Source organism: Lepisma saccharinum, chromosome 20 (assembly GCF_977018435.1).
Source record: "Lepisma saccharinum chromosome 20, izLepSacc3.1, whole genome shotgun sequence".
Lineage (NCBI taxonomy): Eukaryota > Metazoa > Arthropoda > Insecta > Zygentoma > Lepismatidae > Lepisma > Lepisma saccharinum.
In genome coordinates this window covers 4775815-4847903 of record NC_139248.1, presented here as the reverse complement: position 1 = coordinate 4847903, position 72089 = coordinate 4775815, and the positions used below count along the sequence as shown (strand labels likewise).

At 39.2% G+C, this 72089-nt stretch overlaps 2 protein-coding genes across 6 annotated transcripts; both read right to left on the bottom strand.

The window, feature by feature from the left end:
- Positions 1-11851: 11851 nt before the first annotated feature.
- LOC146003668 (uncharacterized) lies at positions 11852-64232 on the bottom strand. Of its 5 annotated transcripts, none has more exons than XM_083142027.1 (5): positions 63796-64232; positions 56204-56473; positions 53684-54006; positions 37842-38182; positions 31971-32285 (listed from the first exon to the last, which is right to left on the bottom strand). In XM_083142027.1, the coding sequence occupies exons 1-5, from the start codon at positions 63919-63921 to the stop codon at positions 32179-32181; spliced, it is 1167 nt and encodes a 388-aa protein (XP_082998153.1). In that variant the 5' UTR covers positions 63922-64232; the 3' UTR covers positions 31971-32178. The 5 variants fall into 5 exon arrangements, with proteins under 5 accessions (XP_082998152.1, XP_082998156.1, XP_082998151.1 ...); XM_083142028.1 differs by having other exon boundaries at positions 32196-32529; XM_083142026.1 differs by lacking the exons at positions 31971-32285; positions 37842-38182 and adding an exon at positions 11852-16011.
- Positions 34197-37794, bottom strand: LOC146003669 (uncharacterized). Its single transcript, XM_083142031.1, has one exon. It carries the CDS (start codon positions 37603-37605, stop codon positions 35404-35406), a length of 2202 nt encoding a protein of 733 aa, XP_082998157.1. The 5' UTR covers positions 37606-37794; the 3' UTR covers positions 34197-35403.
- Positions 64233-72089: the final 7857 nt, after the last annotated feature.

Below are 72089 nucleotides of genomic sequence, written 5' to 3'. Positions count from 1 at the left end.
TGATGTTTGGATTCTGAAGCCTCTTGTTGTGGATATAAATAACAAGAGCATTTACAGCTGCTGCATTGAATATGACCATAACCTGTGAAACATGTGCTAATGACATTTCTGAGCAATCTTCTTAGTTTTCATTTTCATATTTCTTCCCTTATGTATTTTTTTGTTATTTCCAATAAAACTATGTAAATAGTAGATTCAATATGTTAATGTAGGTACCTTAGGTTGTGAAAAATATACTGTAATGCAACAGTTATTAATTGGTGTCATTTACTGGAAAAATTATACAAAAGTTAATGAAAAAAACAATTAAGGGTCAAATTTGACCCCACAGTCTGATTTACATTAGAAAAATACAGAGCTGAACTGAGGGTTAAATATTTTAGAGAAGTAAAAAATAAGTCAGAATATTTGCATATTTGTGCAAAATAAGCCAAGCGACTGCACAGATCTGGGCCATGTAACACCACTGCACCCAATAGGAAACTTACCAGTAAGGTTCGGCATGGGGAGTAGTAAATTTAAAATAACAACAATAAAATTCAATTCCTACTACTCAAGATTATGACTTTGTAGAATGTTATGTTGTGGACATACAAATCTATTCTTGATTTTTTACTACACTGTTTTACACCAGTGGTTCTGATTCAAATTGATGACATCCAACCCTACTCAAGAAGCAGCAATGTTTGATTGCAAAATGCATACACACCAAAAGTAATGTTTATTTCATACTATATGTTGTACTATTAATTATATCACATCTCTTTTATATTTAATTCCATTAACTGCTAAAGTTTAGGTAAATGATGAATTGATGAATCACATGAACATCATACATGGAGCCAGGAAGAAGTTGGTGAAAACAGACTAATGACATTTACCAGAAGTGGCCTTGTCTTCACATACCAGATTCAGTGTCACCATAGATTCACATTAATAGACATATATTGAGAAAAATGATGGCTTAGCCATATAAGTGCATGGTGCGGCATTTAACATTTCCCATTTTCAAAATACCATAACTGACTTATTGTATAACAAAATTACATGAAATGAACAATGTAAAGACACATTATAGTATTGGATTTACAGTTCAGACCTTATTTTTTTAATATTATGTATCACATTTGCTAGGCTGTTGACATCAGGGAGAGTACGAGGGTATGGCATGTAACTGCAGTTAAGCAGAACTTTTGATATTGGGCTGATTCAAATCCAAGCAAAATCTTCCAGCAGCCACTAGACAGACCTAAGGTCGCAGTCTGGTGTGCCATTGCAGCACAGGAAAATATTGGCCCCTACTTGTTCAAGGACGATAACGGTGGCGCATGACCATCAACTCCCAAATGTTACAACACCATGCTAACAACATTCTTCCTGCCTGACACATCGTAAATGGGACTTGGAAACCCTATGGTTTCAATGGGATGGAGCCACATCACATACAGCACATCTTTTGATTAACACGCTACGTACTGCTTTCGCCAGGTGACTTCTCTCCAGGTTCGGTAACATTCGTTGGCCCTCCATATCTCAGACTTCACTGCACCAGACTGCCTTCTTCTTTTTGTGGGGGTTCCTGGAGGTCAAGGTCAAGGCTCATACCCTCCCTGATCTCAACAGCCTCAAAAATATGATTCGTGAGGAAATTGCTGATGTTAAGCCAGACACACTGCAGTAATGGCCAGTGTACAAGGAAGATTGCAACAATGCACTGACGCTAATGGAGAGCATCTCAAGGACGTAATATTAAAAAAAATAAGGTCTGAACTGTAACTCCAAGACTATAACGTGCCTAACATTGTTCATTTCATGTAATTTCTTTGTATAATAAATTAGTTACAAAATTTTGAAAATGGGAAACATTAAATGCTACACCCTGTACCAGGTGTGACGGTTAATAATTCTTAATTTTGTCGCTGGATGGCGCTGGAAGCAAGGTTTGGTGCACAGTCTCAACTGTTACGTCAGTGTGTTGCCAGGACAGTACCTGTCAAAATGCAGTGGATGTGCAACCGAGTGTGAGTGATCATGATATTGGGTTTGTGTGGCAAACATGTTCACCTTCAAACCAAATAAGGAGCATGTGCGGCACAACCTGCTTTTCTTGTTCAATCAAAAGAAAAACGTGAGTGAAAGCCATCGTATCCTTGTGGAAACATACAGTGACAATGTCCTAACGCAAGATGCGTGTGTGCGTTGGTTTCGACGATTCAAAAGTGGTAATTTCAACTTGAAAAACAAAGATCGCCCGGGCCAGCTGAAAAAATTCCAAGATGCCGAATTGCAAGCACTGTTGGATGAAGACGATATGCAAATGCAACAACAACTGGCAGAGAAGTTAAATGTTGGTCGCCAAACCATATCTGATCGTCTTCATGCCATGGGAAAGATCCAGAAGGCAGGAAAATGGGTCGCACATCATCTGAATGACAGACAAATGAAAAAGCCAAAAAATGGTGTGTGAAGTGTTGCTTTCTCGGCATGAAAGAAAGTCTTTCTTGCATTGGATAGTGACTGGGGACGAAAAATGGATCTACTTCTAGAACCCAAAATGCAAAAAGCCATGGGTTGACGACCCAGGACAACCTTCAACATCGACCGCAAAACCGAATCGCTTTGGAAGGAAAACAATGCTGTGCATTTGGTGGGATCAGAAGGGTGTGGTGTACCATGAGCTTCTGAAACCAGGTGAAACAGTGAATGCTGTTTGCTACCGTCAACATCAATTTGAACCATGCATTGATCGAAAAGTGCCCAGATTGGGTGACAAAACATGGAAAAGTGATTTTGCAGCACGACAACGCCTCATCACACAAAACGAAAGGCATCAGACACATCATTTCTGCACTTGGCTGGGAATTCTTGCCCCACCCGCCATACTCACCAGACTTAGCCCCTTCGGACTACCACTTGTTTTCATCGATGTCTCACTCAATTTTCCAGCAACACTTCAACAATTATGGAGATGTCGAACAATGGCTTGTTGACTGGATCACCTCAAAATGTGAACGATTTTTCTGGAAGGGCATCCACAATTTGATGGACAGATGGGCACAATGTATAGCTAGCGATGGCGCACACTTTGAATAAAGCATTTGTTACCTTTCTCCCCAGATACACTTGTTTTCTTTCGGATCAATTAAGAATTAACCGGCACACCTGGTATAATGCAGAACTACAGAAAATTGTATAATTCTGTCATTTTGGTAACTCTTTTTTATAGTTTTAAAAGATAAATTTATTTTTAAAGCTAATGAAAACAGTCACCACAATATGCACAAGGTCAAGGTGAACATACACAAAATTTGGGACATTTATTTTTAAAAAGTAAATAAAAGTTTTTGTCAGGCATAGTTCATATTCTAACTATGTCACTCTTGGATAAGATACACTAAAATGAAACTAACAGAAAAACATCAATTTTTGCATACTCTCATAACTGTAATACCACATAATTGGATTGTTCATGTCATTGGATAGATCGTGTATGTGTGGCATATGTTAAATGAAAAACAAATTTAAATTATTGATTTCCATCAAAATAGATAATTTGTCTGAATATTTGTACTCAAAAGTGAATATATTATGGTTTCTAATATTAAGTAGACAAGCTAAGATGTTACAGGATTCTTGTTGGGAAACCTTATGGTAAGAGACCACTAGGAAGACCAAGACGAAGATGGAGGGATAATGTTGAGATGGACCTAAACGAAATTGGTAGGGATGGAAAAGAGTATATAGATCTTGCTCAGGATAGGGACAGCCATGAACCTTCAGGTTCAAGAAGGCTAGAGAGAGTTAGTTAGATAGCTAAGAAGATGTGCTTCGGACAAGAGATAATGCCAACACATTCAAGTAGCATTAGTGTTCAGTGCGACAGGATCATTTCTGATTTGAGAGGGTGTACAAGTACATACATTATCTAGTTTAGCTATTTTTCAATTACTAATCACTCTTAGTTTCTTCTTTTTCTCTTGTTATTAACACACTCATGATCGGTAATAACTGATGCATTCCGCTTCTTCCTTGCTTTTGAAATTGGAATTGATAATGATGGTTCAACTTTTGAAGAAGGCCGTAGCTTTAATGTGGTTGGCACACTCTTAGGAGTCATTGAATTTTGAGAAGCAGCAGTTCGTGGAATGAATGGAGATTTTACGATAGAAGGTACGCAGAGAGCACCATGTTGTTCATAATTTTCTACTAGGGTATCTTGATTACAAGCTAACAAATATGCATGTTCTGGAATTGCATGCATATTTAAAGGAACGATGCCAGTGGCACGGAAGGCAGAAGCAGAAAGTTGAACACTAGCGACACGAGTCCACGCTGAATTCAAAAGATTTCCAAAATCACCGCTTGTAATTTCTCCCATTCTATGTCTATTCAAGGTCAATTTTTTACAAGCATCTTCGAAATACGTTTTAAAAGGCTTACGTATAACGCAGTCCAAAGGCTGTAGATAGTGTGCTGCGTGTGTTGGAATGCAAAGAATGACAACATCATTTTCCGAGGCAACTTGCAGCAGATCTGGGTTGTTCATATGAGAACTGTGACCATCAAGTATTAGCAAGTTTTTGCCTGCTGGTTTGTATGGGATAAAATGCTGAGTCATCCAATCCATAAAAAATTTCCTGCTAATATTAGAAGTCTTCCCTCCCATCTTGACTACTGTTCCCGGTGGTGCACCTCTCACGTAGTCTGGATTCACGTAAGTGCCTTTGACAATACAATAAGGTGGTAAAAATTGGCCCCCTGCACTGCAACAAGCCACAACAGTGACTCTCTCTCCATTTCGAATGCTAGTCTTGTCTTTCACTGTGACTTCTTCATCAGCTTCATCATTCAACTCCAGCTCGATTTCATCACAGTTCCAGATGCAGCTCGGTTTCGCCAGCAGTTTATTTTCACTCAAGACAGACGTTAAAAGATCAAAGTAACTTTTCACCTCCTCCCGATTCATACTTTCTGTTCTTTTTCGATTAGCTCCTGCTTTGTCTATGATCAAGTCAGGATGTCTCCGCATAAACGAAATGAACCAATCTTTCCCAGCCATCTTATTTTCTGTACTAAAAGTATGTTTCTTACCCAGCGATTCTGCTAAATCATATGCCATAATTCTTACGTCGTATTGCGTTGGTGCAAACCCAACTGACTGAAGTGTTTTGATGTGGTTGGCTAATTTTTTTTCTGTATCAACACCTAGTTGTGAATTTCGACCCATGGATTGCTTTTCAAAAAAGTTTTTCTTTAATCTATTTCTCAAGGTGGATTCAGGAATTTTGAATTTTCGACTTGCAGCACGTATAGCGAGAGAGTGGTTCTGTATAGCTTCTGTAGCTCGCAGCAAATTTTCTTCTGACCAAGACCCTCTATTTGACTTTCGTACATAAACTTTTGACATCCTGCCCTGAAAGGAGAAGAATACCAAGAATAATTACTAATGAAACAGGTTTAAAATGAGAACTAGAAACAGCATGTTTATAATTTTCTGCTACAGTATTCCTTATGTAGCATGCAAAAAAATGCAGTGTAAAACAATATATATATTTCTTCAAATCTAAGGTGCACTTTTTTTCCCCAATTTGGATGCTGAAAGTTTTAGAGAACCTTGGATTCGATTGCATCTTTGATCCGAGTATATGTGTATTAATACACCATGATACTACTCATAGAAAAATATAGAATGGAGTATTTGCCAATTTCAATAAGCAAGTACTGTACCTTGCTTGATGTTTTACCGAAATATCAGTAGTGATAAAAAATCTCCTTTAACACTAGAACGACAGGAGCGTACTTTTACTTTTTGCGCAAAAATTCCAAAATATGGACTGTATGAGTACATTACCCTAGAACGACGACGAATGGTCATTTTGACCGTCATAAGAAAATCATTGAAATGCCTAATTGTAGGCTTGTGTTATTGTTATTTTCATTGGTCGAAAGCTAACTTCTCTTTCTTTACATGTTTGTACACGTGCAACGATTGTTACTTCATTGTTGGTCGCGAGTTCCTTTTACTAGTAATGCAGGTGTTTCGATTTGAGCTAGAAAATTGCTTTGTTCTTTGATCTTACATTCATCAGTGAGTACTTGACTTGAGAAGCGTGGGTTGTCTTCGCAGCAAATTGAAAGCTTTCTTGAGCTATCTGAGGAAGAGGGGGGTACTCAAGTCAAGATTCTGGAGGATCAGGTCCAGAAATACTACCCTATCCTCTATCATCACCTTCGCATGAGGATGCAGTGGTGTGTGACCGAGAAGATGACATGCCCATTGAAACAGTTGCAACAACGTCTTCCCACAGTAGAGAAGAGGCAGGAGGAGATGCTCGGGTTAGTGAAAAGGAGGCTTGGTTGGGAAAAGACAGTTCTGTTTAGGAGATAGTCAAGGGTCATATTCCAGTGACAGGCAGGAAAGCTGCCGTGAATGTACTGAAAGAACATGGTGGACCTACAAGCTACGCCAAACGACGTATTTGTGCAGGGGAAGTTTCAAGTGCTTTTCGCCTTCTGTCTGATGAATCCATGTTACGCCTAATCCGAAAATGCACAGAAATAGAGGCAATATGTCAGCTTGGAACACAGGAATGGCACCTAATATTGGAGGAACTGGAAGCTGCAATCTCTTTGATGCATGTAAGAGGTGTTTATTGTGCAAAAGGAATATCAGTCGATGCTCTGTGGTCTCAAAGTTGGGAAGTCAGCTTCTTCCGAGACACAATGCCAAGGGATCGCTACAAGGAGATACTGAGATACTTGCATTTCAATGAAAAGTCATATCGAAAGGAAAGAATCTTGACAGACAAATTTGCGCTCGTGTCAGAAGTTTGGAGAAAATTTATCGACAATTGTTTGAGTTGTTACAGACCAAGTGAAAACATAACAATTGACGAACAGCTTTTACCCAGCAAAACGCAATGCCGCTTTACTCAATTTATGGGCAGTAAACCTGATAAATATGGATTAAAGTTTTGGGTTGCAGTTGATACTGAAACAAATTATGTTTGTTAACTCCCTCCCCTACCATGGAAAAGAAGAGAATTGACCAGAAGGGCAGTCCCTTGGGGAATATGTTGTATTGCGGCTTATGGAACCCTTCCTGAATCAAGGTCGCAATGTTACAATGGACAATTTTCTTACAACACTCAAATTGGCCAAGGCACTAAAAGAAAAGAAGACTACCATTGTGGGCACAATGAACCAAAAGAAGAACTTTATTCCGGTGTTATTCTACGTCACGAGGACATCACAATGACTGTGTACCAAGGAAAGCGTGCTAAAAATGTGATTGTTCTCAGTTCCTTGCACAGTTAGGTCTCCATTGAAGCTGAAGGAAAAAAGAAACATGAAACAATTAAATTCTATAATAACACAAAATTTGGTGTAGATACTTTTGACCAGATGTCAAGGAAATACACAACAAAGGCAGCCTGCAGACGTTGGCCTGTTCACATTTTCTACCATTTATTGGATATTGCAGCTATCAACAGTCATATTTTGTACTCCCAAGTGACAGGGGAAAAGATGAAAATAAAAGAATTTATCAGGAAATTGGCTGAAGAGCTGCGACAGAACTTCCTGCGGCAAACCTCAAAGACAGAGAGAGGAATGAAAAGGGTGAGAGATGCATCAGACAAGGCAGATATCAAGAAAAGGAGGTAAGTGCCAAATTGGAAGATGCAACCAAAATGAGACAAATATAGAGTGTGTGCGATGTAAGAAAGCTGTCTGTGGATCTTGCGTCAGCCATAAGGACGTCTATTGCTACCAGTGCATGTAGAGAGTGAAGAAACTAAAAGATAATGTAATATTATAGTACAACAAAATACATGTATTTCGACATTTTGCAGCGATTTCAAAATTACATTAAAACCTTATGGCGGACAAAACAACCGCTCTTCGTTGCTCTAGGGTGGTTAATTTTCTCGTCGTTCTAGTGTTAACCAATTTTCATTTCATTAAATTTATTTTGTTAAAACAATCGACATTTCACAACAAAGAGTCAATCTATTTTTAGCAGTCAAGTAAGTACAAAGGGAAAACAAAGGAAGAAGTTTATTCTTGTGCTCTTGGCAGTAAGGAGGTGGTGAGTGAGTCAACTTTTGTAAAAGTGCACATAAAAAGGTCATTAAAAACATAGGTGTGCGCAGACTCTCAGATTAGGGGGCCAAAAGCCTTGATTAAAGTTCTATCAGAAAAAGAAAAACCTCATTCCATCTCACTGTTTTATTGATTGATCGATTTGGTGTTTTAAGTCCACTTTATTCACAGTCAGGCTAATCGGGACTGGACCTACAGTTTAAGGTGGGATCCGAACCACTTGTTCCTCCACCGGGTATCAAACCAGAAACCCCTTCATTACAAGACGACGACGCTACCATTGCACCATCGGGGAGGCCCTCACTGTTTTATTGTATTGAAGTGTATAGAACAGGGGAATATATAGTGTGTGTCCGGACCCACCGAAAATTACTGTATTAGAAGAATTCAAACTTCAATGTTCTTTGACCACCCCCTCCTATGTTACCCCCTCTGTGGTTCAAAGACTATTTTGCACATAAACATGGTTTCATACAGCAGATTCAAAACAACTACACATAATTTATTCATTTTCAACAGTGACGGTGAATAGGTGGCCCCGCAATATGGCTTCTTAATGCTAAGCCTTGTTTACCAAGAAAAAGTAAACTGTCCTTGTCCCTCCCTTCCCACTTTTGTCACCCAGTTGCCGCTATTCATTTCCAATGTATAGGCAATTTATTCTGCGAAAGCAAGATGTAACACAACTAGCGAATAAAGTGTGTGAGAATGTTGATAACATGAAATTTGCTAGAGAACAAAGTTGGATAGTTTAATTTCATAGGAAATAATGCACTTACCTCCCATTCCATAGTTGCTTGGAACTTTTGTCAGCTAGAAAATACTTAATTTTTTAAAGAGTATAATATTGTTTAATAACGGTGATAAGATTCGTTTAGACTTAATTTCAATGTGAGGGTATTAGGTGTTTTAACTTGCCTTCAAAACAACGTGTTTCTTTACTGTTCCAGGATTATTGTCTGATGTGTGTTCTGAGGAAATAAGATTCAAAGTGGTCCTGTTATGTTCTGCTTTGACTTCTGAATATTTCCTGAAAATATAAAGAAAAAATACACATTTTCATCCTAAGTTGGTTATGTACCTCAACAGACAGATGAAAGCAAATATCTGATTTTAAAAACAAATTAAATATAAACTGTAGTTTTCGATTTTTGCATACAGTTTACATTGTAGCATTAAGATAAAAATTCTGTGCTCGGATGGTTAAAATGCATTTTTTCAAGCGAGATAAAATATAATGTGGTAAACAATCAGTACTGTAATAAAACAGCTGTATTGTTTATCCTCATCATATGAACCTTTTTCTTTATTTACATGATGAATTATGTTAATTGGCAGAATCATGACACGTGACTGTCTTTTGATTGCCCTTTGCACTAAATAGAATGTAATGAAATTGATTGGTTGGTTTTGGAGTACACAAATCTACATTTAAAAATTCCCTGCCAAGGCCAAATTCGCTGTGATAGCTCCAGACCAGTCAGTGGATCTCAATCTATGGGAACCAGTGTAATTCCTGAATTGTGGCAGCAGAGAAAGAAGCTTCAAACGGTATTTCCAATATTGTGTGGTTGTGTGGGAATGGGAAAATTCAGGAACTTTCTGTTGGCACTGTGTAGTATTTTCTATGGAAAGAACTACCGGTTGTCAATATGGATTTTTGACCATCGAAAATTTCTGGAAATGGGTGCCAAAACATGAAATTTGGCTTAATCATCTGCATTCGTCAATTGAATTAAATACATTTGGCAATTGACGAATTGAAGTTCAGTACATTTATTTTTCACCTTCAAATAGTGACTGGTTGAAGCAAACTAGCTGGAAGTAATAGACACACAGTACTCAGGTGAAGGGTTATCTATTCCAATACAATGTAGCATATAGAAACAATGAATTCTTGGCTGCTCTCAATTTTCTGGATCTATTTCCCTAATGAAAAATGTCACCGCACACCATTGTTCTTATCTTTAATATAATACTCATGACTAAATATAGTAATTACAAATTTTAAACTAGGTAATTCCATTTTAAATTTACAAACTTATCACAGAAACACATTTGTTCTATACTTTGATGTATTGACAAATAACCGTTACACAAATTAAGTCAATTCCATTTCTACTACACATAAATTACGTAACCAATATAATCTTGAGAATTTCACCATGCATTAACGTAAATATCTCAGATTTGCAGCAAAATTCCAGTTATTCATACTTTCAATACAACCACGGTACCCCAGCCTTGTGATTTTTCTCTGAAAATAACTCTGGTGGTGGAGAGTTGGGTTCTTAAAGCTCATAAAAGGAATGACACAGAGACTGACTGACTGGCTGAATTGAAAATTCTGGGTGCATCAGCACTTAGGCTATTTTGCACCCATCACATTGTCCAGAACCCAGTTCCTTACCGTAACTGAAATAAACATATCTGAGGACTAAAATACTCTTACCTGGATTAAAACCAAGGCTGTGAAGGGGAACTCAGCGCATATAAAGACAAAACATAGGATTATACTGGCAGTAGGTCCAGACGCCAGAGCCTTGTTAGTCTGCAGAATGCAGTCCAGGGTGTACTATGTGGAAGTGTCACCCCTTACACCCCAAATAACACAAAGATCAGCTAACTCCAATTGCACACACCCCATGAGCAGTAAGAAGTATGTTTACTGTTTACATTTATCATTGTATGTACACACAGTTAAACAAAAATCTAGGAGTCACAGTAGCAGACTTGTACTACAAAATAAAAAAAATACAAGGGGGAGGGGACTTTAGATTCAGCTTCATAACAGGCATGCAATGTTATACTTTTGAAAGTTGCATACCATGGTGTGTTTGCAATTGGAGTCTGCTAATTTCTGTTATTCCTTTTTTAAATCTGATGGGCCACCGTGAGTAGATATAAGAAGCACAATGATGGACTGCATGGGTAGCCCATTTGATTATCCACATTCTCAAAAAAAATGTGCGTTAGGTTAATTTTGTCCCATAAAATTAACCTAAAGCAATCATTTCAAATTGTATATTGACTTGAATCACATTCAATTCATAATTTTTCTCTTTTTTTTCCTTTAAAAGTGCTTTCCCGATTTACATCAAACTGTGAGAGAATGTAGAGCAGGCTGAAGAGCAATTACGACATGTAAGGAGAACAATATATAAACTTGCTTTAAGCAGCTAAGTGAACCACAAGAGCAGAACATGTTCCCAGAAAATCTATGAATTTTGCAAATGCAAACATCTACCTACCTACAGGATAATAATTATAGTCCATGGTGCAAAAGTTCATGAGGACCAGGGCATAGCTACAAACTACCAGCCTCACTTCCACCAGAAGCGGGAGATCATCTAACCAGTCACGGCGTGATGCATGGTCAGCAAGACGAACCCCTAGTCGTTGCAGTAGGTTTTCAATGACTGGGTTACGCTACTCATTTGTAGCTTCCAAATTTCTCACGGTGGCGGGTGGCCACCGATCCCATACACAGGCCAAAATCTCAGGAGAAAAGTTGTTACATTTCTCCCAGGAGACTCAAACCTGTGCACGACCCATAGCCGGAGTCCAAAGCATAATGCTTTACACCACATGGCCATTCAACCTACAGGATTTATGAAGCAATAGGCAGTACATAAACCGTAGGTCTCAGAAAATTCCTTTCCCCACATTTAGATATAGTTTTCTTATAACCAAACCTAATGGAATTCAATAGTGTCGTTACAATAAAAACCGGAACAAATTGTATAATTTAATGCATATTTATTAAAAGCTGCATCATTTTTATTTTTAAAGAAATACAATTTGGTATAACTTACATTTTAAGGTTTCTGCTCTTTTCTCAAAGATTTGACATACCAGTAACACAATTATCACTTTTCCACCTTAAACTTATGTTATAATACTCAAATTTAGGTTGGTCCAGGGAGAGGAATGAAAACAAAACAAAAGAACACATATCTTGTTTTCATTTTACATCACCTTGGCAATATAGGTGAGAAACCTGCAAAATGTTGGACTCTTGCGGTGATATTTTGTGCTGTTTTATTTATCTTTATCTCTGGACATCAACGGATAAGAGCATACTCAATCCAACATGCGGCATACAAAGATATTTCAGTAAAAAATTGAGATTAGCAATTAAAAATGTACAGACTGGTAAATTAAATCTAGAGGGTGGAAAATTCCTGCCACCCCATGCTACATACATATATTAACCTAGCAGAACTGCATCCGAGACACTTAATACTGTAGATTGATACAATATATATTGACTATTCTATCAAAAGCCTCTTGCTTGTGATGGAATATTTGATTGCCTATTATGAGTAAGTATTTGGCAGATTAAGGAGAGGGGAGGGGGTGGGTGGAAACAGACAGAACTGCCGTTAGGGTTGTGTAATCTGTGTCATCTATGGTGCCTTTGAGTGTTTTTACGAAGCTGTTACACATGCACGGGATGGACAATCCACTCAACAAAGCAAGATGGGCTGCGAACTGGACGTGTTGCTCTTCTGATGTTTATCTAGAGAACGTAAATTTGAATCGGCATTCCACAAGGCTAAAAAGAATTTAAATTAATGCATTAATCTCACAGTTTCACCTTGTTGACTGTCAGCATGATTCTGATTCCATGGAGTAATCAGGTATAATAAATAAATATTAGCGACAACAACGAATCTGTAGTGCAATAAACATGATTAAATATATTTTTGCAGTGCTGAAACAATAGCTAATCTGTGCATAAAGTGAACTTAAAATAAACTTTAAAACTTCATAGAATTTTAATGAGAAATAAGTTGTCTGCATTTTCACTTTTAAAATGTTAAGGGCCTCATGGATATAGTTCACATAGGGTCCAGTGTTTCCTAACTGCAGCCCTGGAGACAATCTCACCACCCTCCAACGGAAACTAACAATACAATTAATGTAACTTAATGGCAATCACTGACTTTTTGACATTTCAAAGCATTTCCTTGAGACACCTACAACTAACAATATACAGTGGAACCCCGACTTTGTGTTCCTGAATTTAAGATTTTCCCACATTATACATTCAATCTTGATGGTTCCGACACAGCAAAATGTTATATAATTTTCCTGCATTTTAAGTTTTTCAGCTTGTTTCTCTTAAAAATAAAAAAAATGGAGGTTGCACTGTAATCTTTAGTGAGAACATGTTGAATTTGAAGATTACATCTTTTACAAAATTTTATCTACACCCTGCAACAAAAAGATCATTAATCTGCCATTACTGAAACAAACCTTCACCATATAAGAAACTAGAAACACTCATATGCTTAATTAGGTACAAAAATCAAGATCTGTTATCTACTGGAATAAATAAATTATATCGCCTATCCTGAAAGCTATGGAATTATGATTATGCAAGTGGATAAATATTCATCTACATTACTGCGTACTGTTGTAGCATTCTCTTTTTCTGTAGGTTACCATTGGCGTTATTACCATTAATTATTGAAAAGGGGGGAGGGAGAAAGTGTCATATAATATGCCATATCTTACATTTGCTTAATATATTTTCCATATTATTGGGGGGATGCATCCCCAGTTAACAGTACACATGTGACAAAGCTCTTAACAACATTTGTACGTAACTTTAGCTCTCAGAGTAAAGCAGGAGGGGAGGGGAGAACTATGATTTTTACAATTCCTTAAACACAAACGAGGAAATGAGAAACACAAGCACCATCTCTTAAATGTGAAATACGTACTGTAATTCTGGTACGCTATTTGTGAAAAATAGTCTACAGTATTAATTTTTCTTCAACAAAAAATCAATTACCTTAATTTCTGCACCTGTAACTCCTATTAACCTGGATATACTGGATGTAGTTCTACTGTTACATATAAAATTAGCTATGTAATATAAAAAAAGCCACTTCCATTTATAATTTAACATCTTGTCGTTTTCTCCTTTTCTCCAAATATTGTATTTTTGTTTAACATTTCTTTTCTTCCACCATTGGCTAATTACGACGATGAGGATAGGTGATAATTAGATGCAACTGATGAAGAAACACTCATGAAGAACACCATGCCTAGGCTCGGACTTGAATGGAGAAAGCTTGGCGTCAAGATCGAAAGTCGAGCAGCTCATGCACTCTGCTATCAAGGTGGTTTCAATGTAAAATAGTTAGGTTCTGTATTTGGATATTTAAAGATAAAGAAATAAATAATGGATAGAAAATGTGTCATTTTAATGATCTACATTTGTAAATATTAATTAGTCTTACTGCCACCATATCATTTTTACAGCATAGTAGCCTTAAATATGTTCATGCACTCGATTTTGTTATGCATTTTTTTTGTCTGTATAATATTACTAAAGAAAGTAATTTATTTTCTTAAAATTTTAAAAAATCTGATATATTCCAAAATGTGTGGAAAATGATCTTACGAAACTATCCTCACTTGGATGAGGTATTAGCTGCAAGCATGGGTATTAAATAGGGCTGAGACGATACCATTTTGAACCAATATCGATACATGAAAATTGTAATAATTAAAAGTTGGTCAAAATATTGATTAATATTAGTGTTTAAGTATTCCAATTTCTTAAGATTGTTACTTTAAAATATCCAAGAATCCCATAAAAATTTTAAATTACATGTTACGTTATCACAAAATTCATTTTTTTCGCACATAACTACTGCAAAATAAAAATAAACTTCGAGTTTTGCATAATTTCGAAGATAAATGAGACTCTGTGAAAGTGCAGCATGGGATTTTTCTGGACCCAGTGAAATATCAAAATGCTGGAAAGTGTCAGCTGGTATCGGTAAATGAATTACAATAGATCCTGATACCACTGGTATTGGTCGATACACTGGCATAGGTATCGGTTCAGCCCTAGTATTAAGTTTTAGCCATGTCTGACATCACAAAATAGACATGTGGGAAGGAGGGTAATAGAAGGACTGAACTATCCTTTCTTATTCATTTCTATGAGACTTCATGTGAATGGTGAGGCCTGCCCCACAAAGGAAAGATTTCTTGCAAATGGAGCAGTGATATGGGCGTTCACCTGTATGAGAGCGCTTATGAATCGATAAACTTGTCGTCTGAGTGAAGGACTTGCCACATATGTTGCACTGGTGAGGTCTCTCACCGGTGTGCGTTCGCTTGTGCTGAACCAAGAAATCTCCTCTCGTGAAAGTTTTGCCGCACGTGTCGCACATGTAAGGTTTCTCGCCTGTATGTATGCGATAGTGATACCTCAACGCCGAGCTCGTTGCAAGTTTCCTACCGCAAACATCGCATGGAAATAGCTTCTCTCCAGAGTGGCTTCTCAGGTGAATAGTAAGCTGCGTTTTCTTCGGGAAATCCTTTCCACATACCTCACATATAAGTCTCTTAGGAACCTTCACTTTAGTAGTGTTATGGGTAGCTATATGGTTCCGCAAGGTCGGAGCGTTTGCGTATCTCACGTGACACCGGCAACATTCAAATGGCCTGACACGATCATCTGAATCAGGACGAGGTTGCGAAGAAAAGTGATCGAAGATGCCTTTTCCGCAATTATCGCACGTGAATTCCGACACCGTAGTGTGTCTTTTGTAGTGTTTTTTGAGATTTGGCTCATTAGAAAACGATTTATTGCACAAATTGCAAGTGTTACTGTTCAGGTGTTGTCTTAAGTGGTCCCACAGTGATCCGGCATATTCCTGGCTGCAAATGCCACATGTGCCCGCTTGCAACGTCTTGCCGTTGATCTCGTCGGTTCGATGCTCCTCGAAGTGCTTCAGTAACAGTCTCTTGTTTTTAAACTGCCTACCACAACATACACACTTAAATGGAAGTTGTTTTTCCGTCTCCGTTTGATTGCAATCTGCTGAATCTTCCTCCTCTGATGTCAGAGCAAAGTCACTGTCAATTTTCAGCATAGAGCTACAAGAAGAAGAAAAATTCATATTTACTACCAATACATGCTACCTAACTATTATTATACATGTCAATAAGATACATAAGGCATACAAAAGTAGATAATAACCCTGATATGAAAAACAATGCTTTTCAAATTACTCGCAGTATTTGCATTGTTGCCCCATTATACTACTCCATCAGTTTTGAATCATGAACCAGGCTATTTTACATATTTTTTTCACAGAAACAACAATAACAATGAACAGTATGATGAAACATTATGATGATTAGTGCACTAATGATCTCTTCCCCAAGTATTATACAACATAATAAACACAGCAAACAAATTTTTCACCAGTCAAGAAACTCTGCACATGGTCAGACATATGCTTAGGTTTCCTTAATGTTTGGCACAACCAACAGATATACTACATACAAATTTCAGTGAAAAATGCACGCTCAATCAGAACTCAAAACTGGGTCTCTGGCATACTGTGTCACTGCTCTACCAACCGAGCAACCAGAGCAATGGCACAGTATACTAGAGACACATGTTCGAGTCCTGGTCGAGCCTGCATTTTTTGCTGAAATTTCTGCATTGTTAAGTTTGTAATTCAGTTTCAACATATATTGTTGAAGTATATAGCACTTAGAATATTGAATGGAAATATGGATATACCTGACTGTGCTCCGTTGGACCAAGAAGGTTTGGTATGTTTTGCCTTCAAGCTTCACATATTGTACAAACTACCATCCTAATGTATGGACCATTGCGTTGCAGGATTACACATGCTAATGGAAAAAGTAATGTGTTCTCAGTCAGTGGCAACACTGCATCTGAGAGAGTGATGGCAGAAGCAAGAAGACATGCACCCAACACCTAATTTTTCATTTACGTAACTTTTATACAATATTTACTACTATTCACAGGAATACACACCTCATTGGTGAGTGCATTGGGTGTTGATTCACCAGTTGACCACCCTTCCCTTAGACAGGTGGTTCCCTGCTGCTTTCAAGCACATATTTAAGGAACGATTCTTGTCGACAAACAATAACAATATCACCTAATTATCATCTTCATTACATGAAGAGGTAAAAGGTAAGTACAAAAAAAATATAACAGCATATATTCATGAAAACTAGCATATATTTCTGGTTAAAAATTATATTTAAAATCACTTTTTGTACAAAAGATACTCACGTCACTACAAATAGAAAACCTCAAGATTTGTAGAAACCCCAAAAAAAATCTATAGTTTCAGTTGGCGCAACGTAAAGTTCCTGGTTATACATATTCTTGATCAAACTGTTAATACAAAACTGATTCATCTCACTTGCACGTTTGGCCTCTAGCAAAGTATCGAAAATCCCTTTCTTCTTGAAAACTGTGGTTTGCTTTCACTATTTTTCTAGTTGTAATATAATTAAACCTTGTTTCCATATTAAAAACAATAAGTTGCTGACCAAGGCAGTTTATTAAGATAAAAACACTTAACACATAACGTTTCAACCCTGCATCAGGGTCTTCCTCAGACGAAGAACTAAACTAAAATACAGGGTTGAAACGTTACGTGTTAAGTGTTTTTATCTTAATAAACTGCCTTGGTCAGCAACGTATTGTTTTTTGTATTTTTCTAGATATCTCTAGAAGTTTTGAGGCACTGTAAGCTTACTTTCTATCATACATATCCAGACAACAGGAAAAGCAAACTACATGAAGATTAACTTGAATGATCTAGAAGGGATGTAATTTTACACTATTTGAAATATCATAGGTTTTTGAAAGGGGAGGAATTTTAAAAAACAACTTCGCTGACACAGGTCACATACCCCAAGTATGAAGGAAATAAATAGCATGTTTAATTTTAGCACTCGTTAATATTGTTGGGAAAGTGTGGTGGACCAATCTCTAAATATGTTCTTGATTATCCATGGCATGGTTCACCAGTTCGCACACAGTACTTGATATTTCCACCATAACAACTTATTATTACAGGGATCAGGAGGGGCAGGTCTCAGTCCAATCCCTAATTTGGGAAATGATTCCCTGACTATTTGGGATCCGGAGCAGTATAGAAATTCCAAATAAACATGTTAATTTTTCTTTAATTCTTAATGTTTTCTGTGCAACATGTGTCTGAAATTTCTTCAAATTGGCATTTTTTATTCTGGAATTGTGAAAACAATCACTTAAAGTAGTATGTAGAATTGAGATTTTCAGTGTCGAGAAAATTTTGAAACTTTTCATTCTGAAAACTTCCCCAACTTAGTCAGGAACTGGCAAATCTTGAACATTGGAAATTTAAAAATTTCCTGTCCCACACACTCCTACTTGATGGTAATGCAGACCTTTACAAAGAACCTTGATGTACAAGGAAGGATTTTCCACACAAGCCACTTTGGAAGCATGATCTATAGATCCTGCTATGGCGAAGCAGCCACACTAAGAACCAACAGAAAATTGCACATATGAATAACTTTCTCCCAGCGTGCATCTGATAATGTGTGTGTTAAGTCCTGTTCTTCTTGCAAGCTGTTTACCGCAAACCTCGTTAGGAGGTATCCTTGCACCTGTTGACATTTTGTTGAACACTAACATATCTCGCAATATGTGGGTGATGCCTTTCAGCACTTGATTCGTTTTTGCAGGAAACCAATGCGTTTGTGGCAGAGGTTGCTTAGTTTCTCTTACCTCTCTTATCCGTTCATAAGTGCTGTGAATTGAGTCTTCAATATGAGTGGAAAAACTTACGTAACTTCAACAAAAATATTTTATGTTGTAAATATGCATAATTTCTATTCCTGAAAGTTGGTAGAAAAAGATATGAATATAATAAATAACATTTCACATTTCTCTTGAAGTGATATGTAGTGTGCGTGTTAAAAATTATGAACATAGCAAAAGGCACCTTTTCGCGTTTTTCTGAAGATTTGATGCTGTGTGCTAATGATACCGATAAGTGGCATTCACTATGTTCGTTAATGTTTAGTGCATACATTTTATACTTTATCGTGTCTATAGCCCCAAACAAAAAAAATGTGCAAAAAGTCAGCACATGGGGTGAGTACACACATTTTTATCAGTAGTGAACACATTAAGCTGGGCTTTCTATATGAAGACTCCACTACATATTTCACACTTTTCTTATTCCACTTGCCATGTTCTTATGTGAATGAATGTGTTTCCTGGGTTTGATGCAGTTCTGTATCTTATATGGCACACACACAACATTCACAGAACACAAACTTTGTGTCTGATTTGCCATGGCAATGTCCAATCCTTTCTTACAGCATTGATGTAAAAGCCCTAGGACTGAACAGCTCTTTTTGGTTCCTCCAAATCTTCTACATTTGGAAATTAATTACTACGTAATCTAATAGTGTATTTTTGTTGAACTCTCGTCCTAGGCCTCATTCGTTCATAATGATGTTTTTTCATGTGTTTTAATACGAAGCTCATGGATTTAAACATTTTTTCACAATACGAACATTTGAATAAAATTTGTTTGGTAGGTTTTTCTTGCTTCTCACTTTCACTGGGGTGAATTGAACCTTCTTCTGTTGAATTTGAAATGAAGTCTCTTTCACTGGTTTCAACAGAGTCATTACCAATTTTCATCCACGATCTATAAGAAAGAAAAAAATGTTATATCCCCACCTCAAGCTGCCAAGTACTTTTCATAAGGTAAGAAATGTGAGTAAAAGAAACTGGATACAGAAAACGGTTGAGTACAACAAAAAATATTCTGAAATTCTACAAATCTCTGTCCCTGTTGCAACAGATTTGATAACGGTCCAAGGTCTAGTTGAACTTCAATCTTCAGAGAAAATTTCTGAGAATAAGACCATAACAAAATACAAAGAATTATAAGGTTTTGCGGTTAATTTTTCCCCTCCACGGCAGAGTCCTGTGCATGCTAGAAGTTCTTGGATAGTTGGTTGATTGATCGATTTGGTTTATTTTTCTTCTGCCACTTTTACCTAATTGTGAAGGTGATGAGTGATACGATGAAGGGACATTCACACCCATGCCCAGGCTAAGATTCGAACCTGGTACCCCTTGCATCATAGCACACTGTGCTAACCACTCTGCCACGGAGGTCGGAAGGCTCCAGTTTTAAAAATTTCAAGCTGGAGATCAGGCAACTGAAGCTGCATCATGGGCAAGCAGACCTTCAATTGTTAATGACATCTTATGGGAAATCTGGGTGGAACACACCCAGAGGTATGTTACCACCTGCAAGGAGTAGAAAGTGTCTGCAGCTGGTTCTCCAGAAGACAAGATGTCAAAAATACCATACGTAATGATGCACTCAACTCATTCATTCATTCATGATCATCATTTTGCAGAAAAAACAATATATATGATGACCAAGGCAATCAAGTAAAAAAAAAATAATGTAAAGTTTTTAAGCATTTTTTTTCTCCTGAAATATAGACTACCTTGCTCAGCATATGTAGTGTTTTACCTGTCACGGAAAAAAGGTTTACAACATCATATATTATAAGAACAGACATCTGCCCAATAAATGCAGAATTTGAGGTCAAAGTACACAGAAGTCTTATTTCTAATAAGTATTATGTGAAGAACTGCAGACAGTACCTATCACGATTTTTAAATCTCAAGGGAACTTACAGTGGCGAAAAAATTTGCTGGAGAATAGGCTCATAAACAACATCAACACATATATATTATTTGAATACATCAATCTATATATGTAACAAAATAATAGATACATAGTACATTTTTAAATCAGTTTCATAATTTAATGACAGCAATTAATAATATATGTACAAAACAACCCATTACATGTAGTGTTTAATATTTTTGATAATTTTGTAATTTACTTGCATTATTAACACATGGAAATTTTGAACAAAAACACACTTTACCTCTGAATGCATTTATTACAAAAGCATCTACACTATTACAAAAAAGAAATATTACATAATGTTTGTATAAAAAAAAAGTAAAGTATTCTTCCTAGTGAAAGAATATTACAAAGACAGCAGCAACCCAGAGAAGGCCCGAAGAGCATTCTGCACCAAGTAAGGGATGAAAGTGGGACCAACATGTCCCACTAATTTGAAAGAGAAATCAGAACGAACTGGATGTGTAGCAGATGAGCTACTGTGGTGACTAATTTTGATAATACTCCTAATTGTGTGATTACCTGTGAGGGGTCTCACATGTATAGGGTAACCATATCATTTTGAGCCAAAAATGGGACATTCCAGGAAGGTCAGTTTAGACCCCCCTTAAAATCGATTAAGCCTAATTATAACATCATTATTAACGTATTATTATTATTGTATGGAGAACATAAATGAGACATCATAAACAATACATGAAATATGATCTCCCTTTGACAAATGGTATTAATTATTATAATTTTGGTGTAACATAGTGTTTCTGATCTCTTCTGATCAACATTTGATGTTAGTCATACACTGAAGTTGAGGAGTGCCAACCAATCCCCTTGAGAAGAACTTTATTCTTCACCAACCGTTCACAAACCTTCCCACATATCTGACACACAATGTAAGATTTGTCTTTAGGAATTTAAATTTTTGTTGCAGGTCCGCAAGTTTCTTGGCCATGCTTAATCATTGCTCTACAAATAATGGAACACACACAAAGCAATACAATTCGCGACTGCTGTCTGCTCGAACATTCTCGACGACAACGGAACATTTAGATCTTATAAAACGAACGTATGGTCACCCTACACATGTAACAAATCATTTCATAAATTCCGTGAGTTCTTATATTTCCATTTTGAATGAACTGAATATCTGCTTTTGTTGGAGAATTATGATTGTTACTTTTTGTTAAGTCATTTTTTTTACACCTTTTAGATTCAAGCAGCACAGTCGTTGTTTCTTTAAGTTAGAAAGAGCAAATTAAAGGTTGTCAGTGTTGCAAGGAGCTCATAGTTTCCCATTAATACCTCGTTTGGTGACATTTCGGCCATTATCGAGTTTTTTAAGTAGAAAGCTTATTAGAAGCTACACTGTGGATAAATTGATCTTGTGTTGTGTTTACAAATTTCAAAAGGAACTGCAAACTCCAATGTAAATTATATGATATGGCAATCACAAGCAAAAATTGCAGAATGGCTCTTTTACTTTGTAACTCAATAATGACCAAAATGTCACTTGGCCTGTTTTACTCGAGCCCTTCATTTAGTATCGGGCTTCCAAATTAAACATACAAAATATTGCTAACCAATAGAAGGGTAATTTGATTCAAGGGTTTAATGTTTTGACACACCCCATACTTTTCTTTAAACAAAGGCTGCGTCCAAATCGGCAGCAGATGTCACCTAGAGCACCGTTCCATCCGGGGACTCAGCCAATCTCCGTTGTCCGAATTCGCGGCAGACGTGGAGTTGGAGGGGAGAGCTGAGAGGAGCGACAGATGCACGCTTGAACTCACTGTGACCCTGCGCTTGGCAGCCATATTCTAACTTTCACTTTGTACAGACAACATTTACTGATTAGACGATGTAAAACTCAGTGATACTTTAACATTTTGTCGATAATACTGAATGTAGAAAAATTGTAAATGATGAACTAGCATGTTACATTTTTAATATGAGTAGTAAATAGGTGGAAATCATTGTGATGTTTGTTTGGCGTCTACCTTCTGCTTCTGTGCGGTGCGCCTGCGCCCCAGAGCACGGTGGGTGAAGTTCGAGCTGACACCTGGCGGGAAAAGTGACAACCGTACTACAAGGGGACATATAGATTCGGACGACTTGGACGTGACTTCGACGGCACGCGAGAGCAACGGGAGAGAACGGGACGGAGCCCTTGCCAATCCGGACACGGCCAAAAAACAAGTAGGTTTCAAAAGTCCAACACTCTTTCACTTACGAGTGGAAGTGTCCTGGTGATTCTTTCTTATGTGAGATACTACCATAGCCTTTGACACGAAACTTTTGTTACACATTTCACATTTATAAGGACGTTCTCCAGTGTGATTCCTTCTGTGTATGGTTAATGTAGACCTCTGAGTAAAATTCTTTTTGCAAATGTCGCAGGAATACAGTTTCTCTCCTGTATGACTGCGTAAGTGGATAATCAATATACGTTTACTCACAAACGCTTTATTGCAGTCAGCACATGCGAAAGGCTTTTCGCCACTGTGATTTCTCATGTGGACATCGAGGAAAGATTTGCACGAGAACGAGAAATTGCACACGGTGCAAGTATACGGTTTTCTTCCCATACGGCAAAGACGGTGTTGCTTCGCAGCTTCAGAGTTGAAACACAACTTGCCGCATTTGTCACAGCAATAATACACCCTCCTTCGTTTTTCAGTCTTAGTGTGGACAGACCGTATGTGTTTCACGAGATACATTGTCCTCGAAAATGCCTTATTGCATATATGACACAGTGATGGTGGAAGATTTAGATGCAGTTCTTCGTGCATCTTTAAACCTTGCTTGTACATAAATTTCTTGTGGCAGACGTTGCATTCGAATCTCTTCTCTTCATGTGTTTTCATATGAGCATAAAAAGCAGATTTGGACGCTATTTCTTTCGAGCATATATCGCACAAGATTCCACTGTGTGAATGTTCTGCTTTGTGGACGGCAAAATCCCATCTATATTTGAATGTTCTTTTGCATATGTCACAAGAAAATGGATTGATTGTCAAATGCGTTTCTTCGTGTCTCGCTGCAGCAAGCTTCGATGGGTATGGTTTCTTGCAAATTTTACATTCGTACTTATATATGAGCTTGAAGAAGTGATCCTTTACGTGATTAGCTAAATCTGATACAGAATCAAGTACCTGTTCGCATGCTACACAGTCGTATTTCTTCCCCGGTGTATCTTGGTGTCTTTTCAAGTGCTTCACAAATATGGACTCTGTCCGACAAAGAACTGTACATACGGGACACTTGTATATACTTTGTTCAGATGGCGGTGATCTCCTCCTCTTTGCTGGTTTGAACGCTTCAATCATTGCTTTCTGTTGGTCGACCGTAGGCATTTGTAAACTAGCATCACTCTCGACAAAAAATTTAGCTTCCAACGTACTGGAGATGTCTTCGCAAGAGGTCGTTGACGGATATTCCATAGAAGCTGGAGCTTGAACAGCTGGTTCGACACTTACTTTATTCTGTGAAGACTTCAATGATTCAATACTTGTCTCTTTCGAAGAATGGCTCACAATATTGGCTGGCTCATTACAAGGTATATTTGAAAGAGGAGGCACATTTTGCGAGTAATTTTGTGTTACATACGTTGGATGGGTACTGGGTGCAAGTGAAGGTTGGATACTGGGTGCAATGGAAGGTAAATTAACTTCCGAAGCAGAATGAACAACTTGATTAGACGTCGTGTTGGGTACAACATAGGAAGGACTTTGTAGTAGTAGCATTGTATTTGCACCAATCGCTGAATTGTTCTTATGTGGTAACACTGTACACACACCACCAAACGAACTATTTTGAAGTGAAAACATTCCATTTGTATGACTAATCGAAGTGCTCTGAGCTTGCAATACCGTATGTGTACCACCAAGTGAACCATCGTGAAATGAAAACACTGTATTTTTATGAGCCAGTGAAGGATTTTGAGGCGATAACACTGAATTTGCATCACCAAGTGAACTGTTTCGATGTGGCAATATTGTATTTGCACCACCGAGTGAAGTGTTTTGAAGTGGCAATATTGTATTTGCACCACCAAGTGAACTGTTTTGAAGTGGTAACATTGTATTTGTGCCACCGAATGAAGTATTTTGAAGTGGCAATATTGTATTTACAGCACTGAGCGAACTGTTTTGAAGTGGTAACATTGTATTTGCACCATCAAGTGAACTGTTTTGAAGTGGCAACATTGTATTTGCACCAACGAATGAACTGTTTTGAAGTGGCAATATTGTATTTGCACCACTGAGCGAACTGTTTTGAAGTGGTAACATTGTATTTGCACCACCAAGTGAACTGTTTTGAAGTGATAACATTGCATTTGCACCACCAAATGAAGTGTTTTGAAGTGGTAACATTGTATTTGCACCACCGAATGAAGAATTTTGAAGTGGCAATATTGTATTTGCAACACCAAGCGAACTGTTTTGAAGTGGCAGCACTGTACTTGCACCACGAAGTGGTGTAAGAACATTTTGGATGGAAGTGCTACTCCCTGTAGAAGTCGTAGGGGCATTTGAACTTGTAACATAGAACAAATTGCTGCTAGGTGAATTAGATGTCACTGATGAAATTACCACACTGTTTGGTTGCACAGGATTCTGTTGGGCATTTACATTCTTGAGTGTCGATTTCAAGATGGACATTAACTTCTGACTTTCATTTTGTTCATTAGCCTTCTTTAGAATCGGTACCAATGGAGGAGGAATATCATTATTCAACAACTGTGTTTCAACTGGTGGTTGGGGGGTGTTTGTAGCAGATACAGACTGCTTGCTGCATATCTGTCCCGTTGTTGCATCGACCAAGACAAGACTGCCTTTATACAATATGAGATAATATGCAGGCTTTTTCCCTGCCTCTTGTAAAGATGATGAAGAATCTACGCTTGCAGGTTGGAAAGGGCTTGGAACGACTGAACACGGCATGTTACCAGAAACAACTGCTTCTGAAGCAGAAGTGATACCAAACAACCCTAACTGTCTTCCACCTGATTTCATATTTGCCACAGACCTAGAAGAGAAGAATAACGAGTGTCAATAAACAATCACTTAATAACTGAAGAAGTACACTAGAAACCCATGCTAATGAAACGCTTGACTAAAGTCATATCAAAATGAAATAAGGAAATGGATCAAGAAGAAACACACAGAAAGGAAAAAGGTAACTGGATACGTTTATAGCAAGGATGATACCATGATGGCATGGGACATGAGCACATGTACTTAAAAAAATGACAGGGCATTAAACCAACTGAAAAAAAATGTCCCACTGTCCAAAAATTGGTGAAGTACGAAATCTAGCTAATACTTGAAACGTTCAGCGAATGTTTGAAGATAATCATTCAATAGCGAATGGAAGGAACTTGTTTGATGATTTTCGTCAGTGAATGAAGTCAGGGGAGGCAGGATAGCATCTATGTCCATTTTTGTATTTCAAGCTCAATGGTATGAATACACACCATGCATGCAATGGTAAAGACAATGTAGTTGGCAATTCTGGTGCAAGGTTATCCACAAGAGAGAGACCAAAGCAATGCATGTCTTCTTCCAATGATTCGTAGCAGATCCTTTTTGAGCTACTGAAGGGGGAAGATATTTCCTCCAAACCAAATGCAATGGAACCGAAGTTTACATTTTCCTTGCATTATACTACATTCATCATCTTAATTCATATATATATATATATATATATATATTTATTTATTTATTTATTACCTAGATTTTCCAGCACCTAAAAGTTCATTAGATACTAGAGCATGAAAACCTTACAACCGAGGTTCTACTGAACCCTCTTGGGCCTAAAGTCTTTTTCTTGTCTCTACCTACACATTTTGAACAATTCTCACGGCTTGATGTCAACTACATTGCAGAATATTATCCACTTTATCATGTTCTTCATGCTTCAACATTATTGCCCTTTTAAATAACCAGCCAGGTTTCTCTGGTAGTGTAGTGGCTACATAGTTGTACCTCTAGCCTGAAAGTGGTGGTGCTAGTTTAAATGTTTAAAGCCTGTAGTTTGCATATTTTCTGCAAACACAAATATCTTGGTGCTAGTAATCAATGATTCTGGGTTTGATCACCAGTGGAGATGCACTGCACAGCAAGTATAATTCCCAGCTTGCAAGATGAACTTTCAAAAAATTCAAGGGTACAAGCAGATGTTTTCTCCATTTCAGACATACATTTTACTGCCTCTCACCACCCAAACGCACACAAATAAATTAATGCAAAGGGTCTGTGTGATTACAATGAATCCAAAATTTCTAATTCAATTCAATTAAGCCATTTTATATTTAAACTATTTGATTTAAGGTGCAGAGTTTACACATTTCACTTTAAACTGTAGGTCCAGTTCCAGGTAGGCTATCTGAGTGGACTTGAATAAACTTTGCCTCAAATTTTTATTATAGTATATTTTATTCAGATTTCTAAAATATCAACAACAAATGTCCACTTGTGACATGAAGATGTAGTTTCGAACATTTCTTCGGAATGGACATTATTACTACAGTGAATCCTAATTTTACGTTCTTAGATTTTACATTTTCCCACATTATACAATCAATCTTGATGGTCCCAACGTACAAGAATGTTATAAAATTTTCTTCAGTTTTAAGTTTTCCTGTATCTTAAGTTTTTTCAGCTAGGTCCCCTGAAAAACGTAAAATCGATGTTCCACTGTATTTAAGTGGCAGTTTGCTACATCTTTGGGTTAAATGCAGCACAAGAATGAATGATGATGAACTGAACACACAGACACACCCAGCCTGCACAAGGGTTCAAATTCAGAATCACTGCAAACTAGATCACTAGTACAACTCTTGATGCGCTTCACACAGGATGGTAGACGAGTATCTTATACCAGAATTGGAAGCATTAAAGGCACCAGACACTCTTTCCTGCTTACAACCCTTATAATGAATACTTATGTCAGCATTACAGCAACATACAGGGTATCATATAAGAATGAAACAACTTTGTGTGTTTATTATGAAGAAACTATTTATGATAGAATATATTAGGCATCAATTCACTATTATTGCAAGATGGCAAGCAACTAGGATCTAGGAAAGCCAAATCATATCACAGTGAAGTAATGGCGTTTCTGTCCATGCAGATCCAGCATCTCAGAACATCTACAGTGCAACCACTCATGATAAAATTCCTGGCTTCCAAGACTAACAAACTTTTAAAAAATTCAAGGGTACAAGCAGATGTTTTCTGTCAACCATATGTGTTACCACTTCTCAACATCCAAACCCACAATATATTAATACATAGGGTCTGCGTGGTTACAATGAATCCAAAATGTCTAATTCAATTCAACTAAGCCGTTATATATTTAAAATAATTGATTTAAGGTGCAGAATTTACATTTGCTATTTCACATACTCAGACTCAAAATACATCTACAAACACAAGACACAAATGTTATGAGATATTTTAATCTACAAAAAATTGTTCATTGTATAAGAATTTCAAACTCAAATTTACCTAATCAACTTTAAGATATCTTATCTTGCAATAATCTTCCATCTGTCAAATAGATTGTTCTGCAAAGGACACTAACAAAGTAAACGGATTGACAGAATTCTGTTTTATTTTCCACACAGCTCTCTCTTCCTTCATAGATAAAAATAAAAGCTGAACTATGAAAACTTCACATAATGGGATTTGGATTAATAAAAGTTGCAATTTTTCAAACAAAACCTGCAGAAGTCCACATACCGAGGAAGATTCTTCGTAAATGGATCCCCATCAACGAATACAAACCTCTGATAGTACAAGCCTTGAAATCAAACGATAGGATCTACGTGGATATGCAAGCAGACATGGAGAATGTCTTGAATATAAATCATTGTGATGTAAGTAAACTTCGAAAGTTTTCCTATCCATTGATGCCTAACATGTTCTTTGATAATAAATACAGGGAGGTTATTTCAGACGTTCACCGCCAGCGTGTCGGCCGTTCGGCGGACTCTTCATGCAACAGGTCCCGGCAAATTGCGTTCAGGAAGTCCGTAACAGAAACCGCTTGTTTTGTAATGTTTCCACTTTTCACAATTACAGTTAGAATTACAATTGAAATAAGCACGTACCTTGTCGCAAGGATGCTGTGTGTGTGTGTGGAAAAGGTGTCCTCCCAAATACAAATATTTCTGGCACCTTATTTCTGACAGAAAATCTTAGATTAGACATCGTTACTTTATCGTCAGTTGTCAGAAAGGGAAGACAGCATCCCGGCGCATAAAGCAAACCGAAAGCGTAAAATGATATTTAAAAGTAATAATAATGATGATCACTAACCTCCTGTGTTATAAGAGATGTTGAAAATGACCTCCTTTAACAGCAATACAACACGTTTCTTAGGTTCAAGAGATCCTGTCTATCGTAATTCCCTGACCACTTTTCTGCAAGAATTCGTTTTCACGTAATTATCGTACATAAAAACTCTCTGTTCAAGACTATATTTGTTTAACGACATAACTAATGAATGAATAACAATTAACACACAATAAAGCACTGGCCATGAGTAGCACATTACAATAACACAGTATAAGCAACACGTGTACTGATAAACGCAAACAGAAGTGAACATGAACGTACACTGACGTCTGGTAGCCGACAGTGTTGCTAACCATTTTTCGGCAATGTCCCTACAGACGTAGTCAAAATGTCCCTACAACTGACCAAATGTCCCTACGCCAAGTAAAGCGACTAAAAAAATTATCACCTCATGAGCATGCAAAACAGAAGATAAAATATACACATTTACTTACCAAATCTTTCTGCTCGGTGCTTCCACAATTAATGAAGGAGCGAATTTACATTTGCCTATCCTAACTTAACCTAACCGTACCTGGAAGCGGCCCCGGCGCCTACCCAGCATCGAATAACATGGGTACCTGGGGGAAACTCTGGGGGGTAAAGGCGGTCAGGGGCGTGATGCTGATCACATCACCCCCACTCACGACCGGATCAAGAAAGTGTGGGGCGTTACCCTCACACCCCCTATACACCTTCATGGCGTGGTGCTATGCACAGGGGAACACTTTACCTTTTTTGTACCTGAATGGTTCGTGGGGCTATCCGTCAATGGTTTGTTGGGCTACCCGTTTTTCGAGCCCAAATTTTAACTATGTTTGCCTTGCCTAACCTAACTTAACCTAACCTTACCGAGAATGCACAGTGGGGCTATTCCTGAATGGTTTTGCGGTAATTGTGATTACGAACCGATAAAAAATATTTTTTTCGTAGCACTTTAACATCATCGAAGACGCCATTTTAGTATCCTGCAATTTTATGATTGATGTAATGTTGCCAAATTTACCTGTAATCAAATCAGTTCTTCTACATCGTGATTGTCGCTGTCACATGTAAGCACGTTCTTTGGGCAATATACTGAAATGAATAAGTTTATTAATTAGCCCTCCTGCACACTCCACCTAACAATCTGTATAACATTAACAACTTTTTTACTGTTCTCTTCCGCTATTCTTACACAATCCATGCTCTCCAAGTATGAAATCAACAGTGTGGCAACGCTGTAGACAGCGTAACTAATTGTAATTTGTTCATATCAACAAATATGGCTACCATACTTGTATACGGAGAATCATTGCGAGAATTGAAATGCTTATTTTACAACTTCTACACGTTAATTAACATTTTTCCCCCTCACCCCAACATGTTAACTTGAGATAAATCATCACGAATAATTATTTCGTGAGTATAAGACGTAGCATAGAAATTACAGAAGGGTCCGGTATTGTAAATTCTTGCCTTAATGAATAATAGGGGTGTGCGGGACAGAATTTTTTGGGTCGGGACGGTAATTTTTTTAAATCCCGACATTCGGGACTGAAAAATTTGCAATTTCCCGACCAAGTCGGAAAATTTTCGGGACGGGAAATGTTCGAAATTTCCCGAAGCACTGGAAATCTCGAATTTTACAAGCCATTTTCACTTTAAGTGATTGTTTTTGCATTTCTAGAATAAAAACTTACAATTTTCGATAAGTTCCAGAAACTTACAAGGCAGAAAACGTCGAGAATTAACGACTTTTTAAAGTAAAGGATCCCGCACACCCCTAATGAATAACGTTGAGTCGTTTACTGTTGATTATGTTATTTGAAGTCATACATGCTGCTGCTGTGCAGAGATAGATGTTGGTTGGTGATGCTGTATTTCCTGCAGTCTTTAACAATTCTGGTCCCATTTTATTTCCCTTTTTTGTTTTTGTATCACTTAACATTGAAAATATTCTTTCCGTTTCCGCGTTAGAATGCGGCAATGTTAGCACTATTTTCGCGAGAGTGGAAATGTTTTCAAAAAGGAACTTGCCTTGAAAGTTTTTGGTAACCGATAACATGTTCCAAAATTCTGATGGAGATTTGTTAGTTAGTTCTTTTTTCTCCTCTTCGCTAAAGTATCCAGATAAACTAATTCATAAAATGTCATTTACCAAGATTGAAAAAAGTACCTACGTTTTCCCTCATTTGGCAAAATCTGTCCCTACGTTCCTACGCGGGCGAAATTTAGTGAAAAGTCCCTATGCTTAGGGACATGTCCCTACGGTTGGCATCACTGCCGACACGTGCAGTATGAAGCGCCCTCTCGCGGCTGACAACTCACCCAACCCCCGATAAGCTGCCGGCGCTGTCGCGACAACTGAGGATAAAGTAGCGATGACTAATCTAAGATTAGATGTCAGAAATAAGGTGCCAGAAATATTTGTATTTGGGACAAGGTACGTGCTTATTTCAATTGTAATTGTAACTGTAATTGTGAAAAGTGGAAACATTAGAAAACAAGCGGTTTCTGTTACGGACTTCCTGTAATGCAATTTGCCGGGACCTGTTGCATGAAGAGTCCGCCGAACGGCCGACACGCTGGCGGTGAACGACTGAAATAACCTCCCTGTAGTTTCTGTTCTTTGATAATAAATAGTTTCTCTGTAATAAAGTTGTTTCATTTATTAACAATTACCCTTCACATTCTGCAATCTGATGCCAACAAAAGTTCCATGGCCACAGTTCCCACTGTCTCGAAGCAAGCTGCTCATTTGCAATATAAAACAAATAGTTTCAATCAGGATTCAAACCTGGGTCTTCTAGTTTCACAGTTATGCTATTCGCCACAGAGGTTGGAAGTATGTTTAAAAAATTGAGCATTGACCCACAAGGGAATTTCATGGAGAGAAAAAAGATACACACGAAACTCTGATTCCGCTGTAGTTCAATCTCTTATGTTGATTGTGCACTAACGGGTAAAAAAGAGCAATGTTTACATGGAAAAAGCCTCTTTTCTCAAGAACCAAACTTTATTACATCACAAATATGCACCATACAAAATTTTGTATAAATAAAACCAACAAACAATATCATCTTACATTCTTCTATTCTATACATAATACAGAACTTTGTCTATTATGATATAGAAATTTTTGAACGTCATAGTCCATTTTAAGAATTCACTTTGTATTTTGTATTTGTAGTTACTTAATTATCACATTTCTGTCACATAGAACACTTGCAAAGAACACCCATGCCTGCACTGTAACTTGAACCCAGGAACTTCAGTGATGATATCAAAAGTATATGGCTTACTGCCCTCAGCCATTGACCTGGTGAGAGTTTGTAATTTTAATGGTAGAAGTACGTATCTATTAGAGTGCTACATTGAAGCTTTTTTGCTAGATAGTCTAATAGTTCACATGGACGATGATTCTAGATGGCTTACGGAATCTACAGTTTTCTTCGCTCGAACAGATAAACGATCAGAATACGCTTGAAGCCCAGTAGTTCACGTGTAACCATAATTTTTCTGTAGTAGTGGACCTTCAAATACGCTTTGTGAAGTGGAAGACGCTGTGAAAATGAAACTTAAGTAAACATAGTAATCATCTCCATGTTAAAATGTAATTTAGTCTATCTTACCAATACATAGCAAATATATGAAAATGGTTAGATGATTATGGGCTGAAACTACCACACGAATTTTACACATATATTTGTACGATTGTCACATTGAAATGATATTTGATGTTCTATATATTCGAGCGAATCTCGCTCGAGCGTGAAAGATTCGATCAAGTTTGAGCAAGCGAAAGCGGTTCAATGCAGTACTCTAGTATGTATGGTCATATCATAAGTATTAGTTTGAATACTTAACATGGCATTATGCATTTTGTCTAATATTTCTTATTAAGAAATTACGAATATACACACCATATCGCTGAAAATAACTCCTGACTCACAGATCAACGGAGCAAATTATTTAAAAGTTAGTGGAAGTGGATTTTATGAAGCTTTGGTAAGTTGATTGATTTGCTTCATTTTACTTTGCTTTTCTGTCACGTTTGGCTAATCACAAAGATGAGGATGAATGATGATATGATGAAGCATACCCATGCCCAGGCTGGGATTCAAACCCAGGATCCCTGGCACTGTAGCAAGCTATGCTAACCACTCCGCCACGAAGGTTGGACTTGATTATTTGAGTCTTCCTGGTTTGCCTGTGCGAAATTGTGTCGATCGGCAACAGCGAGAAATTGGGCAAAACCAAAAATGGCTTGGAAGCTAGCTAGGTATGCAAAATACCTGGGTTAGAGACCTGGTCAAGCTTGCATTTTCTCCTATATAACAAAATGCTGTTGGTAGGCTGTGCTCGACTCCTAAAAGGCTAGTGCTATGGAATTTTAGTTTCAGAAGTAGAAATAATTGAGATTAAAGCTAGAAGTCTTGATATGTCACAAAATGACTAGTATCTACAGTACTACTTTACTATACCAGAGACACCTATCAATGATTTATTTTGCAATTTTTTACATTGCTAACGTACTATTCTGCATTGCGGAACATTTATTTAGGTGAAATAATGAATTTCTAACAAAAATAATGTCTATTTTTTACATTAACGAGTACTTACTGTTGTTCCTTATTTCCCACAAAACATCCACGGGTAGCCCCAAAAACCATTGACATTAGCCCAAAAATTCACGATAGCCCCACGAACCATCACGGGGACGAGGTATGCCTACTAGGTTAGGTTAGGCCTGTTAGGTTAGGTTCCATTAGCACTCCTTTCGTTCAATTTAGCATATACGGACAATACGGAGCGTATTGTGCTCTCGTGCAGAAAGCAAATGGCGGCAGCAACAATAGCACGTCGGAAATAGATTTTCGTACAAAACCACATGCATTCGCATTAAAATGGATCAAAACTACATTCCCGAACATCAACAACGCTACAGAAAATGATTTGCGTAAGTACTTTCTCCTGTAAATTTCAAGAAATCCGTCTCTGGTATAGTAAAGTGTTACCGTATCTACTAAAGGTAAATCTAATTAGCACTGAATACGACTCTCTAACACACAAAAATCGAAGTAACAATTTTCATATCAACTTTTCCATTTAATTTTCAGTTACTTTACAGAATCCACTGGGTCTGTCTTTGGACTGGATGGATTTCCTTTTCCTATTTGGATTTTAATTACACATTGTACTTTTGTTCAGTGTAGCCACATGCTTAGGATTTTAATTACACATTGTACTTTTGTTCAGTGTAGCCACATGCTTATTAAGAAATTAACTTAGAGATTCTTAAACAAGATGTATTGAATACCAGTACCAGACTTCTTTAAACCAACTGAAGCATTGTTGTCCGCTTATTAAAGAGTTTTATAAGAAGACGTGAGTGGGTTATTAAATTATTTCCACGAAACTTGTAAATGTTCGATTAATTTTGGTGTCCTCTGCCATCAATCAAAATTTACAGTTCACTATTCACTCAGTGACGCAACGAGTTCTCAAGTGGATGGTGGGATGGTGGCAGAGGCCACCGAAATTAATCGAACATTTACAAGTTTCGCGGAAATAATTTAGTAACTCATTCACGTGTTATCAACCGCGTTTTTTATTGCCCCTAACATGAAAAGAGTTTTATAATTCATGCACATGTTAATGATAAGGCTCTGATTCAAATAATGTTTGCTATTGATACTAATAAGTCATGGAAAAAACTAAATAAATGAGTGTTAGACGGCCAAATGATAGATACATTTATGGCATGGTGCAAAATAAATGACTGAATGCATAGACCTTGATGACCTAACAGCAATGTGTAACACATTTAGGTGTCTTTGTGACTGAGAATTTCTATATTTTGTCAATACATGTCTCAAGAGTTCCTGAGGATATTCATTTTATGCACAGCAAACGATTTGTGCCATTATATTTACTGCGATAAAATAAATATATAAATATGAAGAATTATGCATGTTTTATGTCTGACATTTCTCTTTTTACACAATACCTTCGCTGAATGAAACAGTTAATTAAGATGCATTGTCACTAACTGTAATTTTTGTTCACATGTTAACAGTTCATATATTGAGAGATAAGTGCCAGAAGTGTACAAAAAACATGTAAATGTTCATCTATTGAACATGTTTATTTTATCACAATAAATATTCAGATACTTCAGAAATTTCTGACTAGTTAAAAATATTGAGACACAAATATCACTGCAAATTTGTCATCCAAGTCTATTTGAGACTTCATACATTTATTCCAACAATATTAATAATGCTTTCACATTAGTAGTTCTGCCAATTGATTGACCGTGGTCTGACAAGCTGTATTTTAACTTCCAGAGGTATATCAACTGCTCTCTGTTAGATCTGAACAGAATGATTTCGTCACTGATGTCACTACAGATATATCGGTGTCGGCAGTATGATCTATTTTAATGACTTCTGGTGCGTTCTCTTTTTATGCATCATCATAATAGTTTTCGACACAAAACCTTTTTGGCATATGTCACAAACATATGGCCGTTCGCCAGTATGGTATCTTCGGTGAATAACCAGAGTGGATCTCTGTGTAAAATACTTCTTGCATATGTCACAAAAGTAATTCTTCTCTCCTGTGTGTGTTCGAACGTGAACTTTTAAATGATCTTTTGATATGAATCCTTTGTTACATTCATTGCACACAAAAGGCCTCTCCCCACTATGCGTTCTCATGTGGACTTTAAGAAATTCCTTATCGGAGTATTTCTTGTCGCAGAGTTTGCAGCCGAAAGGCTTCACGCCAAGATGTGTCAGGGTGTGCTTCTCGAGACTTCCCCTGTTACACAAAATTTTCCCGCAAACATCACAACAGTGTTCTCGTCTAAGCGTGGGTTTTTCTTTGTTGTGTATGGTTCTCACGTGACACTGAAGGCTGCGTTTGCTCGCGAACAGCTTACAGCATACAGGACACGCTACCATCTCAGCTTTGTGAAATTCTTCGTGACGCCGCAAACTGTAGATTCTAAAGAACTTTTTATGGCAGGTTTCACACTCGTAATCTTTGGGTCTGTGACTCTCCATGTGCACGTACAAAGTGTTGCGTGATTTAAGTTCTCGCGAGCAGATGGTACACATGAATCTGTCGTCTGAATGCACAAGTTTGTGAACGGTCAGTGACCAGCTACGTTTGAATGCCTTACTGCAAATGTTGCAAGCGTATGGAGTCTCAGATGAGTGTATTACCATGTGTCTATTTAAGCTGTTCTGTGTCGGAAACTGTTTACTGCATGTTTTGCATTTGTAGTCATAGATTTTTCGGTAGAAATGCTCCTTTACGTGGTTGGCTAATTCCTTTACGGAATCAAGTGTTAGGTCGCACCTCGTACACGGGTACTTTTCATGAGGTCGAGTTTTGTGACTGTTTATGTGCCTGATCAGCTGGAAGCCTATCATGACCCCCATTTTGCACACAGGACACTCGTAATAGTTTTCAGGAGTATCACTGGAGGGTGCAGAAGTCTCATTCTCAGGCACAGAATGTTCACTCTGAACTTCTTCCATGCAATGTTCCACTTCTTGTTCCACAATATTTCCCGACTTTACGTCTACAAAGGCTGGTGCAGGATGAGGATCTTGGGTGGCGGGAGGTTGTAATGCATTACTTTTTCCTTCAGAGATCTGTGATATGGGTACTGTCGGTTGTATTGAAGTACCGGTTTGCAAATTGTTACAGGGAAGAACAAGCAAGCTCTGAACGACAGGTACTGTCTGACTGCAAGAATTCTGTGGAGTATTATTGTTCACATTTACAACTGAAAATGTATTCTGTACACCTGTTGGTAACAATAATGACCCACTGGGAAAGCTACTTGGGGTAGTATATGTTGGTGGAGCCGAGGTGCCCTGAGCATCTTGTACTTGAAACCAGGAGTAGTTTTGAAGTTCCTTTTCGGTTAATGTTCCCGAAATCTTCGGTAATAACAAAGGTGCCTTCTTTCCGAGAGAATTCATGTTAGCCGTTGACGTGATTGGCTGCAGCGGGGGGATAACTACATTATTACCGCTCATGGGCATAACTACATTATTACTATTAATGGAAGTAACATTTAGGGAAGCACTGGTATTGGTAAGGAACTGTAAGGATGCATCTGAAGTTGAGATTGGAATCAAGGAGCTATTTTGTACAGGATTTACATTTGTGGCACCTTGAACAGAAAACTGTGTTGATAGCATTTCGTTTAGCATACTTGTATAGTCTAGAATCAAAGAAGTGTCTTGTTTTGGTACCAGGTTCTGTTTTCTCCTTTTTGTGGTGGTTCTAGGTACGGATGCTGACGAACTACTACGTATGGTGGTGGTTCTAGGTACGGATGCTGACGAACTACTACGTATGGTGGTGGTTCTAGGTACGGATGCTGAAGAACTATTAAGTACGGAAGTGGAAACATGTCCATTGACCGGTGGTGACAACAACAGAGTATTTTGCTGAGTCGATGCAGGTGTCTGCGCCAAAATGCCTCTGGGCTGCAAGGAAGCAATACCTTGAGCACCCCTATTGGTCGGAAGACTTAGAGTGGGGCATGTCGGACCTGCTACCAAGTTGCCGGCATTTAATGGGATTCCTTGAGTGTTTGTTTGAGAAAGCTGCATCGAAACTGTAGTGCGGGATCGCTCATTTTGTAGAGGCACCAATGGGGGAGGGTCTTGTGAAAATATATTTGCATCAGGTATCTGTTCACGGTTGTTCTGCGGAGGTACCAAGGGAAAATTCTGTAAAGTGCTTTCTATCGGGGTTGGAGCTGCGGTACTATTTGGCAACGTAGACAAGTCTTCTGCCTTTTTATTCAAATTCAAATTGTCTATTTGTGGTGCAGAAGCTGTGTCACCTGGGGTCACCGATCCGCCACTGCCATCTTGCAGTTGCAATTTCATGGCAGATCCGCTCAGTAAAGGACCCAGCGATGAAGAGGAACCGGGTGGCATACTCTGAACCTTTCCGGTAGCAGCATCAAGAAGCATGAGATTCCCCTTGTACAAAATAAGATAATAAGCTGGCTTCTTTTCCAGATGAGGAGAAGAAGCTGAAATTGCATCACTTAGAAGAGCAGCTTTACCGTCGCTACCACTTGGCAACACCAAATTACGCACGTGCGAACTTATTGCACCATCTGAATTATTTGTTTGCTCAGTGGAGTTGACAGGAACTGAACCAACATTTCCCAGAGACCTAGAAGAGAAGAATAAGGAATGTCAATCAATGGCCTCTACTCCATAGTCATCTCCAAATTAAAGACAAAAGGAAAAAAACAAATGAAGACATAGCAATAGCAAGAACCATTACCTAAACATGGTAATTCCCTAAATGCACCATTTAATGATTCATAATGCTGGACTGATGTCACTCTACACAACCTATGCAATGAGATTTGAAGATTCAAAACACAGAAGAAATACAGAAACTGCTAACAGGAAAAACATTACCTTCACGATAATACTGTGTGAATTGATTAACTACGCTTTGTTTTTTCTGAAATATTAGTTATGAAATGTTCAATTATTTGAAATAAATTTATCCCAGGATAAGAATTCATGTAAGATATGCCACTATCTATTTCTCACCATAAACTATAACAACCTTCTACACACTGAATGTGGTTAACTCATACATTCTCTGTCTAGTACAGATGAATATATTGCCACATTTCAATAACCTATATGAAAAGATTTAGAATTTGGAAATATTAATTGTCATTTATCAGATGAAAAGAATAATAAATATATATATGATTAAGTAAGATGACTGCGAAAGCTTTCATAAGGACAATCAGGAACAATAGAAGAAGAAATAAGTTGTATTAATAGAATGCTCATGACGACAATAAATGTTTCAGATTTGTGTGTAATTACTAGGGGTTGGATGTATATGCAATAAAAAAAGCCAAAATATGCATTAAAACAGGCAAAATATAAAAAAGTAACGTGCTCGCTTGTGCTTTGCACCAACCATGAAGGCGTATAGGTGGAGTTGATCATGACCAAAGATGGGGGTGATGTGATCAGCACCATGCCCATGGTCACCTTTACCCCCCCCACCCCCAGAGTTTCCTCCAGCTACCCACTTTATGACGCTGGGTGGGCACCAGAGCTGCTTGGATCGAACCCGGGCCTCGCACATGGTAGTCAGATGCCCTAGTGATTCAGAGGATGAAGAACTTCTTCCAGACATGGCAGCGACCAGGAGCGGGCAGTGTGGGGCCTACAGTCCCACAGTTTAGTTTCTTTTTCATTTTTTCATCGGATGGCAAAAGCCTTTTTTTTGTTCCTAAAACAAAATAAATATTGAACTATAATGTAGACATGTGGTTGCAAATAGGACATAGAATTTGTTCCTGTCCCATGTCCCAACAAGGGGGGGGGGGGGAGAGGCAAATTTTGTCTTCTTCTTTTTCAATTTTCACATTTGAAACCACGAATAATAACAAATACATACAGATACCAGGTGTGCCGGTTAATAATTCTCAATTTCGGTGCTGGATGGCGCTGGAACCAAGGCTTGGTGCACAGTCTCAAGTGTTACATCAGTGTGTTGCCAGTACAGTACCTGTCAAAATGCCGTGGATGTGCAACCGAGTGTGAGTGATCGTGATATTGGGTTTGTGTGGGAAACATGTTGACCTTCAAACCAAATAAGAGCATGTGCAGCACGTCCTGCTTTTCTTGTTCAATCAAAAGAAAAACGCGAGTGAAAGCCATCGTATCCTTGTGGAAACGTAGTGACAATGTCCTAACACAAGATGCATGTGCGTGTTGGTTTCGACGATTCAAACGTGGTGATTTCGACTTGAGACAAAGATTGCCTGGGCCAGCCGAAAAAATTACAAGACGCTGAATTGCAAGCACTGTTGGACGAAGACGATATGCAAACACAACAACTGGCAGAGAAGTTAAATGTTGGTTGCCAAACCATATCTGATCGTCTTCATGCCATGGGAAAGATCCACAAGGCAGGAAAATGACTCCCACATCATCTGAACGATAGACAAATGGAAAAGCAAAAAACGGTGTGTGAAGTGTTGTTGACGTCCCACAGACCGGAGTGTTCCTTTTGCTTGTTACTCCGCCAGTAGTTCTGACCTTGAGGCTACCTCTCTTTCAGTACCTTCCTCAACTTCAGTGCGCTGTGAAAGCATGAAGAGAAAGGTTGCATTATCTGCTTCTGTGGTGTTCTATATATATACTGCGGTCCCGTGGACGTCACAACTGTGTTTGAGGGTTAAAATCACGGATGATTTATTATGATCAATAGACAAGAGAATTGCAGATTTTTTATTTGTGGCATATACTGAATAGAGGGACCGGTGGTTTTGAAGAATGAATGTTAAACAAGGACTAAATTCACGTTGATCAGCTGTGTGTAAATACTCAGTTAAGAGATATTTTGCATTGGTGTATTTGTTTTGCTTAAACTCACAATATAAACAAATTTTTTTTTGAGGGAAGTTAAAAAATAATGTTTCGCTCTCAAAATTACATAATTGTGTTCAGTGAATAACAAAGCATAAGACACGATTAAATTCACATCATTTAAAATATGTCTTGATATATTTATATCCCTTTTTTTCATACAGGTGCTGTGGAGTGTGTTAGTGCCCAAAATGTTCACGACTGTGGTTAAGAGTTAAGTCAATAATGCCAATATGTTTGCCTCTGGCACCTCTAAATAAGTTGGAAAAATTCAGTACATGTTTAAATTCATAGCAAAAACATGGTCAAAAATTGCTTGTGTAAATAAACTCAAATCTGTAGCACTATCAAACTCAATAACAACAACAACTAGTGAACGGATTTTAAAAGATACATATTTTAGGACATGAATCCATTTTTTACCCCTCTTTGATGCTTCAGCACCTTTTTCCGCCCTTTTCTTTCATGTTTTGTAAAAAAAATTGGACAGAAAAATAAACGATTTTCACTCTTCCTGAGCAGCTACATAAAATCCTATAGTCTCATTTTGTAGAGCAGAACGAGAGCTATAAAATAGTATAATATAATCATTGCAGTCCAAATAGTTCACAAGATGATGTAGCAAAACCCATGAGAGAAAAAACAAACTTCAACAAAACCTACTCAGTATAACCACAGTTCTCTATGCGGTCCATGCACATTATATACAGAAGGTGCAGAAAAAGAGAATAAAGGCATTTTATTTGCACCTTTTTGAAAACATTTTCAGATTTTTCTTTTCTTTCCAGACCTTAATTTTGCACTATAAAATCATTTCCCTAATAATAACCCATATTGGAATAACCCTTGAGGGCAAGGGCCTACGTACCAACTGCCAGATGATCCAACCAGTTTCAGAGTGACATGTGGTAAGCATGACAAACCCCCAGTCCTTGTTGTAGGTTTTCATGATCGGGTTACGCTACTTATACATAGCTCCCCAATTTCCTCACGATGATGGATGGCCACAGGCTGAAATCTCAGGAAAGAAGTTGTTATGCTTCCCCCAGGAGACTTGAACCTGCACGATCCAGTTCAACCTGCCCGGCCACAGTGCGGGACTATCAAAAATCAATAGTTGAATAAAATGTTTTCCAGCAGTAATATGGATTTGGTATTTACTTGTCTAAAACATCAGTTTATGTTCTTTCCAATATTATCACATTTTCCCTAGTTCATTATCTTTAGACTATATATGTATGTCTGCGTAGTACATACATATCTGAAGCGGTAGACATTGTACACACATTTCAAGTCATACAAAGTGTTTTCATAGATATTGTAATGTTTAACACATGGAATTTTATTCTATAGACTGAGACAGGAATGATACAACAGTTTCCAACAGGGTCCCGGTTTCGAATCCCAGATTGGGCATAGGTATTTGTGAGTATCCATTTATCAATTTCATCAAATCATCGCTTATTCCCATCTTCACAAAGAGAAGCAAAGTAAAACAAACCAAATCAATAAATCAATTGTAACAACAGAGGAGTGCCAGTGGCAAGAGTCCCGTGGTGCTGATGTTTGGCACTTCTTTGTTACGTTTGTTAAGTAGTTTGTTGTTCTCAAGAAGCAACAGAACGCTCTCCACTTTTAGCAATGTACGGCAGGATCTCATTAACATCCCTGTAATTATTCATACTATGAGAATGAGAAACGCGGTAATAGATATTTCAGATACCCACGTTTTCCGCGAAGCTGTTTTAAGTTATTTTCTATTAATGTTTGCTATGGGAGCTGATAGTGGGTTTCCCATGGCAAGGCCTTAGGATTGATCATAGAAATTATTTTCAAATTGAAAATAATTATGTCTTAAGCATGATTCTAGTAAATTGGCGGTTCCGGCTACTTCTAGTGCGGGGACTTTGTTTATGGTGAGCCACTTTTCAACTGATGTTAGGGTATTTGGCTGAAAAAAGCATACTCCAAACTCCAGAACTCAAATTCATCAGATATGAACAGTAGGTACGCTGATGACACCATAGTCACATACAAAAAAAACTGACCTTTTGTTGGAAAAACTAGATAGCATCCACCCAGACTAAACTTCACCATAGAACATGAAAAGCAGGGCAAAATCAACTTCTTGGACCTCACCATCACCTGTGGAAGCAACAAGTTCACAACCACAGTTTTCAGAAAACCAGATGCAGGTAACCAATATATTCATGCTGACCATGGAATATCTAACCATCCACCCAAGCAAAAGGCCAATGTATGGCTAAACTTCTTCCGAAGAGCTCTCCTACTGTTCCAGATAAGAAGACCTGAGGGATGAGATAGCAACCATCACGGAACTGGCACTAAGACATTTTGAACGTCAACTCTCCACGTGGTGCAGTAAAGATGAAATCCAAGTCAGACAACCTGCACCATCAACATAACCTGCTCCAGCAACTCAACCAGATCCCAGTAGCAAAATTAAGTGGTTTGCCCTCCCCTACCATCCTACCACAGACAACCGCCTAACCAAAGCCCTCTGCTCCTACAACATCCAAATAGCACACAAACCAACCTCCAAAATAGCTGACCAACTAAACAAACATAAAATATACTTCCTCTCCCCCCTCAACAACCCAGGTGACTATGATGCTGAATACGAGTGCAAGGCTCATTACATCGGCAGATCCATCAGACCAATCAGTGAGAGAATTCAGCAGCACCTATCAAACGTAAGAACGGCCCAACTCACCACCGGACTTGAAAAGCATATCAAATTCCACAACCATGAAATCAAAAAAATACATGTCAAATACAAAGCACACACTCTCATAGACACAAAAATCAAAGCAGCACACGCCATCATGCACTACAACCATGAACTCAACATAGATAGTGGTCAGGCACACCAAACCTGGCTTCCTTTACTGCAGCAATTAATACTGGTGAACAGCAGACCACACATACGCACACACACAGGCGACAACAGTGCACACCTAGCGGCGATTTAGGAAGAAACAGCAGAAATGCACCAAGAAACGACACCACAAATTCCAACGAGGATGGTGGCAGTCTACAGAGGATTATCCTGCCTGCAGGTCTAGGGTGGAAGAGAGGTTGACATTTGAGTGTCTCCAGGACAAACCCCTATACCACTAATTTCCCATCACTATGACCAAGAAAATATGTATTAAATGAGAAGCTGAATATATATATATATATATATATATATATATAAAAATCAAAGAAGGTAAAAGGAAACACTCACCGGACAGTAGAAAAATTGGGAGGGGGGTGGGAGGGTGGGTGAGGGTTGGGCAATACTGGGTGGCCTTGTTCAGGACAGGTGGAGTGGTTGCACTCATGGCCGATATATAGGCCCTCTCCTATCTTTTGCGAACAGAGGTGTTGGCTGGTTGGGGTAGGAGATGGATGATCACTACCCGGAAGCAGTCATTGAAAGGGATGTTGTGGTGGTTGGTGTGGATGGCAACAGTGAAGTCCAGTTTGTGGGTGGAGGAGCGGTGGTTATTGATGCGGAGGTTGAGGGCCGTTCATGTTTCCCCCAGGTAAAAATCACCACAGATGTTGCAGGTGACGATGTAGATAAGGTTTGATGCATGGCAGGTACCTTTGGGATGGAGGGTAAATTTGCCAGTGGCCGTGTGCACCTGGAGGGTGTGAGAAGTGATGAGGATGGGGCAGGTCTTGCACCTGGGGCGGTTGCATTTATGGGCAGGGGGGTGTTGGATGTGTGGTGAAGGAGTGTTGTGGACCAGGATGTTTTGGAGGTTGGGGGGGGGGGGCGTTTGAAAACTACTCTGGGTTTGTCGGGAAATATGTTTTTGGTTTCGGGATCACTGTGGAGAATTGGGAGAAGAGAGTGCAGTGTGTGCCTGATTTTGTTGAGGTGGGGATGGTATTGGGTGATGAGTGCAGGTGGGTTGGTGGCAGCAGGTTTCTTGGTGGTGGTGGTATGTGAGGCAGCTCGCGATATTTGCTTGGTGACCAGGATGGAGGGATATCCACGGTTAACCAGGTCCACCGCTCCTCCACCCACAACCTGGACTTCACTGTCGCCGTCCACACCAACCACCACAACATCAGTTTCAACGACTGCTTCCTGGTAGCGATCATCCATCTCCTACCCCAACCAGCCAACACCTCTGTTCGCAAAAGATGGGAGAGGGCCTATATATCGGCCATGAGTGCAACCACTCCACCTGTCCTGAACAAGGCCACCCAGTAATGCCCAACCCTCACCCACCCTCCCGCCCCCCCTCCCAACTCATCCTACACACTCACAGTTTACGACGAGCCTGGTGACAAAACAGTGAATCTCTCTCTCTCTCTCTCTTTTTTTCGTTCTACGCACCGCTTCTTCTTCGATGGGGACCTGGCAACTCTGCAGGGCCCCAACTTCCGGTTCCGTCTATTTCTCGTCACACCGATGATGCTATGAAATTAGCGAAAATTTTGAATTTTTCTACTGTCCGGTGAGTGTTTCCTTTTACCTTCTTTGATTTTTACTTAGCCCTTTTGGCCCTCCTTGCTTTTATCTATTATATATATATATATATATATATATATATATATATATATATATATATCAAAGAAGGTAAAAGGAAACACTCACCGGACAGTAGAAAAATTCAAAATTTTCGCTAACTTCCTAGCATCATCGGTGTGAGGAGAAAGAGACGGAAACAGAAGTTTGGGCCCTGCAGAGTTGCCAGATCCCCATCGAAGAAGAAGCGGTGCGTAGAATGAAAAAACACTGTTTCGTCACCAGGCTCGTCGTAAACTGTGAGTGTGTAGGATGACTTGGGAGGGAGGGTGGGAGGGATGGGATGGCTTGGGAGGTATGGTGGGTGAGGAATGGGCATTACTGGGTGGCCTTGTTCAGGACAGGTGGAGTGGTTGCACTCATGGCCGATATATAGGCCCTCTCCTATCTTTTGCGAACAGAGGTGTTGGCTGGTTGGGGTAGGAGATGGATGATCGCTACCAGGAAGCAGTCGTTGAAACTGATGTTGTGGTGGTTGGTGTAGACGGCGACAGTGAAGTCCAGGTTGTGGGTGGAGGAGTAGTGGTTATTAATGCGGAGGTTGAGGGCCGTTCATGTTTCCCCCAGGTAGAAATCACCACAGATGTTGCAGGTGAGGATGTAGATAAGGTTTGAGGCATGGCAGGTCCCTTTGGGATGGAGGGTAAATTTGCCAGTGGCCGTGTGCACCTGGAGGGTGTGAGAAGTGATGAGGATGGGGCAGGTCTTGCACCTGGGGGGGTTGCATTTATGGGCAGGGGGGTGTTGGATGTGTGGTGAAGGAGTGTTGTGGACCAGGATATTTTGGAGTTTGGGGGGGGGGGGGCGTTTGAAAACTACTCTGGGTTTGTCGGGAAATATGTTTTTGGTTTCAGGATCACTGTGGCGAATTGGGAGATGAGTGCAGGTGGGTTGGTAAAGAAAGACCACAAGGAAAAAAACCTTGGGAGGACAACTCCCCGCGCAGCTTTCCCTTCTTCCCTCCACCTCGGGCCATAAGGAAGAATGGTCAACTCTCCCCCTCCCCTACTCGCGGGGGTACGGTGCACAGGAGCCGCGGGTCTGCGCAAGTTGTTTTGCTCGTGGTTCCACTATAGCAGCAGGTTTCTTGGTGGTAGTGGTGTGTGAGGCAGCTCGTGATATTTGCTTGGTGACCAGGATGGAGGGATATCTACGGTTGACAAGGGCCTGGTGTAGGCGGAGGTTATAATTCTGGCGGGAGGTGGGTGAAGTGTTCAGGCGCTGTCCCCTGAGGCCATTCCATTCTCTCTGGCCCTCAGTTTCAACGACTGCTTCCGGGTAGCGATCATCCATCTCCTACCCCAACCAGCCAACACCTCTGTTCGCAAAAGATGGGAGAGGGCCTATATATCGGTCATGAGTGCAACCACTCCACCTGGCCTGAACAAGGCCACCCAGTAATGCCCATCCCTCACCCACCTTCCCTCCAAAGCCATCCCACCCCTCATGCCTCCTCATCCTACACACTCACAGTTTACGACGAGCCTGGTGACGAAAGTGTTTTTTTTTGTTCTACGCACCGCTTCTTCTTTAATGGGGATCTGGCAACTCTACAGGGCCCCAACTTCGGGTTCCATCTCTTTCTCCTCACACCGATGATGCTACGAAGCTAGCGAAAATTTTGAATTTTTCTACTGTCCAGTGAGTGTTTCCTTTTACCTTCTTTGATTTTTACTTAGTAGCCCTTTTGGCCCTCCTTGCTTTTATCCAATATATATATTGGATATATAAATACACACAGATATATACAGGGTGTTTCAGGGATGATGGAGAAGGGCACATGTATCAATTTCAGATAAGGAACTCTGGTCCGGAAGCGACTTAGTCAAAAGTTATAAGCGAAAATCGGTGTATGAAGATGTAATATTTTTATTACCTCCTCAAGTTTCACAAGCTCTTTCGTGGCCAGCTTGGTCACCTGATCTGACCTCACTTGATTTCTTCTTGTGGGGTAATGTGAAAAGTCTTCTGTACGAGACATCTGATGAGACTGAAAGGATCTCCTGGCAAGAATTCTCGCTGCCTGTGGCATTGTTCGAACGACCCCGGGGTTGTTCCAATGGGAATGCCAGAACTTTGTGTGACGATGTCATGCCTGCAGCAGATGGGGGATGACACTTTGAACAACTATTGTGAATGTAGGAGCTTGTGAAACTTGTGCAGGTAATAAAAGTATTACATCTTCATACACCGATTTTCGCTTATAACTTTCGACTAAGTCATTTCCGGACCAGGGTTCATTATCTCAAATTGATACATGTGCCCTTCTCCATCATCAATGAAAGTTTGTATCATCATCCCTGAAACACAATGTATATACGAGGTGCATCCAGAAAGTAAGTTTCCCTATTTTTTCCCCGTGAATGTAAACATAATGAGCCGTGTAAATTGCCCATGCGCAGCAGAGCTAAGACGTATCAATCATATGCCATGCGGACAGATCCCGCCCGGCGCCAGTAGCGAGGCAGCAGTGGTCCGAAGTGGAAGCTCGTATTCCTTCTCCCGCCGCATGCGAGGTTCGGTCGGTGATAAAGTTCCTGAATGCACAAAGCATTGCGCCAATTGACATTCATCGTCAGCTCTGTGAGGTCTATGAGCCAAACATTATAAGTAAGCAGATGGTGCGTCGCTGGTGTCAGCAGTTTTCGGAAGGTCGTCAAAGTGTCCATGATGAAGAGCACAGTGGGCGTCCGTCCCTCATCACTGATGATCTGGTTGAGCTGGTGCAGCAGCGCATCGTCGCTTCACGATTACGGAGTTGAGTAGCCTTTTTCCGCAGATATCGCGATCAGTGTTGCATGAGATTGTCACGCAGCGCCTGCTGTTCAAAAAATTGTGTGCCAAGTGGGTGCCGAGAAACCTGACACCCGAACACAAAATGAAACGTTCAGGAGCAGCACTGACATTCCTGCAACGGTACCATGATGACGGCGATGATTTCCTCGACAGGATCGTCAAGGGCGATGAGACGTGGATTTCGCACTTCACCCCGGAAACCAAGCAGCAGTCAATGCATTGGCGGCATAGTGGATCTCCGGTCAAGAAGAAATTCAAGCAGACGCTGTCGGTACAGAAAGTGATGTGCACCGTGTTTTGGGACAGGAAGGGCATTTTGCTCATTGACTTCCTCCCCAAAGGTGAAACGGTGAACGCTGATCATTACTGTGAAACACTAAGGAAATTGCGACGTGCCATTCAAAACAAGAGGCGTGGCATGCTTACTGCAGGTGTTGTGCTCCTCCATGACAATGCTCGTCCACATACGGTTCGGCACACAGCAGCTGCTTTGATGGAATTTGGCTGGGAGTTGTTTGATCATCCACCTTACAGTCCTGATCTGGCTCCCAGCGATTTTCACGTTTTCTTGCACCTCAAGAAATTCCTGTCCTCCGGTGAGCGTTTTGGCAACGACGAAGAGCTGAAGACGTCTGTCACACGCTGGTTACATTCACAGGCGGCAGAGTTCTACGACAGTGGGATCCAAAAGTTGATACCACGATACGACAAGTGTCTCAATTCTGGTGGTTGCTATGTTGAAAAATAGCTGAACCTTTGCTGTACCTGTTGCCAATAAATGGTTTCCTGAAACTGTGTTGTTTTTTTTAAAAAAAAAATAGGGAAACTTACTTCCTGGATGCACCTCATATATATATCTACTATCTATCTCTTAGTTTTTCTTTCCACTCTGTATTTTTCTAGTGCGAATGGAAAATTGGTGTGACATTTAATATTTAAATTCGTTCTACTATTACTGTGTGCAGTGCTTTTTGTACTAATTTCGTCAACATGAAATCATTGATCATTTCTCATATGTATTGTAAAAGTTTAAACTACCTACCTGTTAAGCACAACTTCTAATGCAGCACAGTCTCTCCAACTACAAAATGATTCTCAATGATTAATAAAAGTAACAACAAAAATCTTATTCACCTGTTATATACATTAAGGCACAGAGTAAGACCAACATTTTATAATTGTTAAGTAGACACTTAGATGGTCATATTGTATTGTACATAGCATTGACCACAAAATGGCGACTGTTCAGGAGAAAGTCATGTGCCTTCTCTGGGTTAATAAATAGAAATCCGTGACCGCTGTTCACAGACATTTTCACATAGAGTACACAGCTCTACTGGTGAGGGCTCAGTAAAATGTTGGTTATCAAGAACTGAAAGACAGTGTAGAATATAGTTATAGTGCTGTGAAGCCATTGGTTTCTGAAAATGTTGCCTATTTATATTTCTTGTTAAAAGGCATTGATTTTCTGGCACGACAATGAGAAAGGAGGAATCGTAAGTGATTAAGAGACATACATGTCCAGACACGGACTTGAACCTGGAACGTCGGTGGCATGATCATGTGTCAAAAGTGCTCAGCCACCATGAAGTGAAATACTTTCATGAAATAACAACTCTATTACCACTGGAAAGCAAATAATCATGGACAATGACTTACAAGCCTGCTACATTAGTTTGTTACAAGTCCACTTTATACTCATACAGGATAGCAGAACTACAATGTATTGGAGGATTATTGTTGGTTCTTGAACTACTGACTGATCTACAGGACCTGCAGCCAACCACTCATGAGCTACCGAAACTATCAACGCAAGTTACCTAGTATTTATAGGTGTACACTTAGCATAATTTCATATTTCAAAAGTTGCATTCCATGGAAATCATATCCTACCTGACAGATGTGCACACACTGTAATATGAAAGCTCAATGCTCAGCAAGTGTGGTCACAACTAGTATTGAGCGATATATCGTCCAGATGATATGTCACGACATTGAAAAAAATATCATCCACACGATATCAACTAATGATATTTTGGCGATATATATCATGTCGGCTATATATAACCAGTATCATATGAAAAAATATTGTATCATCTGTGGCAATATATTGCAATATCAAATTTCCTTTCCGAACGAACAATAATGGATACAGTGCATCTTCTGCCAAAGAGTACAGGCTGGCCCCCTGTCATGTGTAAACTTTCCACAAATACAACACTTCAACTGGGGAATCCCCTGATCAAATAAATAACTGGAATTTACGCATCAGTGCATTTTGTTAACAACGTTTTGGAATGCACCTAATATAATGCCATGAAGATTCAAAGAGATGTACATCACTGGTATTAAAACCACAGTTTGAGTTAGCATCAAACCAGTAAATACAAAAAAGATGCTCAAACTCCCTGTTCAATCAATTACGCAATCATCATGGAAGAAACTTAGCACCGACGAGTTCCACAGAATAACTTACCTGTCAGATTAACACACATCTAAGAAACTAAAAGTATACAAGTGTATAATGTGATGTACATCTTTACATTAGTCATTAGTACACAACTACTAGCATACTCGACCAGCAAGTGCCATGGCTGAGGGGTATTCATGATCAGTGTTGGTACAATCAGCAGCAAAGAAAATTCCATGTGTTTTTAAAGGAGTGACGTGTAGTTTTTTTCTGGACCACAGGATGTTGTCCGCTTATTGGTACTATAATTTAATTCTAGAATACAGTGAAACCTCAATTTTACGTTTTTCAGGGAACCAAGCTGAAAGAATGTAAAATCAAGGAAAATTTCATACCATTTTGCTATGTTGGTACCATCAAAATTAAATGTATTATACAGGAAAATTTAAAATCCGAGAACGTAAAATCGGAGTTCCACTGTAACACATTGTTAAAACAGAGTGAAACAGCATGGGATGCATATTTCATGTATTACCTTTGCCACCAGCTGTACATTGGATCATAATATACAATATGGATCTCTGAAACAGGCGAATATGCTGGTTAGACCAAATGATTTGGAAATATATTTCCTGGTATGAAAGTTCATTAGTATGGAATACAGTTTGAGTATTGCCTACATGAAATTTCATATTTCTGCATTGCACAATTTAATAGTTACTTCGGATTTATCCATTGTCGAGTGTTTCTAGAGAGCACCTCTTCTTCCACCTTCAGGTGTTGGGAGATTGAATGTACAACAGATTCACCACTGCAAAAAGAGACTGTGCCTGTCTCACTAGTCTAGCATTCTGACTACTTCACTAATGAAGGTTCTGGGTTCAAGTTCTGACCAGAGTATGGGTGGTGGTTCTGCATATTCTTTTCATGTACTGCAACTCCGCAAAAGTCACAGAAAAGCAACACAATGCAAATAATAGATAGCCAAATTCTTAACACTGGAGTGGTCGCATGGATCATAATAGTGATTCACTCATTTCATATTTGCATGATACTGCTGCCATTTGGCAACAATGTTTACCTTTGATCCCAGTGTACCTTCCTGGTAGAGTCCAGAAACTCTGTTCTTTCAGCATTTACTTGAAAAAGATCCATTGTTGTCTTGTTATAGAGCTCACATTTCAGTGGAGAACAATAGTGATCCAAGTGACCATTCAAGGGTGTGCATTTTCGGGCATGTAATATTCACATATATGAAGTACATGTTTATAAAATTCTGTTACAAATTTATGAACTGAAAGTTTCCAGGCCACAAGAAATCTGTTTGTGAATCTTGAGTGGAAAGATAATAACAAAAGTAAGATTCTAATATACCATGTGTGTATTTTTGTTTGGTTTCATCACATTCAACACGACTAGTATTTTGTTCCCTCCTGTTGAGTGAGTTATAATTTTTTTGCTAAGTGAACAAGAATACTTTAAAAAGTACATCCTCATTATAACACCAGATCAATTTTGACAAATAATGGATAAAAAAGATATTTGATGGATCACAACAGTGATCCACACGACCAAACACATGCATTTCTTCACCGTTAGTACAGTGTTAAATGAATCAAGAAACTGTGATAAATTCGTCAAAATCTACAAACAGGCTAAGATTCCCCTTTAGAAAGTAGAAAAATAACAGCTGGGAGTTAGTCCACACGAAAATAAGTTAAAAATTTAACTTTTTCAGGTAAGTACACACAAACCACATATATTTTGTTCAATTAAGGGTATTGTAGAAACAGATATGTAGTTTCCCTGCCATTGTTGGGTTTCAAAGTACAGTAACAGTCTACCTGGCCAGAAGCAAAACCACTCACCAAGAGGTGGGGTATGTTAGCAGACAATCAGTGCATACCCTGTTGCTAACATCAACTCCTAAAATCACAATGAGATAAATGCAAACAATACGAGAAAAATTTAAATGCATAAATGCGTGAAACAAAACTCACATTAAATTAGCATCTTTTACATATTCTTTATTTTTGCAAAATTTCCTTACTTTTCCAGGATTTACAGACCAATGAGGATCCTTACTTATGACTTGTCAAAAACTTGAACTCCCTAGAAATAATGTTAAAATACTGTATAAAATACTGCTCATAAAATTAACAACATATTTGCAATACAAAACAACAAATCTTGAGTGAAGAACAAAACTAAAAGTTTGGTCCTTTTACAGTACATAATCGGCATATTTAAATGGCCATCGTTTAAATAAAATATTACTTCTGGCACACAAATTATTATAAATTGTGCATTTTTTTTTCAGTTTCCAGGATACAGTATCTGCAAGTGGGTAGGTCTGTATCTTTGGGTTACTAATACATTAAAATGAACATGCGTCGATGAAGAAGCACATGTTATTTACTCCATTGTGGAAAGGGGTGGCCCTGTCTGAAGACACCTAAATGTCAACACCACTTTCACATAGTACATGCTGGACTGCATTTTGCAGGCTAACAAGGTTCTGGAACGTGGACTCGCAGCCTGTAAAATCTGCTGTGGACATGTGCTTGTGCTGTTCATGTATGTTTGTGATTGTGCTTTTCTTAAATTCTTATTAGCATTCAACCTCATCTTCATGATTACCCAAAAGTGGCAGAAAGATATTTCTTAAAACACAGATTTACAATGGAATTTTCTCGGTAATGTTTTCATTCAAGCAATGTTTTCATTACTTATGGCAAGCTATTAATGTGAGTTTTGTTTGAATCCAATGAAATTATTGTTAATTTACATTGAGCATGACGGGTGTACAGTTATCACAAGAGTATTAAAGACTTCTGATTGTATTAATAGATGTTGTACAGTCACGGACACCTCTGTATTCTAACGATTCCATTGGGAGTCAATGGAATTGTTACAACCCACAAGTGTCCGTGACTGTACACAACAAAAACGATCTCCTGCCATTATACTTTTCCACCTTTTTTCTCTGATGGAGAAGCTAAATGTTGTAGAGTATATTCTTCCTCTTAACATGTTTCACTCAGATTGCATATGCCTCCCCGATGAGATAGCGGTAACGCCTCACTTTGAATTCAAGAGAACCGAGGTTTGATATCCATTGGAGGCATATGGTGTTTCGGTTACCACTATAAACTGTAGGTCCAGTTCCGATTAGCCGTTCTGTACATAAAGTGGACTTAAAAAGCAAACTCAGACAGAGAGGTTAAATGATCTCACAACAATGTACCTTCTACAAACATTGGATCAGGGCAATTACAAATATGATAATTTGGGACCACACTGAGGCTTAGTTATTGTTTCAGATGTTTGCGTTTGTATTGAATCGTGAGTTTTATCGTGCACCATGACTAATTCATCACTGCCATAGCCATAAGATGTAATAGGGGTTCGGGAAGAAGCCCATTTCTCATCATAACTCTTAGTAACATGCTCAATGCAATCCAACAATAATTTCACTGCCCGATAAAAGAAATAAAGCTACTACTTACGTTTCAAGCATAGCTGCCTCTTGGCTCTCATTACTCTGGGATGTACTTGGACCAGAAAGAGGAGGAGGGATTCCTGAAGATCCAGGCTGGTCAATGTCTATTTCCACAGGTGTCTGCTCCGAGCATTCGTCACTGTACAGTTCATTATGAAAATATTCTTCGGCATTGTTCTCATCACTGTTCAGATCCTCTTCCTTACTGATAATGTCTCCACACTGCAGCGCACTGTTCCCAAATTCCTTTTCTGCTAAACCTAAGATCTGATCGTCACTTGCACTAGCTTCATTTGGGTCGATATCGATCGATTCCTCTTTCACTAAAACCTGAAATTAATGCAATAAAGATACGTTACACGGCGGAACCTTTCTTATTAGAGCTAGGAAGTTGATGAAAAATTCTATTTCCTGGGCCTTGAAGGCAATGCTAAACCTGAGAGTAGACAGTTTCCCTTCGGTTACAACCAGAAAACATAGATTTTATTTTGCATTTTCTAGCATTTTTTGGCTTTTAGGTTATTTTCAGTATTTTTTGTAATTTTTTAAAATCACATTCGAGGTTTCTTTATGCTCCTTCCATGTTGTTTCAAGCATTTGTTAGCATAATTTACATATTTAAATTTCCTAACTTGTACGCCATTATTAAAAAATATGATCAATGCAAAATTATAATCTGGTGAACGCGAAACACAACTGTATTTTCTGATGCTGACCGGCTACTGTATCGTGCTAGGCCCTCTCTGAAAGGAGGTAAATTACTTATACAGAAAAACTTCAGGTGTATTTTATGTAACCTTGAAGTAAAAAACTTAAGAAATACATTAGCACTTCACTGCTTCAGCAAACAACGGGTTTTATCAAATTATTCAACTACTCTCTAGTAATTTATGAAAAAAAATCAAGCCTTCATTTTAAGAGAAAATTAATTTTAAGTCATTTCTAAAATTTTTTTTAGTACTTTTAACGTCATTACTTTAGATTTTTTTAGGTCATCAACTTCCGAGCCCTATTCATTGCACTTTCTTACTTCTCTTTGACCAAAGAAAACTGATTTGGGCAAATGGAATATCTAGGAACGCAACTAACGAGTGTTCCAGGTTCAATCTTTGAGGTGGGGCACTGCCAGTGGTTCGGATCAACTTTAAACTGTAGGTCCAGTCCCAATGAGCCTAGGAGCACATGGACTGAAAACAAACGATCTTGGTTCAAATGTGATTACCAGGGAATGGATTTATATGTAAATACATATTTATGTATGAAGCTAAAATCGGTTATATTTTGTATTATCTTCGTGGATCATGGCATGAAGACTTGAAAAATTCAGTTTTTATTTTCCATATTTGTACATATATTCGGTTTTGGCTCATATTTTCGTTATTTTCACATATTATTTTCATAATTCAGAACATTTCTCAACATGTATTCCATAATCGCGCAATAAATACATGCTTGGTTTTGCTATTGTAAAACACTTGAAATTCCTGTTTATTTACAATTGTCAACAATAGAGAATGACTGCTCAAGAATTGGCTCCTGGTCATTACAAACGTTATTTTGGCAACGTTGGAAGAGAGTCCTAAGTCAAGCATCCCATAAAGCAGCAACAATTTTGGGGCACACACATGGGATTCGCTTCTGGTTGCACAATAGTTACAATGCCAAGAGAGGGTTATCAATTGTTTTAAAATTCTGGAGTTACGTATTGAGTTTAAAGATGAAGGGTTACCGATGGTAAAGTTTTATTTTGCACACATTTCAACAAACAATGACGTTCTAAGCAGAGACGGCGTACTGTATTTTATGTAGCTTGTGTACTGGCTATTATTATTAGAAAAGTAAATTTTTACAATTTTAAATCCATATTTAACTCCATGCTGACATGGGGTCAGCAGTACTGTTGTCCGTTTGATCTGATTTCACAATCACTGCAATATAGTCCCATAACATGTCAACATGTGCAGTTTCATTTCATCTCTACCACTCCTTCTAGGTGCTTCATTTCTTTTGTCAAGGAGTGTATATATTTGATATGGAAACTCATTTAACAGACTATGTTATGGAAACTCATTTAACAGACTATGTTATGCTTTAACAATCTTTTACTTTCTAAATCTAAAACTTTAAATTATTACCAACAGCTGTTTTATATTTCAACTATTGTTACTCGGATGTAGTGAAAAAGATGAATGAAAATGCAGTGTCTTTTGAAATATTGCCACTCAAGAAATATGGTGCTTGCTTGTGTAAGATATATGATTTTATTGTTTTGAAACATCTGTTTGCAAATGCCTTTTGTTTCAAGGAATATCACACACCCAAAACAGTGGAGAATTTTCAATGAACATTTACTATTCTCTAGAGAACTATTGTAGGTTGGATCTACTAGGGAGTAAATGCAATCATCAGCTTATTCTTAATACAAATATGAAGCTAGAACTGGAAAGGTAAGAAGCTCTGTTGTGTACAGCAGGTGAAACAATGTTGAGATTAACCTATCATTGCAATAAATGAAATCAATACTTACAGTTAATGGAATATCATCCAAGTTGCCATCATTCCCAGCATTAGCTGAATTAACTTCTGGCTCCTTGGACTTCTCAGCCTCTTTCTCTTCCTCTTCTTGTTGCATATGTTCTTCAGATTGTAGCTTTGCTGTCTCCCTATCTTCTTCTTCCAACAATTTCTTCAACTGTTCATCTGATTTAACTGTTGCCTCTCGAAAATCACTTATCATTATCAGCTTGTACAAGCAGTTTTCACAGATTCTCTTTGGTAGCCGATCATCTTTGCATACCTGTTAAAAAAAATCACATTTCATGAATAAGTGATTACTACGTATTTAATGAGTTAAGCAAATATCCAACTCAATTCTTCCAAGAGATCCACTTACGAAACAATATATATATTACAAACTAATAGACAGATTACAATGTTTTACATAATATAAAATTGGTTCCAGTATGCAGAACACACAAATAATGGAGATATCTGATCCCAAAGTATGGCCCACATAAGTAAAAACCTGAAATTTCGGAGAACTTTTGTCACTTTTTATTAGTAAAAACAATTTGAATTCACACATAAATAGCAAAAGAACGTGTCGAAAATTGCTATCAGTTCCAAACTTAGCAACATAAAATTATAGCTGATGTTGCAAAATTTCATGTTGGGTGCTGTTTTCACTTGTGCGAAGCCTTCGCATTATTCTGCTTCACAGTAAGGTAACATACATACTTTAGGTCATAATAACACATTTCCGCGAACCAAAAACAATGGAAAATATTCAGCTTGCGGAAAAGTGTTATTGTGAAGTATGTCTGTTTACCTTACTGTGAAGCAGAACAGCCCGAAGGCCTCATGCAAGTGAATATAGCACCCAACACATAGGTTAGGATTGTTAGAGTGCATACAAACTGTTTTTACTAATAAAAATCACTCCAAAATGGCAGGATTTTCATTACGTGGTCCATACTTCAGGATCAAATATCTCAGTTTTCCACATGCTGGAATCAATTTTACATGACCTAAAACATAAATATCTGTGGATAAAAAAATCAACCCAACCAATGTGTCAAAGGCCCCTTTGTAATTTTGTTATTTAGCAATGCTGATGATTATATAAAATTGATGATGAATGGACACTCATAAAGAACACCATGACGAAAATGGAACTCAAAACTGGCAGTTACAGGAAGATTTAATCAATAGGAAATGTGATGATATCCAATGATGGCGGAGATATCAAAAGTCGACCACTTAACATGCTTGGTCACTGACATGGTATCACAAATTGCAGTCATGAAAATAAAATAAAATACAGACTTTACTGACCAATTAAAAATTAAACTAACAAATTACAAACAAGAAAAAGTGGTTATTACTGACTGTACTAACAGTTTTTTTTGTTGTTTTTTTTTTCAGAAAAAAGAAGAAAATTCACTGTTTCTATGCATTCAAGATTTACTTTGAAACCAATTGACAGTATTTAACACAGTTTTTAAACTTGACCAATTTCCAAGCCCACCAATAGGTGTTCTTGTAGCAAGTTTAGTCCCTGCCAAAAAGTATTCTCCTTTACAAATAAAACAGGCAAATAATGGACCAAAATATTTTATCTATAGATAGCCACTAGGTTAGGTTAGGTTGGATGCCATAATACAAAAATATAATGCTCAGTGCCCCAGAATTTATGAATTATGTACAACTGTATTTTTTTTTTGGTTGTTGTTGTTTGTTTAGTTTGATTGCACTACATTAGCACAGATTCCAAATTCATCGACAGAAAAATAGAATTGCAATGAAAGTGGGACTGCAATAAAACTGACGCATGGGTTGTTCTTTGATATGTATTGTTACACAAAACACATATACTGTTAAAAAAAAAAATGCTTTCTACTCTTGGGTCTACAATTGTACTGGAGACCTGCTGCCACAATACAGGGTTATTCAAAAAGAAAGAGCACATTTCAAATGTTTATTTCTTACGAACTATAAAAGACAGAAACACGTGCCATACATCAATGGATAGCGGAAGATTCAAACTTCTTTAATCCTGCCTATTAGTTCCATTCAATACACATCGAATTGTTGTAGCTATTAATTCAATAACTAGGGAGGGACCAGTTAATTCGTGTGTAGCAAGAAATGGAGTATCGTTTTGATGTTTGTCGGCCAACACATGGTGCTAGTGTTGAGTGCATACATTAAAAATTCCAACAATAAAACTGAACCATCCTCTATGCAATAATGTATGGCGCCTGTTTCTGTCATAGTTCGTGAGAAATAAACATTTGAAATCTGGTCTTTCTCTTTGAATAACCCTGTATATACATGTCTACAAAGTAGGACTTGGTCAGTATTCCAAAAGGCAAAATTTGTCTTTTAGGGTTTGGTGACCGACAGTACACCCTCGAAACTTTATTTTTTTCAACATGCAGATTTCAATGTTTTAAGGTACAGGAAAGTGATTTTAACATGCGGAAACCACAAATAAGCTAGATATTTACCCTTGAAATGTGACAATGGCACGTCGAATTCCTTGCAACCACTTTCGCAACATACTTGAAGACATTTTTGTCATACACGCAAGAAATCATCGAAACATGTACAACGATAATGTGTAATTACTATCATCATGAACTAATTCTTCAAAATAAATTATATACATAGCTTGAAAGCATACAGTTCCCACTACCTGGTTGCAGGGGCAAAATGTGTCAAGTGGCAGATTAATCACATACTACTCACCATGTACAGAGCACGTGTCCTGTAGATAACGTGGGCTGGAGCAATCATAGCATGACCTTTGTGTTATGACTTCAGCTCTGTTTATTTTTATTACCATCAAAAATAAATCTGCAATGTATTTATGCTAATGGAACCAAACCTAACAACATATGCAATCCTCGTCAGATGTCTGAAAGAGACCTTGCGATGAGTAAGACCCAGACATCAGACGAGGTATGGCTAAGTCGCTATGTTAGGCTAGGTAGGTTTAGTTCTTTTACCCACCTATAAATCATTTCTTTCGCACTTGTTTACATTCCTAACGTACTATTCTGCATTGCGGAACATTTCTTTAGGTGTGATAATGAATTTCTAATGGAAATAATGTCTATTTCTTACATTTACAAGTACTTACTGTTCCTCATTCTTTGCAATCTTATAACACACAATATGGCGATAGTGTACTGGTTCATCGCACGTTGTGCCAGTGTTTTGTCGATTTGTAGTGTGTTTGCAGTGTTGCAACTTTGTTTACCGAAAAATACCTACTCTCATGCCCAGATTTGAAATTATGCTAATACCTCACGAACCATTTGGCGTTAGCCCCACAAACCATTGACGTTAGCCCCACAAACTACTGACGTCAGCCCCACACACCATTTCCCGTAAGGTTAGGTAAGCATAGTTTAAAAATTTTTAAAAAATCCTCCACACGTCATCTTATAGCGAAAACATGTGTGGTTGGAAACACTTACTCTGGAGTTATGCAATCTGACACACGGAACATTGTGCTCACCTGCAGAAAAGCAATTGGCAGCAGCAGCAATAGCGTGCCGGGAGAGATAATTTCGCAGATAAACAATTGATTTCGCATTAAAATGGATCAAAATTACATTCCCGAACTTCAACAACCCTAAAGAAAATGATTTCCGTAAGTCCTTTCATTAAAATTTCAGTAACCGCCAAACGTCTGAAATTCCTTTATTTTCTTCTTTTTCACATTGGTACTCATGTATTCTGCATTCCTAAGGATTGTTGAAGGTGCCATTTCGTTTTTGTTCAAGCAAATAATCTCAATTTTCAACATATCGAGTAATCCTTGTTTGTTCGCTTCCGCTTGCGTTGCACGCAATATGGCGGAGAAATCTTGACTACCATTGTCGATGATCAGTGGTTATGCAGTGTTGCAACCTTCTTCATCGTAAAATACCTACTTTCATGTTACTAATTTTGTATTTTTCCAGGTTCAAAAACCCCACAAATCATGCACGTAGCCCCACAAACCATTCATGGAAAGCCCCACAAACCATGCACGGCAAGGTTAGGTTAGGCAAACATAGTTAAAATTGTAATGTTCTTGGAAAACAACGGTGTGGTTGGAAACACTGACCGAGGGTTACATCATCGAATGCACGCAACATTTGATTCACATAGTGGAAGGACATAGAGGAAACAGCTTTCGTGCATCGGAGAGACATTAATGTTGAAAAATACACGACTTACCGGCAAAATATATTAAGCAAAGGGAAAAAAACGGTAAATATCCGATATTGCCCGAACGGATTTCTTCAAATTTACAGGAGAAACTACGGTAAAAATTTACTATCCTTCGGACACCTCTATTTTTTTGGTTTCGTCAATTTTTGACATTGATACTTACGTATCTGCTTCGCGGAACATTCCTGAAGGTGTATTAACGTTGTTTTGATGAAATTAATTGCAATTTTTCACATTACCAGAACGTCTTTCTGGTAGGTGTTTTCCCTTGCCTGAGACACAATATCGCGAGTACACCTTCCTACATAATTGCGCGTCCGGCTTCTCTTTTGCCAAAATTTTGACATTCAAACTTACGTATCTGCTTCGCGGAACACTCCTGAACGTGTATTGACGTTGGTTTGATGAAAGTAAGAGCAATTTTTCACCTTACGACTACTTCTTCCTCCTACCTTTCCGTTTGCCTCACACACAACATGGCGCGCACACCTTCGTAAATAATGTGTAGGAATGACGCATCGGCCTTGTTTTTTCTCGATTTTCAATTGTTATGCAGTGTTTCAACCTTCGGAACCCAAGAAAAGCCCGTCGACAAACTTAATCAAATCTATTTCTTTTTAACTTTATTTTTCGCGTTCTGACACCAAATTTTAACTATGTATCCCAACCTAATCAACTAACCTATCCACGCACCAATGGTTCGTGGGGCTAGCGCCAATGGTTTGTGGGGCTAGCGCCAATGGTTCGTGGGGCTATCTTTTTCACTATTGAAACCTTTGCGTGGCCTACTAATCTATCCACGCGCCAATGGTTCGTGGGGCTAGTGCCAATGGTTCGTGGGGCTATCTTTTTCACTATTGAAACCTTTGCGTGGCCTACTAACCTATCCACGTGCCAATGGTTTGTGGGGCTATCTTTTTCACTATTGAAACCTTTGCGTGGCCTACTAACCTATCCACGCGCCAATGGTTCGTGGGGCTAGCGCCAATGGTTCGTGGGGCTAGCGCCAATGGTTCGTGGGGCTATCTTTTTCACTATTGAAACCTTTGCGTGGCCTACTAACCTATCCACGCGCCAATGGTTTGTGGGGCTAGCGCCAATGGTTCGTGGGGCTATCTTTTTCACTATTGAAACCTTTGCGTGGCCTACTAACCTATCCACGCGCCAATGGTTCGTGGGGCTAGCGCCAATGGTTCGTGGGGCTATCTTTTTCACTATTGAAACCTTTGCGTGGCCTACTAACCTATCCACGCGCCAATGGTTTGTGGGGCTAGCGCCAATGGTTCGTGGGGCTATCTTTTTCACTATTGAAACCTTTGCGTGGCCTACTAACCTAACCACGCGCCAATGGTTTGTGGGGCTAGCGCCAATGGTCCGTGGGGCTATCTTTTTCACTATTGAAACCTTTGCGTGGCCTACTAACCTATCCACGCGCCAATGGTTTGTGGGGCTAGCGCCAATGGTTCGTGGGGCTAGCGCCAATGGTCCGTGGGGCTATCTTTTTCACTATTGAAACCTTTGCGTGGCCTACTAACCTATCCACGCGCCAATGGTTTGTGGGGCTAGCGCCAATGGTTCGTGGGGCTAGCGCCAATGGTTCGTGGGGCTATCTTTTTAACTATTGAAACCTTTGCGTGGCCCTACTAACCTATCCACGCGCCAATGGTTCGTGCGGCTAGCGCCAATGGTTTGTCCACACCCGGCACAAACTTTACAACACACCCACCACACGTCATTCTCCAAACCCTCGATCCACAGTTCTAACTCTCGTCGCAAACGCAGGGAGTTCGAAACACTGGATACCAACAAAACACAATCACGACACGTCATGATAGTCACGACGGTGTATGAAGGTGATGGTGTATGAAGGTGTACGAACTTCATGGTATACGCAGATGTACGCGCCAAACGCTATCTCCGTCGGAGAATTAATTTTCAACGAACAACATGAATTTCAGCTCTGAAACATTCCCAAATCACACAAAACACCTTCCTGATGTTCGACAATGCTACAGGAACTAATTACGGTAAGCAGTTTCTTCTGTAAAAATAAATAAATGTGTCCGAAGGATAGTAAATTAGTACCGAAACTACTTACTGAAATCAGTTTCTGTAGCATTGTCGAAGTTCTTCGAAGTATTTTCTTTCGCGGAAACTGAAAACTTCACCATAGAATGCTGCAGAACAAGAAATAACAACTTTTTATGTAAGGAACTTGCATTTTCTGACATTATGCCATTGTTTCCATTATGTACCTGCAGATGGCACGTGCGTCGAAAGTCACGTGGTCTCGCCAGTGTTTCCAAAAGTGCCTTTTTCTTTATGCTTTACTAACCCATCCCAGCCTAACCTAACCTTTCCGGAAATGGTCCGTGGGGCTATCGTGAATGTTTTTTGGGGCTATCGTGAATGGTTTTTGGGGCTATTCGTCAATGGTTTGTGGGGCTATCATGAATGTTTTTTGGGGGCTATCCGTCAATGGTTTGTGATGACATAATGAACACGAAAGTAGGTATTTTTCAGTGAAGGTTGAAACACTGCATGGCATACCCACTCCAAATCGACAAAACACAAGCACGACGCGTGATGATCCGTGACGAGTGCATGTCATTTTGTCTGTTACCCAAGCGGAACAAGGAATACAAATAATGAATCGTAATATGAAATGACACTATTTTATTGGAAAAGGCATAACTTCACCTTAAAGAATGTTGCGCAATGCAAAATAGGTAAGTATCAATGCTAAAATTAACGAAATAAACGAGTGAGAGGTGTTCGGGCGATATCGCATATTTACCGAAAACACTTCCGAGACCTTCGTAAAGTATACAGAAACTCATTTTGGTAAGTACTTTCTCCTGTAAAATTGAAGAAATACGATTGACGGGTATGAAAATTTTCCCGTACTTCCTTACGTAAAAAGTAAGAAATCCGTTTCCACTATACGAAAGTGTTACCATTAAAAATAAATTTCCAAGCTATTGCAACCTAACAACATAGGCAATACTCGTCTGACGTCTGAACGAGAGGTTGCCGTAGAGTTGTGCGACAAGGAAGACCCCTTCGGAACACGAAGGCGTCTGTGTCTCGTGCGATTAGTAACACCCGGTCTCTGAAAATGACTGGTTACTCACTCGTAACGCATCTCCGCGAGCAAAAAACAACGAGAAACGTTCATATGAATGATAATCTTCCTAACCCACTAAAAATTTTCAAGTTTTTCGCGGGGGTACGGAGGGTCACCATCACCGTCCTTTATTGCAGACGGACGACCAGACCATTAGACTTCCCTATTTACCTTCATCCTCCATTTTCTTTCCCTTTCATATCATTTTACATCACTAATCATCACTTCTTGTATAATAGTCAAACAGAAAACAATTAATACCCTACCTTTATTGACAAACACGAAGAAATTCTACTTAGTACTTGCAATTCTTCTCCATCTTGCTCGAAGATAGATACTTTAGCTCCACCTTCTAGTGTGCACAAGCGACACAACTCAGACACCTTTGGCATCGTTACTGTAGCAGTTTATTCTAATGTTTTACATAAAAAGGCATATCATAGAAAATGAGATTCTATTTCTTATGATGCAACGCACACGATGCATCATTAAACTTGAGTAACTTTTTCATCAATGGTGGGACACGCACTCCATCGGTACTTCCAAATCGTTGTTGTACTTTCATTAAAAACTCCTAGTTTTTTTCATAGGTCTATTATACGTTTACAGTTCTGTTATCAAGAAAATCCATTCACAGGCAGAAATCTACGCACAACCGAAAGTTTTTACACACAAGCACCCAATATCCATACAGGATGTTCCATTTTCTTTTTAATAAAATGACTTCCTGTTGCATTAAAAACCGGATGTTAATGTTGCCAGATTACTGCAGTAAAAATCCACATTTTTTTCCCTTATTTTAGATATAATATTTTACCAGTGATTTCTAGTGGTCAACCAAAAGGTAAACTTGATTTCTCTAACCTACTGGGGCGGCCGATCCTAATACTGGTAAAGGAGGTGGAGAGCGGGAAAGCGACCAATCCAGCTCGATAAGAAACGCAGCAACCAGTAGAACGAGGTTCACGTAGTACTTTTTCCGCCGCGTCGTGTCTCTTGGCGTCACTTCACTGCTGTTGTCTGGTTGGACTGCGGCGTAATCTTCGTTCCGCACTTCCCTTGCCGCCGTAAGAGTGGAAAAGGCCTATAGCAAATGTGAGCTGCAAAAAGACAAGAACTTGGTCCAAGAAGCTAAAACACCAGAATGTAGAAGTACCCTGGGCCTACGCAGACAAGTGCACTCAAGAAAGTCGTTTGTGGAAAGTGGGGAGGGGGAGTTCGGAAGAAGAGTCCAATCAATAATTCAAACAAAAAAATATCAAGTATATGTAACAAACTTGTTCGACCAAAAGTGGATCCAATGTGACCATGCCTGACGTCATGGACGTCCGCAGGATTTTTTCCAGGGAGGGGCAAGGAAGGTGTTTTTTCCAGGAGGGGCAAATAAGGCACATTTTCCCAAAAAATGGCGTTGTTCCCTGAAAGAAATGTGCATAAATTTGAATGTATGTGTTCATGCAATAATTAACACATATTATTTTGGCTAAAATGAAATTATGTGTGAAATACATAATTTTTGGTTGACTTTCGGTTTCCGGGGGGGCAGCCCGCCCCTTCCGGACGCCCGTGCCTGACGTTCGCTACCTTCGGGAGTACAAACCTTCTGGAACCTGTGGTAGGCTCCAAGCTACGCTACTGTTCGGCGATTATGATTTATTCATATGTCAATTGACGACTACCCCTCCATCCTTCCTCTTTATTTCAGTCATTTCCCTGGCAGGGATTGTATCTGAATTTTAAGTGTCAAAAAGGATCGATTTTTTGGAAGTAAAAGTCCAGGACTGCCACTCTTAAGTTTATTTGGTTACTTTTTGTTAGTCTTAGGCTGTGTCCGAAAGCTGCAAGACCATACTTGAAGCGAGCATACTTCGAGAGCATACTCGCAGTGCGGTCTTGAAGCCTGGAAGCGGAAAGCTTTCGAACTGCACTTCGACTGCAGCGCCAGCACAAGTGAGGATTGCAACAAAAGTTGCTTCGAAATTAAAATTATCAAACATCGACTGTATGTGCCACTCTTGTTTTCCGTGAACAACACACACATGACTCGGCGTGCAGTTTATATAACACAGCACGTTATTAATTATAGAAATATGAAAGAAATTTGCTCTTTCAAATTAATTTTCACACATTCCGCAACATGGTTTACGATCGCGGAAAAAGAAATTGTTTTCTCACTTTTAAACACTTCTCACTATAGAAGAAAGAAACCACGCATATATGAATAAAACCAATAAATAAAATTATATAGTATTTTAAAAACTTGTTTACTTACATTTCCACACAATGGAAGAACTACAACTACCAGCTGATTGACTTCAGACGTCCATTTTTTTAACAAATGAAAAGCAAGCACAGATCGCAAGTGTGCACCGCTCGTGTGCTGCGTCCTCTGGTCTTGTACACTCGTTTGCTTGGCGCTTTCGAACTGCACTAGGTGACGTCACTTCCGTCAAGACTGTACTTCAAGTATGTACTTTGTACCTTTTGGACACAGCCTTAGACGCCTCATAACGGGTGGGGGTTCGACGCCCCCTTACTCCGCCCATGATCTGTACATTGACATTACATTCCCACGAAATGACATGAAAGAGAAATTTTGCTCTTCTGATTAACTCAAATAGCTAACTGGGATTTTTCTATAATTTAATGTGGGATCCGTCCGAACCACTCGACGTTGTCTCCACCGGGAATGGGACCTGGTACTCCTTGATTAGGTGGCGAAGTGGTCAGCGTAGCGCGCTTCGACTTCAGGGGTCCCAGCCCCAGGTGCGAATTTTTCTCACGGGATATGCATTGTGTGTTACAAAGAAAACTGAAAGGAAGAAGGTATGTAGGAAATAATAGAAAATTATCATAACATTAAAAACTACAAGGGTCGTTCAAGGTTGACCGGGATTTTCGTACGTAAAAAATCGATGAATAGCCGGATCATGATGAAACGTGTGGGTGACGTAATGTATTCCTTCGCGAGTAACTAGCGCCCGGCATGACGTATTTCGCGCATGCGCAGCAGTTGCAGCGAACATGGGGCAAGCAGTGTGTCTGTGGCTGTGGAGCAGCGGTGTGTAATCAAATTTCTCGTGAAGGAGAAAGTGAAACCAGCTGAGATTTTCAGACGATTGCAAGCACAGTATGGTGAACAAACGATGTCGCGGACAAGAGTGTACGAATGGTGTGAGCAGTTTCGCGAAGGACGGGAGCTGGTGACAAATGAAGCGCATGGACACATTCGCCGGACTGCAGTCACACCAGTGTCTTCTGGGACATGAAGGGCGTTATCCATGTGGATTTTCTGGACAAAGGGAGCACGATTAATGCCCAGTATTACTCCACATTGTTGAGTGGTGCTGTACGAAAGTCCATTCGCAAGAAAAGACCTGGGATGTTGTCTGGAAATGTCATTCTTCTCCATGACAATGCCCGCCCTCACACGGCCAATGTGACAACAACAACTCTGGCCGACATGCGCTGGGAAGTTCTGCCCCATCCCCCCTACAGTCCGGATTTAGCCCCCAGTGATTATCATTTGTTTGCACCCATTAAAGACCATCTGGGAGGGAAGAAATTCACGACAGACGAAGCACTGCGGAGCGATGTCCTCCAGTGGCTACGACAACAACCAAGTTCTTTCTACGCCAAAGGAATTCAGGAGCTGCCAGAACGATGGCAACGGTGCCTCGGCGCGCACGGAGAATACTTTGGAAAACTGACATAGTTTGGTGTTTCTTCTGCTACCTATTTCCTCTGCAGAAATAAAAGTCCCGGTCAACCTTGAACGACCCTTGTAATTTCCAAAAGTTAAGTTGATTGACTGAGTTTTGTTTTAAGTTCACTTTTATGCACAGATAGGCTAATTGGGACTGAACCTACAGTTTAAAGTGGGATCCGGACTACTATGTGCCTCCGCCGGGTATCTAACCCGGAACCCCTTGATTACAAGGCAATGACGCTGCCACTACGTCATCCGGGAGGCCCACCCAAAATTGAGACATACTGTAAGGCCAGGGACATGGGTGTCCCCAGGCTATTTCCCAGGTGGGCAAAACAAAACATTTTCTGAGAAACAAACAGCAATTTCCCAGGGATGGCAAACCATTCGAAATTGGGCTATGAGCGTCACTTTTGAGCCCCTTTTGGCTAATTGAGACGGAGATGATATGATTAAATTGAAGAAGGGTCACTCTCTAAGAACACACATGCCCAGGCCGCGATTCAAACCCGGGACCTCGGGCTGTGCTAACCACTCCGCCACGGAGGTCGGCTGGAAAGAGGCATAACCTTTACTTTACTTTCCAACGTAAAAAGCACAATCGACAGTCCAATTATTTTCCAGGTGCGGAGGGAAAGTGTCCACTTGACCCTACTAGACACGCCCATGAGAGACAGAGCGACAACCGCACGGTGTTTACAACTATTGGCCGCCAAAGGCCTATCGCGACACGTGGATCGTTTATTGGTATTGTTGATATTTCTTATTCTTAGTATTATTATTTTATATCTTTCAACATCCACACATTCTATGTCCCCTTTGTCATAAACTAATCATTTGTGACTATTGTCAAAATGCAATATGGAAGGATAATGTTGTAAAGAGCAAATAAACATATTACACTATTCTAGCATCCGGTCTTTCCATTGATAAGACGGGTGCGACAATAAATCACGACCATTATTCCATTTCACTTAAGGGAGATCGATAAGTCTGACGCAAGTTAATTTAGTCATACGTTAACAATAAGAGATTTTGTTCTATTGTTACAATTGCAAATGGCAGAGGGACTTCTTGTGCAGCTACTCTCCATGAAGTTGATAGGTTTCATGTGTCCGTCCACCCAAGGAACCAGGGGTGAAAATAGCCCCGTCAGTTGGCTGCACTTTTTGACCCTCTCTCTCTGCACTCGCGCGTCTATTACATGGTGCAACACCGACTCGTCTACTTCGATGATTTGGTGTCTGCACCGTTTGCACTACGCTCTTGAGCGGAGTAATGTGTGGTGTATGATCACGTGGTGCATGCTAACTAATCAAATGAACATTTAAAGCATCAGACAGGCATTTGGCTCTGTCCGAAAGGTACAAATTACAGACTTGAAGTATGGTCTTGGCGGAAGTGACGTCACCTAGTACAGTTCGAAAGCGCCAAGAACAGAAGCACGCAAGTACACATCTCGCAGTACAGATGATGGGTGACTAGGTCACGTGGTTTCCACACTCGTTGTTCATTTGTTTAAAATCACGGAGGTAGAAAGCGAGTAGTACAGGTAGATATACGTTTTGGGCCAGCAAGTTGTTGGTTATAGTTCTTCTAATGTGTGGAAATGTATAAGAAAGAGTATTTGAAAATGCTATGTGATCTTAATGGTGAGAAACAAGTGTTTAAATGGCGAGGAAAACAACGAGTCCTCAGTTTTATCTCCTGGTCGTATTTGGCGCTGCAGTCGAAGTGCAATTCGAAAGACAACACTTCCAGTCCACGACTTGAAGACCGCACTCCAAGACCATACTCGGAGGATGCTTGCTTCAAGTACGGTCTTGCACGGTGCACCTTTCGGACACGGCCTTTGTTGAATGTCCTGAACCCGCTACTTGGTTGAACGTCATTTTCTTGCACCAGCCTGACACCTCACTACACCCAGAATCAAAAACTGCAATTAACTAGACGAGGCTAATAAGCGCAGTCGCAGACAAGGATTTAGCTAGAATTTTCAATATAGGCTGGTTGGACCTAACGAAAGGTAATTTAGCACTAACGCGAACTTAAATTAAGGCGGTTATTTAATTTTTAAAGGCTGAAGAAACTAAGGGGGCGTATTAAGCTTGGGAGTATCATGCAAGCCAAGGTGAAAGAAGTCCTGAGACAGCAAACAATTTAAATTTATCATGTCCCATTGGAGAAAGAATCTGGAGCAAATGACGTGCGTGCCTATGGATTTCATCTTAATTCATGAAATGCGTATTACTTCTCTTCATAAACTTTTATCTTCTCGTATAATATCTAAGAAACTAAAAGTTAAAATATACTTGTACAAAACAGTAATTTTGGCTTTAGTATTATATCGATGTGAAATTTGGTCGCTTACACTGAAAGTGGAACATAAATTAAGAGTATTTGAAACGGCCTCCCCCATGGCGCAGAGGTAGCGTCATTGCCTTGTAATCGAGGAGTCCCGGGTTCGATACCCGGTGGAGACACAAGTGGTTCGGATCCCACTTTAAACTGTAGGTCCAGTCCCGATTAGCCTTACTGTGCATAAAGTGGACTTAAAACAGCAACTCAAACCAAACCAAGAGTATTTGAAAATAAAATCCTTAGAAAAATATATGGACCTAAAAGGGATGAGAAGAAAGGTGAGTGGAGAAGGTTACATAATTTAGAAATGCATAATATGTATTCATGTCCAGATATTATTAGAATAATTAAATCGAGAAGACTTAGGTGGGCAGGCCATGTGGTACGAATGCGACAGGAAAGATGAGTTAACAGGATTCTTATTGGGAAACCTGATGGCAGGAGACCTGTATGAAGGCCAAGACGAAGATGGAGGAATAATGTCGAGATGGACCTAAAGGGAATCTGTAAGGATGTAAAAGATTGGATTGATCTTGCTCAGGATAGGGACAGGACATATGGAAGACTTGTGTTGCTGCTGCCATAAACCTTCGGGTTTAAGAAGGCTAGAGAGCTAGTTAGTTGTTTAGTTAGCATGGATTTCATAAGAGGGATGGTATCGAGAAGAGACAAGATGGCCTGTCTCTTCTCGAGTTGTAATTTCCTATTGTTCTCGGTCTCGTCTGAATTTACGAGGCACGTCCGCCAAGTAATACCCGTTTGGCAGTGGCGGCGATTGGGTGCCAAAACTGGGGGGTAATGACAGTTTACTTTCTCTTGGTAGATGAGGTCATAGCGCGTGCAATTGCCCACGCCATTCCTAATCGCGGTCACTGCCTTTTGGTAATAATAAAAAAGAACGAAAGTTAGTTAAACAAAACCTTTGTAACTTTCCTACATAGGCACCTACCATACAGGGACAATACTTTTTGTAGCTATATCCTCGTCATACACTTCTGCCGCCAGATCACTATTATTTCTACCCAGTGGTGTGCCAAGGGAGGGGGTTGGGATCATAATCCCCACTTTGGTCCAGTATTATTTAAAAAAAAGAATGTTAAAGACAGTAAAAGATGCAAAATGAGGGCTGACTACAAAAAATATATATACATAACGCCCTTCCTTTCGAAAATCATGGGCCACTGCTTCCACCACTCAATATTACCTAGGTATATCAATAGCTTCTCCACCAAGGCACGTACCTAGAAATATACTTCGGTAGGGGTCCGAACTAAGTGTCTCATAATAATAATGTTTAAATTAAAATAATTCTAATTATATTTAATTAATTAAAAAGCATTACTTAAAATATTCAAATTAATAATAATCCATAAAGTCTCTTTACAACTTCAAGCTTTTATTCCAAAGACATATGAAGAGATAATTAAATGAAATTTGTCACATAGTAGCAGTATATATTGAAGTTTTTTCATAACTTAATAAACCTCAATATGGGCACCATTGCTTGCACGAAGGACGTCAAGGTTAAAATCGATTTCGCGCCATGTCCTCTCTAGCATAGCCTCATCAATGGTGGCAATAGCATCAGTGATCCTTTGTTTGAGGTCAGTAATGTTCCGTACATTTGTTCGATACACAGTGTCTTTAACGTAGCCCCATAGAAAGAAATCTAGAGGCGTTATGTCTGATGAACGAGGTGGCCAGGGAATAGGGCCATCCCGTCCAATCCACCTACCGGGAAATGTTTGGTCCAGAAGTCACGAACATTTAATCCCCAATGTGGTGGTGCACCATCCTGTTGGTAAAGGACGGTTGGTTGAAGGTCAGAAAGTTGTGGTGTCACATATTCAGTCAAAAGGTCAAGGTAAACATTTGCAGTAATTGTTTGCTCCGCAAAGAAAAATGGACCAATGATTCGATTGAACATCAGTCCATACCACACAGTCACCTTTGGATTGTCTCATTTCAGGTCCATTGTCGCATGGGGGTTTTCTGAGTCCCAGATTCTCGCATTGTACTTGTTCAGTTTACCGTAAACATGAAATGTTGCCTCACCAGTAAAACACACTCGGTTGAGGAACATTGCATCCTCCGATATTCGATGAAGCATGTCTACTGCAAATGGTTTGCGTTTCGGTTTATCATTGGGCTCGATGGCATGCAACAGTTGCACTTTATACGTAATCAATCGCAGGTTGTGGTGTAGGATTTTGTGCACTGTTGATCGTGGTAGCTGTAACTGTCTGCCAGCAGTGCGAATGGATTTCTTTGGAGAATTAACAAAGCCTTGTCTTACACGTTCGATGTCTTCCACTGATACTCGTTTTCTTCCACTTCTTGCTTTATCCAAAATCGTACCGGTCTCCATGAATTTCCTGTGACATTCACGAATTGATGGACATGCTGGTGGTTGATTCCCATACCTAGTCCTGAACTTTCGCTGAGTCTGAGTGTCAGATTTTGTTTCAATGAACCACGCCACACATTGTA

Excerpts from the sequence above, each read along its gene's own strand:
- LOC146003669 (XM_083142031.1), bottom strand. The coding sequence starts at position 37,605 with ATGCAGCTTTCTCAAACAAACACTCAAGGAATCCCATTAAATGCCGGC.
- LOC146003668 (XM_083142025.1), bottom strand. The coding sequence starts at position 63,921 with ATGCCAAAGGTGTCTGAGTTGTGTCGCTTGTGCACACTAGAAGGTGGA. Across the intron at positions 56,474-63,795 it reads CTTCGTGTTTGTCAATAAAG|GTATGCAAAGATGATCGGCT; the intron begins GTAGGGTATTAA and ends TTTTTTTAACAG. Across the intron at positions 54,007-56,203 it reads TGGATGATATTCCATTAACT|GTTTTAGTGAAAGAGGAATC; the intron begins GTAAGTATTGAT and ends CATTAATTTCAG.